At 50.9% G+C, this 70,292-nt stretch overlaps 1 protein-coding gene across 2 annotated transcripts; it reads left to right on the top strand.

Moving 5' to 3' along the window:
• Window positions 1-9,770: 9,770 nt before the first annotated feature.
• DISP3 (dispatched RND transporter family member 3) lies at window positions 9,771-68,003 on the top strand. Of its 2 annotated transcripts, XM_055582320.1 has the most exons (21): window positions 9,771-10,016; window positions 30,699-31,800; window positions 32,733-32,952; window positions 45,834-45,970; window positions 47,474-47,608; window positions 48,020-48,180; window positions 49,364-49,503; window positions 51,127-51,275; window positions 51,511-51,672; window positions 52,547-52,708; window positions 54,907-55,020; window positions 56,002-56,138; window positions 57,326-57,510; window positions 59,889-60,019; window positions 60,097-60,269; window positions 61,261-61,387; window positions 62,115-62,260; window positions 64,391-64,550; window positions 65,153-65,266; window positions 65,684-65,850; window positions 66,753-68,003. In XM_055582320.1, the coding sequence occupies exons 2-21, from the start codon at window positions 30,702-30,704 to the stop codon at window positions 67,113-67,115; spliced, it is 4,182 nt and encodes a 1,393-aa protein (XP_055438295.1). In that variant the 5' UTR covers window positions 9,771-10,016; window positions 30,699-30,701; the 3' UTR covers window positions 67,116-68,003. The 2 variants fall into 2 exon arrangements, 1 of the variants encoding a protein (XP_055438295.1); XR_008714939.1 differs by lacking the exons at window positions 30,699-31,800; window positions 32,733-32,952; window positions 45,834-45,970; ... (15 more) ...; window positions 65,684-65,850; window positions 66,753-68,003 and adding an exon at window positions 25,229-25,504.
• The last annotated feature ends 2,289 nt before the right edge of the window (window positions 68,004-70,292 follow it).

The following is a 70,292-nucleotide window of genomic DNA, read 5'->3' as shown; positions in this document are numbered from 1 at the left end:
TACATGAATCTACTTCCTTACCACGTGACACTGAGCTTGGCCAGGTGACCTGCTCTGGCCAATGGGATGGCAGCAGATACAATGAGGAGAAGAGGCTTGGGGTGTGTTTATGTGGCTGTGCTTGTCCTTTTTGCACTCCTGCAGTTGCTGGAAAAGGAACTTCACTGTGGTACCTACAGCCTCCTTTATAACACATGGAGATGTGAGCTGGCTCACGACCTGAAGCGGAACTCTCCAGCCAGTGTCTAGACTCATGAACAACATGTTAAGTGTTAACGTTAAGTGCCACTGAGATTTTTTTTCAGCTGTGCTGGGTCTTCGTTGCTGTGCACGTGGGCTTTCTCTAGATGCAGTGAGAAGGGGCCACTCTCTAGTTGTGGTGCACGGGCTTCTCATCAAGGCAGCTTCTCTTGTTGCAGAACATGGGATCTAGGTGCTCAAGCCTGGTAGTCATGGTGCACGGACTTAGTGCCCTACAGCAGGTGGAATCTTCCACGACCAGGGATTGAACCTGTGTCCCCTGCATTGGCAGGTGGCTTTAAAACCACTGGACTACCAGGGAAGTCCACCACTGGGATTTTGGAGTGGTTTGTCATGCAGTATTATTATGGCGATAGCTGCCTAATCAAGGTGGCAAGGAGGACAAGAAAGCTCTGGGTGCAGAGAGAGTGTGTGTGCAAAGCCCAGCCCTAAACTGGGACCTTGGGGACTCCCAGGATTAGGAATTGGGAGCCCAGGATCTACAGTTTTTCTATAAAGTGTCATATGATCATGGGAAGTCAGCCTTCAATGAGTCTTTGTTGTTGTTCAGTTGCTATGTTGTGTCCGACTCTGCAGCCCCATGGACTGCAGCACACCATGCTTTCCTGTCCTACACTATCTCCTGGAGTTTGCTCAAACTCATGTCCATTGAGTCCATGAGCCTCAATTGCCTCATCCCTAAAATGAAAAGAATGTCTGCCTCTGACTTCTGAGCTCAGTGTCCAGGTCCTGGAGCAGATGGTCCTAGAACTCTAGGCTCCACAGCTGCTCATGATCTGTCCCTCCCCGCCCCCAGCCTCTTCCTGGGAAGTGCCCACCTCCACCCCTCACAGAGTCTTCACACAACCTCGCACCCTATGCACACTCACACAACAGACTTTATATAGAAAACAAGTCAGACTGTGACAAATGCAGAAATAGATGTGTGAAATCATTCTAGGAGCAAAGAGGAGAAAGAGTTGAAGACTGTGGGAAAGGGTGGGGTGGGCTGGGGGTGGCTCCAACATGGAAGGCCTGAGTTGCGCTTCGAGGATGAGAGATATTTCAGCTGCTGCAGAAGAGAAAGAGGATTTCAGGCAGATGGAAGGTTGTGAGTAAAGGCTAAGAGGCACGAAGGAGCCTCGTGTGCTTGAGAGATGAAGGTTAACTCTTCAATTAGGACCAGTTCAGGGCTGCTGGGGGTGAGGAAGGGGGCTGCTGGTTGACAGGGTTGGGGAGAGGCCATTGAGGAGAAAGGCCATATGCAGGGTCAGGACTGTGTCCTGCAGGCAATGGGGTGGGGTGGGAGCATGGAAAGATTGGAGCAGTAGACCCTCTTTCAGGGAATATCAAGCATCATCAGGGCTTCCTGTGAGCTTGAGAGCTCTTCTGGCTTCCTCTAGCCCCCCATAAAAGGTCCAGTAGAGGGCAAGGCTTAGATTCAGGGCTTTTGTAGGCTGACCTTGGGCTGCCCATATGCTGCTGCTGCTGCTGCTAAGTCGCTTCAGTCGTGTCCAACTCTGTGCGACCCCATAGATGGCAGCCCACTAGGCTTCCCCATCCCTGGGATTCTCCAGGCAAGAACACTGGAGTGGGTTGCTATTTCCTTCTCCAGTGCATGAAAGTAAAAAGTGAAAGTGAAGTCGCTCAGTCATGTCCGACTCTTTTACAGGAAAAACGAAGAGGAAAAGCATTTGCCAGTCAATCCACCCAAAGCCAAAGCCAAAAGAGAACAGACCACACCACCTCTGGCCCTCTTGCCTTACATGTGATGAGGTGCTACTGTCCCCAGCAGGAAGGAGAGTGTGGGCTCAGAAGTCAGTTGGGCCTTACAAACTCTGATCTCTCTGAGTCATATTTTCCTCAAAAAGGAGATGATTACTCTCCAAGGGCTATTGTGACGATTAAAGAAGATGGTGCATGTAAAACACTTGGCATGGGCTTGTCACACAGTAAGTGCTCAATCAATGTTTACTGTGGCTATTATCAAGGGAAGGAAGACGTGTAAAGGAGGGAGGGGGGATTTGGGGATGTCAGGGAAGAGATAGACAGGAAACAAGGAGGAGGAAGGGAGGCGGGGAGGGTAAGGACATGCCATCAGCCTGCATCCCCAGGCACAGCTAACCCTGCTGGCCTGGCCCCCAGCTACTCCCATGCGGCCGTTAAGACTACTCACACATTCCTTTTGCATCCTTCCTCCACATCTGTCACATGGCCCTGGATGCCAGCAAGAACAGCTGTCCCCAGACGTGCAGCTGCAAAATGAGGACCCGGCGGTGTCGTGAAGGACACAGAGGCCACGGAGGGGTGGCCCAGAGGAAGCAAATACACCACTGCAATCCCTGTGCTGGATGGGCCTCAGTCTCCCCATGGGAAATGAGAAGCTAGGAGATGACGTGGCATTTTGTATTGGGGATGCCAGTCCCATGATGTGTCTGTAGCCAGAGGCCTTGGCCCCTATATTTTGCCCTGGAAGGTACAGGTAGGACCCTGCCCTCCTGGGTCCCGGGACCTGTCCCACTATTTTTGTGGGATGGCCCTTCTAGTTGGCATGAGTGAATCTCATCAGACAAAGCAATTCTCAGACTGGAATGTGAGCTCTGTCTTAGGATCTCTCCTTGGGTAGATTGGGCTCAGAGAGAGAGGCAGTAACTTCCCTAAGGATGAACAGGGAGATGAATGTAGTTGTTTTAGACCTAGAATGTGACTTAAGTGCCACTGTTGGGGGCTCTGAGAGTGGGCACTCAACAGGGACCAAGTTCACCAGGGAGCAGTAAACTAGATAAATGTGGCATCTTTGACATCAGGCAAATCTTGGTTCAAATCCTCTTCATCACTCTTTCTGTGACCTTAACCAAGTCTTTTATCCTCTCCAGCCCACCAGAGGTGAAGAGTCAACTCATTGGAAAAGACCCTGATGCTGGGAAAGATTGAAGGCAGGAGGAGAAGGGGGTAACAGAGGATGAGATGGTTGGATGGCATCATCAGCTCAATGGACATGAATCTGAGCAAACTCCTGAAGACAATGAAGAACAGAGGAGCTTGGAGTGCTGCAGTCCATGGGGCTGCAAAGAGTCGGACATGACTCAGTGACCAAACAACAACAAAAGATCAGAATAAGAATGTGGTAAGGAACTCAGGCTATGGAATCTAACTGCTTAGGGTTGAGTCCTCAGTACTTACCTGCTATGTGATCTAAAGGAGCTTATTCTCTGAGCCTCAATTTCCTCACCTGGAAATGAGGATAAGAGGATTCTTATCCCATGATGATTCACCTCATGGGGTGAGTTTAAATGAAGTAGTGTATGTACGAGGGCCTGGCACTCAATAAATGGTTCAGTTCAGTTCAGTTCAGTCGCTCAGTCGTGTCTGACTCTTTGCAACCCCATGAATTACAGCACACCAGGCCTCCCTGTCCATCACCAACTCCCGGAGTTCACTCAGACTCAAGTCCATCGAGTTGGTGATGCCATCCAGCCATTCATTATTATTAGTGCTGATGTTGTTAGCAAAATCCCTTGGTGCCTAAAAGGTATTTTAACTGCCTGGGCACTAAAGATATGTCCACTAGCCTTTCCTTCCAGCTCAAGGACCCTGGCCACCAAGTTCTCTGGTACAGATTGTTCCTCGCCCTGCCCACAGTGGATGCGCTAGAATAGGAGCTGGCACTGGGGCAGCCCATCAGAACTGCACAGATTCCTAACTGGGAAAATGCCAGAAAAGCTCTTTCTTGCTGTCACTGCAGAGGCTCAGATGGAACCTAGTGGTCAGGGTTATTAAAGTTGGCCTGCCTCCTGGCGCCAGAGGGCCAGCCATCCTGGCAGGGGAAGAGGGAGCTGCTGGCCAACTTGTGCCAGGAAGCCGAGACCAGAGGAAACAAAGGAGCCAGGAAGGGTGGGAAGACAGGGTTGGCACTGCATGCTGAGTCATAAAAGAGCTCACACACAAAGAGGTGCATCAGAAGCTTGGGCAGCCCCACTGGACACTCAGAAGTCCTCACCAGGTGTAACTGAGTTGTTCTTGAGCCTCAGCATTCCTCACATTGCGCATCACACCGCCTCCAAGTGGCCAAAATGTCTCTCATCCCTTGGCGCTTGCCTCAACAGTGGCTCAGGTGTTTGGAAGAATGGCACCAGCTACTGTCCATGGTCCTGAAACACCCCTCAAAGAAAAGGACTGCACTTGGGGACTTCTACTCAGCCTCTCCCAGGAGCTCTGAATCAGGCAATGATCTTTTTTTCCTGTGTTTGTGGTTTCTTTTACTGATGAAGAACCAGCAGACTCTAGGCTGAACTATGTAACTGGTTTCATATTCTTTCGGCAGTTAAACTTGGGGATTCTATATTTCCTACCCACTCTACACTCATTCCCTCCACCCCTATTCTCCTGGAGGATCACAGTTAGAGGGGCTCTAGAGTTCATCTAGGCTCATGCCCTCACTTGGAACAAGAGGCCAGAATGAAAAGTGCAGCAAGACCACAGTATAAGTTATAGCGAATTTGGGGTCAGCCTCCAGGTCTCCTAACTCGCTGCCTACCTCGTTCCCCATTTCCCCACATTTCCACTCCACTGCCAAGGGAAAGAGGACCCACAAAAGCATGGAACCTCTTTCTAGGGCTCTTTCTATACAGAACACAATAGCGACCATGTATTTCCAGCTCACGCTGTGCTGTTAGCTGGGCTAATGTGCGCTTCTGTGTAGCAACTCCCTCCTTGGGGAGGTGTGGCTGCTGTTGCCAGTTTACAGGTAAAGAAATGAGCTCAGAGACATGAAAAGATTTTCCCAAAGCCACAGCACTAGTATGCGACTGAGCCGGGATTAAAACCAGAACTTTTGGGGGTATTTCTGACCTCTCCCTTTCAAGCCAGTTCTAACAAAAAACCTGCAGGGAATCTACTTAAAACCGTCAACCTGGAGGTTATACTTTTTCCTTCCACAAAATGAGACAGTCTCTGGCTAATGCCACACTGTACATATCTTTGGCAGGGTCCTGCTCTTCCCTGCCAGTGCTTCAGCCCTGCTTTGTGCACTGCCCCTCGGGATCTCAGCCCTCACTGACTTTCACTTCTGAAGGCCTCTACTTGGTCTTCTCCAGATGCTGAAGTCAGAGCAAAGGCCCCTAGAAACATGGATGGGGAATGAGGGGACCATCGTGTTGGGAGAGGATTATGTGGCAGTGTGAATACTGATGATGCTGTAATTGGTTCCTTCTTTCAGAGCTGGGGTGTCTGCAAGCCCAGGCGCTGGGACTAATTGTTGCAGGCAATTAATAACTTGGATTGTATTCACTCTGGCACAGGCTCCTCCTTGGAGGAGGCAGGCAAGGCTGGGAAAGGAGTGCTAAGCCTGCTGCTTGCAGGATTCTGGAGGAGGCAGGAGGGATGGGCTGCCATCTGTCTAGCCTCCCCAGGCCCTTTCTGCAGCACCCCCACCCTAGTCTGGCCCTATCACCTTTCTCTAGACCCCTTTTTTGTCTCTTGAATTATTGGCCCCTATATCCTCTTCTCCCATAAACTCATACTCACCTCTTGAATAGAACTTCAGGGAGAAGGGCACTGGTGAGTGGAAAGGGTGTCTTGGAAGAAGCTCGAGACTGAACCCTGGAGGCCTGGGTCCAACCCAAGCTCTTCCACTGACTTGCTACATGACCTTGAGTCAGAAATTCATTCACTATGAACTTGGGCATGTTTCCTGAGCTCTTTTGCATCCATTTCATCACATGATGTGCAATCAACCTTGAAAGTCATGGAAACAGGGATTGATCATTCTATCTAGCATATGGCTCTCTAACTATATATAACTATATATATATGACTAATTATCAAATTGTTACCTATAAATCTGTGCTCCATCTCTGCTGAAAAGATAACTGCAGGCATATTATAGGCAGAATTCACTATTACTCCCACTTTGCAGTTGAGGAAACTAGTCTCAGAGAAGTGAAATGACCTGTCAAAGGCCATACAATTAATAAAAGACTCATAGGAAAATCAAACTCAGATTCCTAAATCTAGAACTCTTTACAGCACAGCACAGTTCACTTACCTCTACCCAGTGGCTCCCTGGAGAAGGTGAGATTAGAGAGAAATCTCTAATTTCTTTGGATTGGGGCCAAACTTGGTGTGTTAGCAGATTGAAGAGAGAAACACGTACAAATGTAGTTACTCTATTCCTTGATGTGGGGACAAAGGAGAAACTGCTTTAATCTACCACATTTTTTAGAATAAACACCCCCATCCCTCTGAATACACTCTTCTTAGCTGCTCAGTCATCTACTGGGAGCACTTAATCTGTACGTATTCCCCCCTCGCCAGGGTCAGGGTGAAGAAGTAAGAGGTATTATGCTCATCTGTAGGTCACTCTTGCCCAACAGGTAATAAGAAGGAGAAGAAGCAGCAGGAGGTCGAGACGGAGGGGGAGGGAGGAAGAAGCAGAAGCTAATATTTAGAGCTTAGATTGTGCCATGCACTGTGCTAAGTACTATTTTTGCACTGAGATGATCTCATTTAGTAAAACTTTTTAGCCACTGCTGTGAGATAGGTACTTTTATCATCCTCATTTTATAGATGAGATGATTAAGGCTCAGCAAGGTGAAGCGACTTTCCCAAGGTCACAGAGCTGGTAAGGGATAGAACAGAAATATGGCTTTACTGAGGGTAGTAGTATCAGAGGCTGGGCTCAGAGGCCCTGCTTCAGATACGGTTGGAGAGAAAATAGAAATAAAGGGATCAGAGCTAAGGACAAAGCAGCCCTTTATGGCCCCATCTCCTAACAAAAGAAGGCTTTTCAATTAGTCGTGAAGACAGAGAATAGGGGAAGCAGCTTATCAGCACCAAGAGGCATTTAAATCAGACCTGGAAGAACTTTCAACAGCCAGGGCTGGGGGTGGGGGGCGGGGCAGAGGAACATCAACCCTCATTCTCTGCAGCCTTGAGGTTGGGTGGGTCATTTGACTACTGGAGTCATCTTTAAGTAACACCTGAGTGAAAGAGGGCTTCAGGGAGTTGCCCTGACGCTGGGCAGGGATCTTTGGGTCCAGCATTCCCAGGCTCCTATAAAGAAGCATCCTCTCCTGGAATAGAGGGAAGGGAGTCTGAGGATGCGGTGCCAGGAGGGGATTCTCATGACTTTCCACACCAGCGCCAGCTCCTGCTGCCACCACCAGTTCCACTTTATGGCAGGCATATTTCAAAGGCCTGGTTCCATTTGCATTTTTAAAACCCCGCTGATGGCCTGAGAAAATTGCATCCTTCCAGTGTTCCTGGGTACTACCCTCCCCACCTCCTCCTCCACTCCACTGAGCCTCTGCCTCTGTACCTTCTGTTTGCAGAGGATCCCCCATCAAGGGCTTAGCAAACCCAGCCCCCACTGCAGATCACCTGGAGGTCCTAGAATGCCAGGGAGGGCTCTGAGGAGGGTGTGACCGAGGTGGCCACAGCTGTGCCCACCTAGACAGCATGAAGGTAGGACCCAAATCTGCTAAAACTAGTTCCCAGGGAAGTGAGGGCTGTGTCCCCAGGCATGGGCTGAGGGTGGCACATGGGGCGCATCAATGTCACTCCCTGTGGACTGGTCCAACTGGGAGGAACAACAGTGCCACAGGCTTGGAGAACTTTGAGGAGGTTCCTGGAAGCAGCTTTCAAACCAGTGGAAAAGAGTAAGCCATTCACCCAGCAAAGAAAACCCTTTGCTCTCAGCTGGGCTTGGGAACACACTTTGTGTCTCCCCTAGTGCTCCCTTAAAAACAAATCTTTTCCTTGTTCTCCTTCCTCCCACCCTCTCCCATGGCACCGTGTTCTTTGCCTTCCCTCTGGGATGTGGCTAGAGGGGCCAGAGGTTTGCATGGCCATGCTGAGTCTGTTCTTCTGTGCTCATGTGTCAGATTTGGCCTCTGATCTGGGGGCTGTAACACACACACACTCTCCACTTCTCGGGAGAGGTCTCCTGTGTCTCCCTGCTCACAGCTCAGGGTGGTACCCTTAAAACAGGAGCTTTCCTAAACCCTAATGTCTTCAAGGCCAGATGGGACCACTGTGAGTTCCCTGATAGCCTTGGCCAGCCTGGCAATGACTCCCACGATGATCCTGAGTACATAGGGAGTGAGTGCTGGGGTAGGGACACCTGCTTGGGCCATTTGCTTTTGCATAGATGAGCTCTCAGGGCATCCAGAATCATAAATACCAATGTGTCCAGTTGGCAGTCAGCCAGTGGGTACAGCTAGGAGGCTGCACACCAGAGAGACAGAGCAGGGGTGGCAGATGAGGAACAAACAGAAGCTCCAGTCAGCCCTGTGGCATTAGAGGTGCTCCCAGTTCGGTTTTCTTCTTTTAAAAAGAAGGGCTGTGGAATGGACATGGGTTGAGCATCTACCTGTGGGTATGGGCTCCCTGGTGCTTCATTTTAGAATTCAACCCTGTGTCTATCTGCCCCATAAGCTAGGAACTTCCTAGAGGCAGCCTGGGTTGGGAAGATCCCCTGGAGAAGGAAATGGCAACCCAGTCCAGTATTCTTGCCTGGAGAATTCCATGGACAGAAGAGCCTGGCAGGCTATACAGTCTATGGGGTCACAAGAGTCCAACACGACTTAGCGACTAAACCACCACCACTTCCTAGAGGCAGGGGTTGCCTTTCTCCCCCCTCTGCATTTCCTGTTTTGCCCTCAGCATACACTCAGAGATGTATGATAAACACCTGGCTCATCCCTCACACAACAGAAACAATGGCTTCCCTTCTTTTGAGCTTCAATAAGTAAAACCCCTCCAGCCCACCGCTGGGGGCTGGCAGAGGGTCCTGTTTTGAGGCATCTCCCGCCTTGGTTCTCCCTGGGTGGCCCCAATGCCAATGTCCGCTGAGTATTTCTCTACTGATGGAGAGAAATGAACCAGGCAATTGGTCTGGCCCCTTCTCCTTATGGCCGGTGAACGAGGGGGTACAGGCAGATCGTGAACTAAAGCTGGAGGGAAGCCCGGTCCGGGAGCTGGCATGGCTCTGGGCTCTAGTGCCAGAGAGGTGAATGGAGGAGAGAGGAGGGGACGGTGCCAGGAGCCTGGGTTTGGCAGCTCCCTCCGGAGAGGACCTGGGGATGCCCTCGAATGTCCAGGAGGCTGGTGACCTGCCAAGACTGGGCGGACGGGGAGAAGAGTGCCGGCGGGGAGAGAGGTGGGAACCTAGGAAAAGGGGCAGCGGCCGGGTAGGGGGCCGGGTCTGGGCCCTTTGCAGAGTCGAGGGTTGACCCACAGGGGTCGCTGCGCCGCTCGCAGCCCCCTCCCGCGGGTTTTGGGAGCCCGGCTGTACCATCGCGCGGCTCTCGCAGGGGGAGCGGCGGCCACGGCGGCGCCTGGCGGCGGGCTTCGGAGACAGCAGCACGCGGCGGAGCGCAGGCCCTCGTCGGCTACTGACGCAAAGCCCGGCGGCGTGGAGGCCGGCGGCGCCAGGGTCTGGGGGGGCGGCGCGGCACCAGAGCCTGCCCTTCACACCCCCGCGCCCGGTGGTAGGAGCCCGGACCCAAACAAAGGCGGGCGGCGAATAAAAGGCGGCGGCAGCAAGCTGAGCTCCGGATTGCGCGCTGGGGAATGAGACACACACCCGGCAGTGCACCGTCTGTGCGCTCTGGAGCGGAGCGGGGAACCCCGGCCTCTCGCAGCTCTTAAGAGCTTCTCTCTGCGACTCCCGCGACGGGACAAGTCCGCACGGCAAGGTGGCCGCAGCCCTGGGCCCCTCCGGTGCGTCTCCCTCCCGCGCCCGCGGCTCAACCAGCTCAGCTTGGCCAGCCGAGGTGAGTGCGACGGCCGCTGGGCACCATCCGTCTCGGAGCTGGGGAGTGCATGGCTCGGAGGGGGGCGGTGTCATCCGCGCCGCCCCCACCCCGGCCTGCGCCGGTCTGTATGTGAAGTTCTCCCGTTGTCCAGCCAGCCCGGGAGGAGGGCCTCGGACCCTCCGGGAAAGCCAGTTGGTAGGGGGCAGAGCCCAGAGCTAGCCCTCGCCCCCCGCGGCCGAGCTCCAGCTCCGCACCAACTCCCCGCGGGACCCTAGCACCAGCCAGGTTAATGTCCACAAACAGCGAGGCTTCCGACCTCTAGTCCCCTGCTAGTCCCCGCGGGAGTACAACTGATTCCAAAAGTTGAGCATCAGCCTGAAGCCGCCAGGGATCAGGCTCTCACCCAGTTGGAGCTCACGAAGGGGGTTGGGAAAGGTTAATGACCTCCTCTCCAGCCACTTTCTGCCAGAGCACACTCATGCTCTCGGCGGGACATTCTCGGAGTCCTCGGGCCCAATTAACCTGGCCACAGGTCCAGTCCGGAGCGCGGGAGCTCTGGGGCACACCTGATGGGCGTTGGAAGCTGAGCGCGAGAGGGTTTGCGGGCCCTGCCGAGAGCGCTAATGAGGGTGGAGATGGGGTGGGCAGCCGGGCCGTGGTGGTGGAGCTGAGGGCCTGGGAAAGATTCTCGGCGCGAGTGGCGCCCACTCTTGTGAGCCAACCCCGCCGTGGGAGAACTTTTCCCAACTCCCCAGGAGGCCCGCAGCTGGGCTGGGAAGGCGCCTCCGAGGAGCCGTCCTTTCCTCGGCTCCTCTCTGCTGCACGGTTTGGCCCTACGTTCCTCTTGAGACTGGGCGCAGGTCCCGCCCGTAGAGGCCTGGGGTCAGTACCGCGGACAGCGCCTGGAGGCGGCCTTGGAGACTCACAACCCCGCTTCGCGCGCCCACGGACTCAGGCACACACCAACGCAGAGTCCATGCACACACGCACACCGATCTACCCGCAAACCGCACACCTACAAACAATCCCCGCACAGATTCATAGTCCACTCACGCAATGTACATCCACCCACACTCCACACAGTCCGCACACACAGGGAAGATTCACCAGCACGTGGACACACACATTTTCTCACAAGCATCAGCAAGCAGAGAAATGTCTTCACTCAGGTCCTGCTGTTTCCGGACATCTAAGCCTCGGACTCCAGATCTCATCTCTGGCTACTCATAGGGATGCCCAGTGATCGCTCCCTCCTGCAGACATAGCCCCCCACCCCTACCCCACAAATGCACACACACCCTTTGGGGGAAAGCAGCAGGTCACAAAGCAAGCCCTCCCCTCCCCCTTCTCCAATGCAGACCTGGTCAGGAACCAGGGTATCTGCTGAATGGAGGGCATAACCTGGCCCAGTGGAGGCTGCAGAGAGAAGCCCAGCCTTACAGAATCTTGGTACTGGGCTCAGAGTCCATTTTGCTCAGCTCACCACCTTCATGCCTGCTCCCCTTTCTTACTCCAGACAAAGCTCCTGCAACCAAGGTCCACACCCCGTCTCCCTGCATCATTCTTTGTTTGCACTTTCTGTCTCTTTGTTTCCCTGTTCTCTTCCCCTTCCCTATGTTTATCTCCCCCCTCCCCCCACCACTGCCCTCTTTGTCTTTCCCAATTCTTCTTTCCCAGCTGCCTTCACTCTCTCCTTAACTTTCCTGCAGCCTGGGCCTGATCCAGTCAGTCTTTGCTCCAATGCGGAACGGCTGACCCTTAGGGGGAGCTGACTCCATTCTCTAAGTGGACTCTATGCCCCCATACCTCTGACCCTCCTCCCCATGGGGAGTTCTGCTCCCTCCCCGAGGAAATCCCCAGAGCCAGACACCCCAGATCCCTCTCAGTCTTCGAGGGGCCAGGATTCTTCAGTTCTGGAATCACAGCAAGTCCCTTAAAATCCAGAAACTGAGCTGAGAGAGGAAGAATCCAAGTGAAGTGGTGGAAGGAGTAGAAGTAGGGCACCAGTCCTAAACTCAGCTTGGCCACAGGATCCCAGTGCGTCCCTGTGCAAATGCCCTTCTCTGAGCTTTAGGCTTTCCCGTCTATACAAGGATAGGGCTGGTTGAGGTGACCTTCAAGCATCCCAGTTTGGCCCTAATAATGTGGGACACTGGTGTTTCTTTGAGTCTCTTGAGTGTGAGTGGGACTGAAAATTATGATTCTAACCCCAGAGTTTATGGTACTTTTCCCCTTCTTCAGAGCACCCACCACCAGTGAAGGCATCCTGTCCCCTGAGCAACAGATGTTCAGATGACTTCCTTTGTAGGACCAGAGATGTCAAGTAATATTCATGAGGTCACAATATTCAAATGGTCACTGAAGTGCCATTTCCACTGGGCCAGGCATTGCTTCTATGTCACTTTATCCTCTGCATAAACCCCTGGTTCTGCTGGTGGAAGATTAGTGAATGAATGAATAAATGAGTAGAAAAGTCAGGACTAAAACCTGGATTGCCTGACCCTCAGGATCTTGGAATTTTGGTTTAAGCCCTTTTCCCTGCTAGTTTTGGAGAAGGAAATGGTAACCCACTCCAATATTCTTGCTCGGGAAATCACATAGACAGAGGAGCCTGGTGGGGCTACAGTCCTTCAGGTCACAAAAGAGTCGGATACAACTTAGTGACTAAACGACAGCCCTCATCCCCTCTTTTCCATTGCCACTCACCTGGTCATTCAAAGGCAGATGGAATTGTCTAAGACCCTTCCTCCCTTAAGGCAGACTCTAGGCTGGTTGCAAATGACCACAGAGACGTGACTGCCTTGCTGAGAGCAGCTTTAGAGGCTGTTCCTGGTGGGTAGAGGCTTGGCCATCAGCTCCAAGTCCCAAAGACGCTACCAAGTAGGCTGTCTGTGGGCAGCTGGCCAGGATTTGCAGCCGGGAGGGAAGATAGTCATCGCTACCATTTGGCTGAGCAACCCTTTCTCACAGCCCCATGAGCTGGGGACTGCAAAAATCACCTTTACAGATGAGCAAAGCAAGATGCTAAAAGATGAGGTGGTTTCCCTAAGGGCAATCAGTAAGCCCACTCTTAGTCATAAAAATAGGCACCCCAAAATGGTCGTGGTGGTGGCAGTCATTGATACTGATGTTACTGGTATTGATAATGTTGTTAGCTCTATGATGATTAGAAACTCTGATTTGGTTATTTGGTCCCTTTTCCCCCTCTCCCCTCTTTTCTCCCACCGGAACCTCTTACACTCTTCCCCCACCCGCGTATGGAGAAGCTGAGGGCTGGGACAGTGAGGCAGGGGCGTCTGATTGCCTGTTACTCTTAGCCAAGGCAGAGGGCTCATCATTTGAAATCTTCCTCCTCTTGCCCACCCTCCCCCAACCTGAGCGTGTCTCCTGCCAGAGAAGCCTGGAGCAGTGTCAGAGTCTGTCAAAACACCCTTCCAAGCTGGGTTCTATATGCAAAGCCCAGGGAAAATAAATAAAGAGGGCAGTGTTGGCCCAAAATAGAAACACGCACCAACTCACAAATACGCATGTTTTCCAAAAGTCGCATTTCACAGCAAGACAGTGCGATGCTTGCTCCAGCTGCTCAACTAAGGCTGGAGGCAGGGATGCTGCCAGGACTGGTCCAGGAAAGGTGGCAGAGCCTCCCGCAGTGAGCTCAACTCTCTGCCTGGCCATGGGGGAGACCAGACGGCTGCTCCCGCTCCACACCAGCTGGAAGGTAGATGGGTGGGAGGACTGTGATGGATGTGTCTGTGGTAGTCAGGACTCTGGAAATGAGCACCAAACAGGACTGATGGCCTTGCTTCCTCTGCTTTACAGTGTGTGCAGCAGGCTTGTAATAGCAGTCCCGATAATAACTGCCTTTCATTGAGTATCTACTGTGTGCCACATGCTAAGTGTTATACTCGATCTGTCTCAACCTCACAATCATCTCATGACATATGGATTGTTATCCCCATTTAATATGTGGGGAAACCGAGGTTCAGAGAAGTGAAGAGGTTTGCTTAAGGCCACACAGCTAGAAGGGGCCAACTAGGGGTCAGATTTTCATCTGCATGAACCAAGAACCCTTATTTTGTCCAGTACCCTGCATTGTTTTAGGGTTTCCCTGGTAGCTCAGCTGGTAAAGAATCCGCCTGCAATGCAGGAGACCCGGTTTGATTCCTGGGTCGAGAAGATCTGCTGGAGAAGGGATAGGCTACCCACTCCAGTATTCTTGGACTTCCCTGGTGGCTCAGCTGGTAAAGAATCCGCCTGCAGTGCAGGAGACCTGTGTTTGATCCCTGGGTTGGAAGATCCCCTGAAGAAGGGAACGACTACCCACTCCAGTATTCTGGCCTGGAAAAATGCCATGGATCATATAGTCCATGGGGTTATAAAGAGTCGGACATGACTGAGCAACTTTCACTTTCTTCCTGCATAGTTTCTGCTATTCATTCAGTATATATTTTTTGTCAAGAAACCCATGAATGTGATGATTTTCAAAAGAGTGTAAATTCCTCTGCCAATTGGGCCAGGTGTAAGGGTGGAGTTTGGCTTTGGCCATCTTAGGCTTGGTATTCAGGGTTTCTGGACTGGGACTGGGGCTGGGACTGGGTCTTAACCTTTACATCTTGGACTCTGTCCCCAACCATGAGAGCCCAGACCTGTCTGCCTGGGGGTGCGCTCAGGCAGGAGCCCCACTGTGAAGCCTGGACTATGAAAAACGATTTAACTCAAGAGATTAGGGCTGCAAGAGGTGTCTGTAGATGGGAAGTTATTTCAGAGAGGGTTAGTGAATGGCCCAGCATCACACAGCATGTTGGTGGCAGAACCTGAATCTCAGAGTCCCAGGCTTGTGTGCCATGTGGCCAGGCTAGACTCCTTGAGTGTGTGGGAAGCACCCAGTGAAGGGGGTTGAACAGGTGCAGGCAGTTAACATAACATTCCCTTCCAAGCACAGAGGTGAGACGTAGCTGGTTTTCACTGCCAAGTCTTCTGCTCCACATACCCCTGATATCAGGACTAACCCTGCTGACTTGCGCAGGTGCCTGCATTCATCCACGTGAACAATGGCACGGGAAGGTACAGAATATTTGCCACAAGTCAGGCACTCTGCTGAAAGTTTTGTTGTTGTTTAGTCACTAAGTCATGTCTGATTCTTTTGCAACCCCATGGACTGTAGCCCTATAGGCTCCTCTGTCCATAGGATTTCCCAGGAAAAAATACTGGAGTGCGTTGCCATTTCCATCTCCAGGGCATCTTCCCAATCCAAGAACTGAACCTGAGGCTCCTGCATTGGCAGGTGGATTCTTTACCTCTGAACCACCAGGGAAACTTGTCATGGGCTAATTGATGTAATCCCCACAACAACCCTCGAGGTAGGTATGCTTATTCTGCTTTGCAATCGAAGGACCCAGGCTTGAGAGGTTGACTTACTTGCCCAAAGCCACACAGCTAGGAAAGAGGCAGATGGAGCCCTGCAGAGGCTGCACTAGCTGGTTTATTCTGGTGGTTAGAGGGAGAAGGTTTGAAATCAAAGCCACGGGGAAGGAGAAGCTGATGGGCAGCAGCAGGCTATTTATGTTATACCTCCAGGCCTTGTCATGCTTGCTGGCATTAGTGCTGGCAGAAGCTGCTGCTGCTGCTGCTGCTAAGTCGCTTCAGTCGTGTCCGACTCTATGCGACCCCATAGACGGCAGCCCACCAGGCTCTCCCGTCCCTGGGATTCTCCAGACAAGAACACTGGAGTGGGTTGCCATTTCCTTTTCCAATGCATGAAAGTATAAGTGAAGTCGCTCAGTCGTGTCCGACTCTTAGCGACCCCATGGACGGCAGCTTACCAGGCTCCTCCGTCCATGGGATTTTCCAGGCAAGAGTACTGGAGTGGGTTGCCATTGCCTTCTGCGGCAGAAGCTGAGCCTCTACCAAAACCTGGAAGGAAGAAGCCCAGCAGAGTGTTCTGGAACCAGCTCCTGGTATATTAGTGAAGCGGAGGGTCTGGGTATGTTTCTCCTTGAACTCAAGGGAAAGAGCCTGCTAGGCATGTGGAACCCCTGTAGACACCCTTCGTTCTGGCATCCTGCTTTCTCTCCTTGCTCCTCCCTCTGAGGGAAGTAGACTAGAACCTGGGAAATTTGGAAAGGGCCATTGGGTGGAGATTAGGGTCTTGCTGTATCAGTGAACTTGACCATTGGGAATGAGGAGGTGGTGGGGACAATGGGAAGGATTGGCTTGAATTTAGATGCCAGCAGGTATCATCCAAGTCTCTCACAGGGAGCATTCCTTGGAATTAGGAAATGATGACCTGGGAGACAATGTCCAGAGGCTTAAATCTCCTCTACCAGAAAAAGCCTTCTCCTTAATCCCCCATCCCACAAGTGTCTACCTGAGCACCCCACTGTGTGCTAGGCATGCAGAAGTGGAAAAACTTCAGTCTCTGTCCTTGCAGAGCCCACCAGAGTCTCCCAGGCCTGCCCCAACACCCCCTGCCTCGACCAGAGGTGATGGGTAAGTGAGAGGTCACTCAGGTTCCCCAGCAGAAGTGGAAGAGGGACCCAACTGTCCTCTGGGGCTCAGAGAACATGATCCAGGCAAGTGGTCACTTCACAGTGAGAAGGAAATTTCCTGTGAGTGGCATCTGGGTGCCCTCCCCGGCTTGATGTCTTGGTGGGAGAGGGGGCGTGGTAGCGAAAGCTCATTCCCACCCAGCCATCTGCTCGAGGCATCCAGCACACACACTGGCACCTGGATGATGCGTCCTTTGCCAAACCTTGTTAATAGAGGAGACATGACTGCCAGCTGGAAGCCACTCCTGTCATGAAGGAGAATGTGGTGATCTTGTTGTCTCGGGGGAAGGCAGCTTAAATGGGGCTCGGAGTTGGAACGGTTGTAGCAGACTGGTGTTCCTAGGATGTTTGGGGGAGGAGTGTTTCATCCCTGTCTCCCCACGGTATTGGCCTTTGCACTGCCCTGGAGGATTTCTCCTGTTCTAGTTGCGAGAGTTCTGCAGGGTGATCACCTGGTGATAATGACAATTATAATAATGGCTGACATATTTTGACTGTTTACTGCCTGCCAGGCTTAGGGCTTTGTAGGTATTATCTTAGTGCGTCCTCACACGTGCTCTATGAGATGCAGGGCTGCTGCGGCTGCTAAGTCGCTTCAGTCGTGTCCGACTCTGTGCTACCCCATAGACTCCAGCCCACTAGGCTCCTCTGTCCCTGGGATTTTCCAGGCAAGAGTACTGGAGTGGGTTGCCATTGCCTTCTCTGGATGCAGGGCTAGGTCTCTTCAGTTGTGTCCTACTCTTTGCCACCCTATGGACTGTAACCTGCCAGGCTCCCTTGTCCATGGGATTCTCCAGACAAGAATACTGGAGAGGGTTGCTGTGCCCTCTTCCCAGGGGATCTTCCCAACCCAGAGATCAAACCCAAGTCTCTTAGGTCTCCTGCATTGGCAGGCGGGTTCTTTACCACTAGTACCACCTGGGAAGCCCTGCTCTATGAGATAGCTACCAGTATTATTCTATTTTAAGGATGAGAACTGTGAAGCACAGAGAGACTAAAGAGATTGCCAGTAAGCCTCAGAGACAGGACTCAAACCGAGGCAAGCTGGACTCAGTACCACGATCATGACCACCATAAAATGACTGAGGCTCACACTTTGGCCTTGATTTGGGTCCTTGCAGATGAATAGGACTGAAATCAAACTACCTTTTGGATCCTTCAGTAATCTGGGTAGTTTGTACCTGTGGGCTCGGGCTGAGTCCTGGTTGACAGGGTGACATGGATTGACCATTTGCTCCTTGACGGCCAACTCACTGAACGGATCACTTTTCAGAGATCCAGATGCAGGCAACATCTGGCAGACTGGCAGGGTTATTCTGGCTTTCATCCAGAAGTTTCCCCTTTTCATCCCATGTCGATACAGCTGGGACTTGCATCCCTCTGGACATAATCATATGTGCGAACTTTCTGTTTGAAATACTGTTTGCTGGTTTTTAAAACATCATCTTGTGACTTCACAAAGGCAGGATGTTTGTTTTGGTTCTTCTCTGCAATCTGGGCCTGAGAGACATTCAGCTAAGCTAGAGAGAAATCAGGCTTTGATTTCTCAGCAGCCAGAGTTGGGGGGGGGGAACCCTTCCTTTCTCCAACCGGAGAAGCTGGGAAGAGGCTGGCTGCAGAACGGTGTTACAGGTTAGTAGCTACTGCATGTTCCCTGCAAGGGTTCCTGACTTGGTGACCTGCTCTTCCAGAGGCTTCGAGTGGGTGATCTCAGAGTAACGGAGTTAGGAATTTGTGATGAACAGGGCTGTGTCAGCTGAGGGCACTCTTGGGCATTAATGAGTGTGAAAATAAATCTGTGGTGGGAAAGTTCCTGGAGGCTTGGGGAGGAAAGGAGTTCAAGACGTCCCAGAGTGAAGATAATGATGGTTTAACAGAAAGTCCTTAGCAAGCACCAATAAGTGAGCAAATGAGGATGACAAGTGAATGAATGAATGAATATATAAATGTGTTCATGATAAGTGGGGCTGATGGACTTTGACTTCGGCCTGGATTTGGCAGGATCTGACCCCAAGTACTGACAAGGCAAAGAATACTGTTCTTGTCCACTGGAAGACCCTTCAGCTCAGGATTAGGCAGAGGTAGTCTGTCTGAATTCTTGAACCTTGCCCTCTCACTACACACCCCACCCCCACCCTGTCCTGCAGGACCCTCTGACCCTGGGCTCCTCTAGTTCCCGGCTGTGGCAAGGCCTGGAACTCAGGAGACTGCAAAGCTGATGGAGGCTGCAGCCCCAGCACCCCCAGAAGTCTGCAGCTCTATTCACCTTCCCAACTGCTCCCCCAGCCCTGAGCCACCCCCTCTTCTCTGTATCACAGTTCTGTGTCCTGGCTTTTTGAGGACTCCAAAGTAAGAGAACTAGGAAATAACTGAAATTTCATTTAGTCCAGCCCTCCCATTTTACAGAAAGGCAAACTGAGGCTCTCGAAGGAATAAAGACTAGCCCCAGGTCACAAGTGAATAGGAGACTGAGCCCTATTATTGTGGGAGGATTCGAGGAAGGTTCCTGTGAGACCTGGGATAACACTGCACCATTGAGTGGGGTTGGAGGGGGACAGAAGGGGCTGGAGATTCTGGGGCTTGGGTGGTTTTGTCAGGTTTTTCGTGGCCCCTGGTGCCAGGAGCAGCAGTTCTGAGTTCCTGGGACCTTGAGTCTCCCAAATGTTTCATGGGAGAGGCAGCAGAGTTGGGGAGAGGTGCTACTTGGGGGTCTGCTCTCCTCTTGGACCCTCTGCTCCAGCAGCTCATCTCCAGCCCTCCATTCCTGTCTCCACAGGCAGCTGCACCATCATGGCAGGTGGGCTGAGGGCCAGCATCAGACCCTCCCCTTCCACGCTGCCAGGGCCTCTGTGCTGGTCCCAGGTGTGGAGGGTACCAAGTGTACCTCCCTCTCCACTATATGCACTTGAGCTGTCAATCAGCAGGATAGCCAGGAAGCCCTTCCCCTGTGCAGGCACGAAAGGTATGTTTCCATCTGGACACCCAAGATGGACACATGGACAGAGGAGCCTAGGGCTACAGCCCTCAGGTTGCAAATAGTCAGACACATCTAAAGTGACAGCACACGCACCCAAGATGGTGAAGTTGGGAGTCAGCCCTGGGTGCTTTTTCTCTCCTCCCTTCCCTGGAGCCAGGGTTGTGCCTGTGGTCAGAATGACTCCTGGGGACAGACACTGGGGTGGAAGGTGGGGGGATATGCCCCTGCACCAGTGGAGATTGGGAAGGCTGACTCTAGAACTCTTGAGAGTTTTCCAACATGTGAGACTCAAAACCTAATATAGTGAGATTGGGACTGAGCTTATCAGAAATCAGGTTCAAATAACTCCCTTTACTTCTTTTAGCCTTAGTTTTCTTGTTTGCAAATTGGAAATAGTTCCTGAGACGAGAAAACCTGTGTGAAAATCATCTACAAGCTGTAAGTTGCTGCAGAGATGCAGCATCGTTCAATCCCTCAGGATGAGAGGATCAAGGTCAGGATCAAGGCTGGGAACGTGAGCGCCCTGGCGGTTGCCAGCATCTCCTTGATGTGCGCTTTCATCGGGTGCTGGCCTCCTGGGCTTTCCTCTAGCCCTGGCAGCAGGGGCTAGGGGTGCCCCCAGTGCTCAGAAGGGGAGGTTCCTCCTAAGGTTCCTTACTTTCTTTCTGAGCAATGAGGCTGGGGTAGAGCCCCTTCCGCGAACTCCATCCCCAGCTAGTTGTAGTGTCCCGCATTCCCTGCCATGGGCTTGAGCACTTTGTAGTGTCTGCTTTCTTTCAGGTTTCAATTTACCCTTAAGCTTTTCTTTCATGGTACGGGGCCAAGAAGAGCCTTTGCAGTGTCCCCAGACCCACAGATGAGATCTGGGTGTGTATGGTGAGGGGAAGACGGGGCAGTGGTCTCTGGAGCTTTCCCCAGAGCTAAGAACTGGCAGGTTACCACCTACTATGTCCCAGCGAAGCTGACGGCATCCAGCCAGCATATGTTATTTGGCCTTTCCTGCTTCTTGATGTTTTACCAGGACCCCACAGTGTGCCCCGACCCAGTTATACATTAACTTCTGAATAGGGATGAAGGGGACCCCCCTCTCCTTTCTCCATCTCCCCATCTTGGGCAACAGCTAAGAATCAGAGGGTTTAGAGAGCATTTCTCCCTACCCACCATCTGACAGATGGGGGACCACCCAGAGATGTTCAGTGACTTGTTCTAGGTAACACAGCAGGCTGGTGGCAGGGCGGGTCCCACTGCTGCCCCAGGACCCATCCCCTGCTGACGCCTCCTCCCTTGTCCCTGAGCTTCAGCTTGCAGGAAGCGCTGGCTGGAGCTGGAGAGGAGACACAAGGGGAATTGTTTTACATTTTTGTTAATCGGGTCTCAGAGAGAGAAAAGGGCTCTGAGCTCATCAGCCAGGAAGGAATCCAATTTGGCTTTTATGGCCATGGTTATTGGTTGTATTTTGTGGGGATCTTTTTATTTTTTATTAATCCAGCAGTCTGGGGGCTGGGGAGCCGACTGGTTGCTGGGCCCCATGGGCCCTCCTGCTTTCTTGGAGTTCCAGGCAGCAGCCAGGGGGAGAGGTGGTGGAAGAAGCAACTTGGACAGTTGGGTCCAGGCATGCAGTGGGGGGTTTTCAGGAACCTTCTGATCCTTCAGGTGAGGGGTGTCTGGGGGCCTGGCTGTATTTCACAGATTCTGTAAATATTGCTGGTTTTATTAAGCTTTTATGTCTTTTTCTCAGAGATGCAAGACTGCTTGGTGGGTCTGGGCCTTAAAGCCTGAGTTGTGCAGGCGGAACAGAGTGGGGAGGGAGGGACAAGAGTGGGTCAGTGGGTGAGATACTCTGAACAGTGGAGCTCAGTGGCTAAAAGGACGGGCTCTGACTTGGGCCAGCAGAGGCTCAGATCTCAGCCCCGCTCCTGAAAACTGCCTTATAGAGCTGAGGCTGGGTCAGATGAGGAGTCCACAAGCAAAGCACCTCTGCCAGCACACAGCAGCTCGGTGCTGTGCCAGTCCCTTGCACAGGGTCTTCTCTTTTCTTTCGCTGCCTGGCCCCACCAGGAAGAGCTGGATGGCAGACCTGAATGTCATCATTTCTTCCCTCCCAGGGCCAGAGGAAGGGGCACTTGGTTGGAGGACTGAGTCCTGGCCAGAGATCCAGGAGCTTGAGTCCATCCTCAGAGCCAGGGGCAGGCAGGACTAGCCTGAGAAGAGGCTAGTGTGAGCACCAGGAGGGGGAAGGCCAAAAGCAAAGTCATCTGATGGAGGAGGCCACTGGAAACTGGGAGGGTGGCCAAGGCAGCAGGGTATTGCACAGAATAGTCCTGAACCACCTCCAAAAGAATCACATGGGAGGTGGTATAAATGCAGGTTCCTAGGTACCACCCCCTAAGCATGATTGATGGGATCTAGTGCCTGGCCCAGGAGTTTGCATTTTAACAAGCCTGCCCGGCTTCTGATCCATATTAAAGCCTGAGGCTGATGTGTGTGTGTGTGTGCGTGTTAAGACACTTTAGTCGTGTCCAGCTCTTTGCAACCCTATGGACCATAGCCCGCCAGGCTCCTCTGTCCATGGGATTCTCCAGGCAAGAATACTAGAGTGGGTTTCCATTTCCTCCTCCAGGGGATCTTCATAATCCAGGCAGGGATTGAACCCTCCTGTTTAGGCAGGCAGATTCTTACCCACTAGCGTCACCTAGGAAGGAGAGCTGATGTAGCAAAGAATAAGCGTCAGTTCTAGCTGACTTGCCAATCTGCCTATGCACATGGGCCGGGTTTGGGGCACTTCCCATCTTTGAGGCTTTTCATGACCGTGACTCAGCAAGCAGGGTGTCACCACCCCATTTTACAGATGAAGAAACTGAGACTTGCCCAAGCTACCCAGCTAGTAGCAGAGGCAGAGTTTGAACTCAGGACTGCTGCTGCCCTTTTTCCCCAAAACCAGGCCCTGGTGCTCTTAGTTCCAGACATCCCTCCTTCTGTTGGGGGACCAGTTCTGTTCCACTGAGCCCACCAGAGACAGAACATGTGGAATGGGGGAAACCTAGGCTGTTGTGACAATGTTGGGTTCTCTGGTGCTGCGATGTTTCCCTGGGTGATATATGGATGAGATCAAAGCTTGTTTGCCTGATATATATCGAGCTGTTGGGCTTACGAGTCAGTGCCCGCAGTTTCCTCACCAGCTGTCAGCCTGGGGAGACCAGCCGTCCTTCATGTGCTCCATCTTTGCAGCCTGGTCTCTGAGAAATGAGGGGTCTGGACAGGCTCCCCCATTGAGCCCCCCTCCCAACCCTCTTCCCTCTCCCACCCCCACCTGGGCTTACAATAAATAAGCCCAGATTTTCTTTGGGGAAGAAGGGGTCACTCTAAGTTTCCTGCCCTCTTCTGGCACATTTAGCCAATGAGGATGGTGTTTCTTGGGGGGCAGGAGGTCTGATGGGGAGTAAATAGGTACACGTGTTTGCTTCAGCTGCAGCCGCAAAGCCAGACTTCCTCAGGGCTGGGGCAGGGAGGATGGGAGTAATAGATTTACGGTCTTCTTGGGGGAGAGGCTCAGAAAGTCACCCAGCCACACTCTTTCTTCTGTGGATTTGGAGGACCTTTGCTAGCTCTGTTCCCATTTTTGTCTGAGATTCTGGGTAGGACTTGGGGCTTCTTGAGAGAAGTTTCTAGGAGGGTTGTAGGATGCAGATGCTACAGTGGGGCTCCCTGCTTCACTCACACTTACCCTCTAGGGAAATTATATTAGTGAGTGCTCTTCCAGAGAAGCAGAACCAATAGGATGTAGATTAAGTAATTAGGTAGGTAGGTAGTATTAGTTGCTTAGTCATATCCGACTCTTTGCGACCCCATGGACAACAGCCTGCCAGACTCCTCTGTCCATGGAGTTTTCCAGGCAGGAATACTGGCATGGGTTGCCATTCCCTTCTCCAGCGAATCTTCCCTACCCAGGGATTGAACCTGGGTCTCCTGCATTGCAGGCAGATTCTTTAACATCTGAGCCACCAGGGAAGCCCCGGTAGGTAGGTAGGTAGGTAGGTAGATAGATAGAGGGATAGAGAAGTTGAGACTTCAAGGTCTGCAGTTGGCAAGCTGGGACCCAGGAGAGCTGATGCTGTAGTTCCAGTCTGTGTCCAAAGGTCTGAGAGCTAGGACAGCTGTTGATGTAACCTCCCATCTGAAAGCCAACAGACTAGAGACCCAGGAGGAGCCAGTGTTTCAGTCTGAGTCTGAAGGCTGGAAAAGATCAATGTCCCAGCTCAGGCAGTCAGCAGCGAGCATTCCCTTTCACTTAGCCCTTTTGTTCCATTCAGGTCTTCAACTGATTGGATATGGCCCACCTGCATTAGGGAGGATCATCTGCTTTACACAGTCTGTACATTCAGAATCATGTTTGGTCAGATGCATGGCATCCCATGGGGTTTCCCAGGTGGTGCTAGTGGTAAAGAACCTGCCTGCCAATGCAGGAGACATAAGAGACATGGGCTTGATCGCTGGGTCGGGAAGATCCCCTGGAGGAGGGCATAGCAACACACTCCAGTATTCATGCCTGGAGAATCCCATGGACAGAGCAGCCTGGCGGGCTAGAGTCCATGGGGTCTCAAAGGACTTGAAGCAACACGGCTGAAGCCACTTAGCACGGACGTGCTGGCATCCCATGGCCCAGTCAAGCTGACATGCAAAATTAACTGTCACACCCATGCTTTCCTTGAAGGGAAGGCCAGGCTTCCAAGACTGCTGGAGCCTTCCTTTGCATCATGCCCTGAGCTGCCTGAAACCTACCAAAGGGTGAATTGCTGAGACCTGTGTGATTTCAGGTCTTATGGGGATGCTGCTGCTGCTGCTACTGCTGCTAAGTTGCTTCAGTCATGTCTGACTCTGTGCGACCCCATAGATGGCAGCCCACCAGGATCCCCCATCCCTGGGATTCTCCAGGCAAGAAAGAATACTGGAGTGGGTTGCCATTTCCTTCTCCAATGCATGAAAGTGAAAAGTGAAAGTGAAGTCGCTCAGTCGTGTCCGACTCTTAGCAACCCCCTGGACTGCAGCCTGCCAGGCTCCTCCGTCCATGGGATTTTCCAGGCAAGAGTTCTGGAGTGGGGTGCCATTGCCTTCTCTGGGGATGCTGCAGTCTTGCTAAAAGGCAATGGGTTTCTTCAGTGAGAACCGACACCTCAGTTCTCAGGAACTCCAAGAATGCTTGGAATGGTAAACAGAACACAGGCTTTAGGATTGGTAGACCTGAGGTTCAAATGCTAGTTCCACCCTTTATTAAGCTGTGTGACCACAAGACAGTCACTTAACCTCTATGATTGTTTATTACTCTGTAAAATGGGGAACTTATAAAGCCTCCCCTGCAGGGCTGATATATGAGAGGGTGTTTGCACATAGTAGATGCACAGATAATTATGTTAGGCTTCTCTTCCTGGGTGTCAGTTTCTGTATTGAGCTAGTTGGACTTTCAGCTTCACCCCATCTGTGTGATTCTGATGCAGTTCTGCCACCGTGTCTGCAGTGTATCTGCAGCCTCCCTGCCTGAGATGGAGTATCCCGGTCTCCAAGAAGAATTTGGAATTCTGGATGGCAGGCACATAGCTGGGGCACATAGAAGGTGGCAGACTCTCAGAAGCTGGGGTATTAGGATTTAGGATAGTGGCATCAAGGAGGGACCAAGTCCTCCTCTTTCCTTTCATCTCTTTCCCACCCAGACGAGCTGAATTCACCAAAGGGGAGATCCATAACCACGGAGTGGAGAAGGGTACAATATCCCCACTTCAGCACATCAGGAGAAAATGGAGCTGTTCGACTCAAAATACCTCATTTTGAATTTCTGCCTGAATCTCTCAGCCCAAGAGTAAGAGAATCAAAGACCCCAAGATGTTTTCAAGGACCAGGGAGGCAAAACACCCTGAGACAAGAAGAAAAAGCTGATTAGCTCCTAATTGCCATTAAATTATATATACATATATGTGTTTTAAGCCGAATCTGCATGGCTAATGTGATTTTTTGATTACATTTTAATAGTCTGGCTGGGATGGGGGAATGAAGAAGGAAGGGTTCTGTCACCCTTCGCCATAAGGAGGGAAGTTGTAAACAGGGATACAGGAAGGCTCGGGGGTGGGTCCACATCCCTGGGATCCTTTCTGGAGAATAGCAGGGCCCAGTATGGGGCTGGGGGTGTCTTTGAGGAAGCAGTAGCTTCCCACCCTAAGTCCCATTCTGTCCGAATGGGGAAGTCCATCTGCCTTGTGACTTGACAAATGTCTCTTTTCTAGACCTTAAAAATAGCTTCCCTGCATTGGCTCTGTGGGTCCCCATGTCATCTTCCCCAGGCCTAGTTGTTCCCTTGGAGTGCCCAGTAATGACTTTTAAAATCTTAAAAGAAAAAGAAATATAACCTTGGATAAGACTGTTTGCTGGGCTTCATTTCTAAGCTGTGAAATGAAGTAGTTGGACCAGTGCTCTGAACCCTTCTGAGTCTGATAAGCCAGGATCTCCTTCCTTATCATTTTAAAGACCCCACCCCTGTCCATCTCAGGGGAACAGAAGACTCCACAGTGACTCACTCGCTGGGCATTTACCACCTCCCGCTCTCCCTAGGTCCTTCTGCTTTCTAACCAGGGTCTCTCTTGCTGCAATACTCCCTGTTTCTCTTTTTGGAGGACAGAGCCCCACCTCCTCCGATGCCTATTATAGTAACTCCTCAAAGAGTTGAAGGCTGTTAGCAAAATCCCTTCTACACACATACATACATGTCCTATTTTAAACATGTTTTTAAATAACATTTATAATTCTAAAAGGCAGGCTGTACCTGATCATTGTAGAAATATTGGAAAGAGACAAGTATAAAGAAGAAAATAAAAATCACTCATAATTCTCCTAGTCAGAGATAATCACTATTAATGGCTTCTTTAAAATGCATATATATGTAGTTTTGTTTTGTTTTGTTTTGTTTTTTCCTGTTATAAAATTGGGATTAGGCTGCAAATGTGGCCTTGGCTTGCCTCAGGCTTGGCCCTTGAAACTGGGCCAGGTGCTTTTTCTCCAAGGCCCTGCACACCCCCCCACCCCCCCACTAGTGTCTGCTGTTCCCCTTTAGGTGGCTCTCTCATTTGCCTTTCCCAAGAGGAGGGAGACCATGTTCCATGGATGTGTCCACCTTGGTTCATGAGATCCCAGGAGTCCCAGAGTTTAATTCTGACTATCTCTGAGTGTGTGTGAGTGTGTGTGACAGACACAGATGGAAAGGGAGGGAGAAAGCACACACGCAGGTCGCTGAGCAGGAACACCCTAATGGGAGATCATACAGGCTGGATCACAGTCCCCCGTGATCACAGTCCGACTTCGGGCTCTTTGTCTGAGCCAGTGACAAATATCAAAGAAGCCATCCTTATCTCCTTTCCACCGAGCAGCTGGAGCTCTTCACTAAGCTAATCAATTCCCATCATTTGAAAAAGGAAAACAAATTTGTGATTTGTTGCCCATCCTGGGAGTGGGTGCTGAGCACAGGGTTGTCAGCTGAGGCATTAGTGTCAGACCCCAGCTGCTAGCTGGGTTGGTGGAGACTCTCAGATTGTACCCATCCCCTCTTGGCCTGCAGACTCGGGCTTCTCAGAGAGTCTGGTGGTGTCACAGCTGGAGGGGCCTGGGCTTTTACCATTCCACTGCCAGATGGGGGAGACAATATCTCCCATATCCCAGATGGGGGAGACAGGGCACCAAGAGGTAGCCGGGACCAGGGCCACACGGAAAGTTGGAGGCTGAGCTGGGTCTGGAGCCATGTGTGGTATCCCACATGGCAGTTTTTCTTTTCAGGAGTAGACTGGGAAGGAGGGCATGGAAGTGAATGAGGGGAGGGGAGTGACAGTAAAAGAAGCCATCAGGTCTACTTCCTGCTCATCTGTCTCATCCTCTCCAAGATCCTTCACACCCAAGCCAGAAGAAACCACACTCTCTGGCCTATGTTTATATTATTTGGTATCTGACTGTCCTCTGTCCAAGGAGAATCCAGGCGGTATTTCTACCTAATATCTAACCCAGATGCTTCTGCTGCTTCTGGGATTCGCTTTCCTTCTTTCATTTAACAAATACCTGCGAACTACTGACACACACACTCCGGCCCCCAGGCAGGAGTATTTTAGACCATGGGAACCCAGCAGGGAACACGACAGTCAAGTCTCTGCTCCCTTGGAATTTATGTCTACTGGGCTATGGGGCTCTCACTGGGAGACCAAATGGCTGTGCTTAATTTTCTGATCACTTAAATCTAGCAAGCACAGACTGCAGGACACAAAGTCATGTGGGACAGATTTCCATTGCAATTGTTCACTTATTATTGCTATGGAACAGCTAACCCAAAGCCTAGTGATGTATGGCAGCTGATATACTATGTTCATGGATACTGTGGGCCAGAATAGAGCACAGGAGAGGATGGCTTAGCTCAACTCCACAGTTCCCGAGTCTCAACTGGGACAACTAGAAGGTTGGGTATTACTTGGTGGCTAGGGGCCCAGAATCACTGGAGACATTTTCACTCATATCTGGTAGTTGATGATGGCTGTCAAGTAGGTTGTCAGCAGGAGCTCCTACGTGTAGTCTCTGCATGGGCTAGTTTGGGCTTCCTTACAGCATGGTGGCTAGGTTCCAGGGATGAATGTCCCAAGAAAGCCAGGTGGAAGCTGCATCTCCATTTTAACCTAGCCTCAGAAGTCACAGAGCATCTAGATTCAAGGGAAGGAATGAAGATATAACTTCTTGGTGGGAGAAGTCTTAACAGTCACATCATGAGAACATGTGAGATGGGAGACATTGTCGTGCATCTTTGGCAAATACAGTGGGCCACATGGATGTTTTAGGAGTTCACAGCCTTTTGTGAGGAAGCAGAGTGTAAAAGAACAGTGGCTATCATTTCTCAAGCACTTATACCTTCTAGGCACTATGGTCAGCCTGCTGTTTATATCATCAAGCAACCTCTGTGGTGAGTACTGTTAGCCTTGTCTTGCAGATGGAAAAACTGAAGCTCAGAAATATACTGCCTGCCTTAAGTCATACAGCTGGGATTTGCATCCAAGTCTGTCTGCCTCCCAAATCATGACCTTTACCACTGCTACAGTGCCTCTCCCTCCCTGTCCTTGAGTAAATTTTTATCCCAGAAGTGTGGTGAGAAGCTTGGACACATATCTTGGAAGGGGTGGGGGTGGCTAGTGTTCAGATCTGGGAAGTCTTCTTGGCAGAGGTGACACTTGAACAAGGTCTTGAAAGATGTTTTAAACTTGGACTTCTGGGGCAGAAAGTAGCATTCCTGGTAAAGTAACAATGGGCTAGCAGGATCATTCAGGGAGTGCTGACATGACCCAGAATCCTGGTCTTAGACCTACTTACATGCCAACACATTGAAAACTGTACCCTGGGTAAGGGGCTGGGGGCCAGTGGATGGATTTAGTCCCCAGAAAAAATGCAAGCATCCAGTGTCCCTCTCCACTATACTACTATCAACTTCCTCCTTCAGCAGTTAGGGATGGAGTGGAGGCTCCCACACACAACCCCCACCTCCATGTGCAGATTTGGGTTTGCCCTTTGGAGATGGGGTGAGCCTGAGCTGCCTCTGGTTTACTCCCACGAGTTTCTGCTGATGCAAACTGAGCCTCAGAGCAGGTACCATCCCCTCAGGAGGCTAGGTTTAGGGCGTCAGAAATGAGAAATTTAATTATTGCATCCGTAGGAATCTCTAATATTTCTGGAGCAGTTCCTGCCCCTTCCAGTCTCTCTCCCTTTCAAGTCTTCCTCTCTCATCCACACTTGGCACCCTCTCCCTCACTCTTCTGTTTTTCTCTTCCTTTATTTCCCTATTTGCATCTATCTCCAACCCCTGCCCCCTAACTCCACTCTCCTGTCTCCTGTTTTCAATTTTCTCTGTCTCTCATCTCTCCCATGTCCTGTCTGTCTTTCTCTCTCTGTTTCCCTCCTTCCCCTCGCCCTCTCTTCTTCACTTTCTTTGGGATGATGGCAGCCTGTTCTCTTCCCGGACAGACCGTCTAATTGAAATGGAGCATTCTAGAGAATGTTAATAGGAAAAGCAGCATTAATTAGCCAATGCTGGCATAATTAGCTTCCTCCTCTCACTGCCTGGCGTCTAACTAGATAATGAGTCTCTTTCCGTCCAAACAGAGGGCAGGCAGGACAAGGGGGCAGGCCATGCCTGAGGATACCGGGGGGCCTCCTGCCTTTGGGCCACCCTGCTGGAGTCCTCAGACTGCCCTCTCCTGCCAAGCCCTCCTGCTGCTTGTGCCCACATCTTGGGGAGACAGATGCCCGGCCTCTGTCTGTGCCCAAAGTTTTGACGTCCCTGGAGTTGCATATTAAGTGGTCTGAGCCTGACAAACAGTGCCTGCAGCTGCAGCATCCCAAAGAGGGGGTGGGGAGTATTGAGAGTTCTTGAGGACTATGACAGGCATCTAGTGCTGTCAGAGCCACGTGGGCAATGGCTGAGCACATTACAGTCCCCAGAGAGGAGCAAAGAAATGTATTCATGTGATATATAATAACAAACAAACCACACAGACTGCAGGGTGCTTCCTCCCTCGACCTTCCCCACAATCGTGTGAGGCAGAAACGGCCACCTGTGCTTAATAGACAAAGACTCTGAGGCTCACTCCCTTGCCAGTGTTCACACTACCAGGACCCAAACAAGGGTCCAGTTCCAGAGAGCGTGTTCTTTCCCTTCTACCCTGATACTTTTGGACGACTTTGTAGTTGCTCGTTAAATAAAAGTGATTGCGACAAAGTCACACCTCACATTGGCTTTGAGTTCTAAAATCAGAGAATGCAGCAAAAATTGGGAAATCATGCATAATCAAAATTCCCCTCGAATATCCCTTCCTTGTGGAGGAATATCTCTTCTGTTTGCAACTGGGCACTGATTCTCCTTTTTCAGTGGCCTTGAAAGCCCTATCTAGTTGGGAGCTGTGATGGGCAAATAATAGGATTTTTTCTTTCTGTTTTGTACACATGTGGTTAAATTCAGTTAAGTGCAGCTAAGTGCCTGTTTGATGCGATTCCATTGTAGTATCTGTCTTGGTTATGAGTGGGCAAGGTTAACACTCGGGATGGGCGACTGCAGCTATGGGAGCACCATCCTCTCCTTCTCTGTAGCCTGCTCACCCTCTCCCTCTCCTGTAGGCTATGGACTCAGAGGATGACCCCTTGCTGCAAGATGTGTGGCTAGAGGAGGAGCAGGAAGAGGAGGAGGAAACAATGGGTGAGGCCTTTAGGAGGGGCCAGAAGAAGCTGGGGCCCCACGCTGGAGCAGGGAGGCAGTGTTGCTGGCGGCGCTGGACCTTGCCGTCCCGGCCCCCAGCCTCGGGCTTCTGGAGTACCCTGGGCTGGGCCTTCACCAATCCGTGCTGTGCAGGGCTGGTGCTCTTTCTGGGCTGCAGCATCCCCATGGCCTTGTCAGCCTTCATGTTCCTCTACTACCCGCCACTGGACATTGACATCTCCTATAATGCCTTTGAGATCCGCAACCATGAGGCCTCCCAGCGTTTTGACGCCCTCGCGCTGGCGCTCAAATCCCAGTTTGGGTCCTGGGGGCGCAACCGGCGCGACCTGGCCGACTTCACTTCTGAGACACTTCAGCGCCTCATCACAGAGCAGTTGCAGCAGCTACATCTAGGGAACCGCTCGCGGCCGGCCACCCGCGGCCCACACACGGTGGTCACTGTAGGTACGCAGAACGGCTTGTTGTGGGACACCGCCACCGCCCAGAAGCCAACAGCCAATCGAAGCGGGCGTCTACGGCGAGAGGCTCCACCCCTGGAGAGGCTGGCAGCCAACCAGAGTGAAGCCCCGATAAACCTGGGGCCAGACAAGAGTGGGCGGCGTCCACCCAGTGCCCCGCCCCCCACAGCAGCCACGGCCAATCAGAGCCGTGCCCGCCGTGGCGCCTCGCGCTGGGACTACTCACGCTCCTATGTGAGCGCCAACACCCAGACGCATGCGCACTGGCGCATCGAGCTCATCTTCCTGGCACGTGGCGACGCCGAGCGCAACATTTTCACGAGTGAGCGGCTGGTCACAATCCACGAAATTGAGCGCAAGATCATGGATCACCCGGGCTTCCGGGAGTTCTGCTGGAAGCCCCATGAAGTGCTCAAGGACCTGCCGCTGGGCTCCTACTCTTACTGCTCCCCGCCCAGCTCGCTCATGACCTACTTCTTCCCCACTGAGAGGGGTGGCAAGATTTACTATGATGGCATGGGCCAGGACCTGGCCGACATCCGGGGTGAGCAGCCCTAGGTGTGCTGGGGTGGGGCCTATAGGGACCTGGTCTGAAGGACCCTGGAGGCGGGGCTTGTGAGGGGTGGAGACAGAATAGGTGGGGCTTGGGGTGAAGGGGCATGGTTAATGAGGTGGGGGCAGGGCTTGGAGGTTAAAGAAGGCTTGACTCTGCAGTACTCTCCAGGTTGGTAAGAGGATGAAGTTGGAATTGGCTGTGAAGTGGAGTCAGGCTGGAGCTGAGTGCTGGGCAGGCCTGCAGGCCATTTATTGAAGAAGGGCAGGAAGAGGGTTGGGTGTGAGATGGGATCTGCGGGAGGCAAGGAAGGAGGTGCATACCTAGATTGATGGAGACTGGGAGTTACGCTGTGCCCAGAGTTAGATAAAGCTTGGGCTGGGGCTTGGGCATGACGTTGGTTAGAGGGGAGCTGGCATGTGGTTACAGAGCTCTGGGCATTTGGAGAGAGGCTGAGGTTGCAGGAAGATCAAGGTGGATTCGTTTGAGGTACATTAGGGATGAGAGTTGAGAAAGGATGGGGAGGGGACAGAGGCTGGCTGTGGGGGCAGAGCTTCGGTATGTCTTTTAAGGGGGACATGGCAGGGTTCTAAGTAGATGAAGGTGGGACTAGGATGGGAAGGAGTTACAGGACTACAGAGACTGAGCTTTGGTATTAGGTGAAGTTCAAGCTGAAATGAAGGTGTAAACTTAGTGGGAGCCACCTGAGCAGATCTTGGGGGGCTGCTCTTTTGGGGCAGCAGTGATTTCCCTAAACATCCCTCTGTCCTGTTAGAGACAGTTGGAGGCAGCCCAAGCTGGGACAGTTTTCCATTTCCTTAAAAAGGGGGTGAGATGTTGAGGAGGGCAGGATGACCCTGATGGAAGGTTTGTGGGAGCGGACTTACTGAGCTCCTTGGACCTCTTGACCCCTGCCCCTGCAGGCTCCCTAGAGCTGGCCATGACTCACCCAGAGTTCTACTGGTACGTGGACGAGGGCCTCTCCGCAGAAAACCTCAAGAGCTCCCTCCTACGCAGCGAGATCCTCTTTGGAGCACCCCTGCCCAACTACTACTCTGTGGACGATCGCTGGGAGGAGCAGCGGGCTAAGTTTCAGAGCTTTGTGGTCACCTATGTGGCCATGCTGGCCAAGCAGTCCACTAGGTAGGCAGTCCAGCTGCATCTGATGTGTGCCTGTCCTTGTTTGAACCAGGAAAGGGCTGTATTAAGGTAGGGAATTGGTTTCCAGGTGGTTCTTTCTCATACATCCCAGATCCCCTTCTGCAACCTTTTCCCTAGAAGTCTTTCTTTTCAAATCAGAGGCAGAGCCAGATACATCCTCATCATCACTCTGACAGATGAAAGGATGCTTTTCCTGATCAGTGCTAATGGTTAGTGAACATGACAGCTTTGGAGAACTTCTGCCCTGGAGGTCTTGGGTATTGATTTTCTCCTGCAATGGTGCTAGAAGGCTTTCTGGAAAGAGTATTAACCAGGGAGTAAGGAGTTCCTCTCTGCCTTTACTATCCAGGAGATAGTAGGCAAGTCACTTCACTTCTCTGGGCCTCTGTTACTGCTAAAATTGGAATGATGAGTCCTGCTACCCTTCTGCAGTCATTAGAAGGAGATGAGTTAAGAGATGTGACAGAGATTTTGGGCAGTAGGTGCTCTGATTGTCCTCCAGTCCTTGGGATGTGTGTCTGAGAAACAACTGGGCCCCTCCCCACCAGGTAAAATCATTTGATAGTTCATCTGTCAGTCCTGCGGGGCAATAACTCCAATGCCTTTCAGTCTCTTGCCCTGACAAGTCAACCCCTGGCACAGGAGGAATCATTCTGTCTGAAAGACCCTCGTTCCTTTATTGAACAGCTACTGTAATAATCAAAGCTAACATTTATTGTGCTTGCCCTGTGCCACATACTGTCCTAAGCCATTTATACACACCATCTAACTTAATTCTTACACCATCCTGATGAGAGAGGAGCTGTTATGATTTTCTCCATCCTACAGATGAGGAAACTGAGGCACAGCACAATTAAGTAAACTGTCAAAAGTTTTGAGGCTCATAAGTGGTGGAATGGGATTAAAATCCAGGGTTTCTAATGCAGTGCCCTAGCGCTGTGTGTTTTTACAGCAGTTGCTGTACTGAGTCTTCTTGCAGCTGTGCTTCATTGCCAGGCAAACCCCTGTTCATCTACTAAGATCCAACCTGGCTATTTTTTACTTGAGATTGCATTAAATTATCACCATACCCATTTCCACAGACTCTGCTTCTCCATAAGACAGGCACAGGCTTTGTAGTAAGATATATCTGGGGTCAGATCCCAGTTACTCCACCTAGGTGGGGGTTTCAATGAGCTATTTCACCTCTCTGAGCCTCAATTTCGTCATAGTGCTTGTCACTCTGTATTTTACTTTTTTAATTCCTTGTCATTCAAAGTGCAAGTCGAATCAGCATTAACATCACCTGGAGACTTGTTAAAAATGTAGAATATCAAGGCTTTTCCCAGACCTATAGAGTTTGCAGGTGACTTATTTGGATATATAAGTCTGAAAAAGTTCTGGTTTAATTATTTCTCAGTAGAGTGTGAGTTTGTTGAGGACTGGGATTGTTACTGCTTCCTTTTCTGTAGGCGTAGCTCCTAGCACAGTACCTCTTTGTCTGAGGAATGAATGGGTGGCTGGATGGATGGAGGTACCTTAGAGAAAGGTCCTTGGCTGGGTTGGGAATCTGGGAAGGGCTGGCTGTAGAAGGAGCTTCAAGATTTTAGATACCAACAGTTAACTTCTGCTTAATACATTCAGCTGCTGAGACAAAACCCCTGTCCTGGGTTAAAAAAAACAATTCTCTTTCCCTTACCATCCCCCTAGAGCTTCATAGGAATGGTAATAACCAGGGCCTCTGTAGTCTTGGTGTTAATGCCTTCTTTTAGGTCACTAAAGTCTTTTTTTTTTAATCAGTCTATTACTTGTTACCTGAGAAATGACAACATACATCTTGACTTATTACAAAGAATACTACAAATTATTACTTTTACTGCTTCCTTGATAATATCAGAATCTTAGAACTCATTCATTGCATTTATACCCCTTCAGTCTTGTGCCTTATTGTTACATGCATTTTAATTCTATATACATTTTAAACCTCATAAGACATTACATTTTTATTTTACTCAGTCAGAATCCATATTTACTCACATATTTATGTTTTCTGTTGCTCTTCATTACTTTCTACAATTTCATGTTTCCCTCTGGGATCATTTTTCTTGTATCTGAAGAATTCTCTTTAGTATTTTTTTTTAGTGCAGGTTTGCTAGTGATAAATTCTTTGTTTGTCTAGAAGGCATCTTTATTTTACTTTCATTTTTGAAATATATTTCTTCTGGTATAGAATTTACAGTTATTTTCTTTAATACTTTAAAAGATATCAGTCCATTGTGTTTTGACTTTCATCATTTTGGAGGGGGGTAGTCAGCTGTAAATCTTTTTGTTGCCCCTTTGAACAATTGTCTCTTTTTTCCCCTGGCTACTTTTAAGATTTCTCTTTGTTTTTGGTTTCAACAATCTTACTATTGTATTTTGATACGGTTTTCTTTGTATTTGTTCTGCTTGAGGTGCACAGACCTTGAATCTGCTGGTATGTAACTCATCATTTTTAGGAATTTCTGGGCTATTATGACTTCAAATATTGCTTCTACCCCATTCTCTGTCCTACCTCCTTTAAGGATTCTAACTACATAAATGTTAGATATTTTCAAAGTCTCATGTGTTTTCTTTTATTTATGACTATGATAATAAAATATGGGAGCTGGAAAGATAAGCTGAAGAGTCTGGGTAATCAGCATGCTGCTCTCTTCATTTTAAAAATTTAATTAAAAAATTTTAATATAATTTTAAAAGTTACACTCCATGTACAGTTATTGCAAAATATTGGCTATATTACCCATGCTGTACAATACATTCCTATAGCTTATCTTATATGAGTCCCATATGTTCTCAGGTTTTTCTTTGCTTTGCATGTTTTGGTTTAGATATTCCAATTCACTGATCCTGTCTTCCATTGTATCTAATTTGATGTTTAATGTCTCTTGAGATTTCAAAGTTAATGTTTTTCTGTTGAGGATTTCCAGTAATTCTTTATTATAGATCTAAATCCTTGGTGAAATTTTTCACCATTTAATTTATTTGGTGCATATTCTCCTCTGTGTTCTTAAGCATATTAAGTTAGATTATTATGGATGAAAGTAAAAGTAGCTCAGTCACGTCCAACTCTTTGCAACCCCATGGACTATACAGTCCATAGAATTCTCCAGGCCAGAATACTGGCGTATTCCCTTCTCTGGGGGATCTTCCCAACCCAGGGATTGAACCCAGGTCTCCCACATTGCAGGCGAATTCTTTACCAGCTTAGGTTATTATGGATATCTTTTGTTTTTTTCCCTGTGGTCTGTTCTTTCACTTGGTTTTTGGTCAGTGGTCTTGCCTGTGGGTATGCCTGGTAATTTTTACTGAGTAATGAATATTGTATGTAAAAACATAGAGGTCCAGATGATGTTATTTCTTCCAGAGAAAGTTTATCTTTCCCTCCACTAGGCAGATGGTGTTGTGGCTGATCACCTTAAACAAACAGCAGTTACACAGAGTTGAGGCTGGTTTGTAGTCCTGAAAAGTCACAGCCTACCTCTAGCTTGCCCTTGGTTCTCTAGGATTTTCAACTGAGAGCCTAGTATATTCTGCAGAGCCCATTTCCCCTGACATGTTCCAAACCCTAAGCTTTGTCTCTCAAAAGAGCTAAAAATATCTCTTCTCTGGTTTTTCTGAGGCTTTCTGCTTAAGTTTGTAGCCTCATACTCCAGACTGCCCCAGTATTTGGCAGAAGTGCTGCAGAAGAAACTGGTTTTATGCTTTGCTGGTCTGCAAGTCTCTACCCACAGCTCTGCTAGTTTTTCTGACTCCCTGCTTAGATTTTTAGCCTCCTGCCTGTGTTAAGAATCAGCAGATACCTCCAGGGTAAACACAGCTGTAGAAGGGAAGCTTATCTTTTGTAGGTTCTTCCCTTTCTAGAGTCTCAACTCTCTAGTTTCATTGCTTCAGGAAATCTCTAATGTCATCAAATAGATGATTTCTCAGTTTTATTTGATTTCTTAGTAGTTCTAAGCAGGAATATTGGTCTTGCATGAGCTATTCCTTTCTACTCAAGAGTAGAAGTTTGGGCCTATGTCTTTTTATAGCTGGAAACTAAAAGAGGACCTAGAACCTAGAAAGTGTTCTATAAATGCTATACAAATGAATGAATGAATGAACAGTTGACCAAACTTTCAGTTTTCTATTCTAATGAAAGCTCAATTAACCCTTTGTTGAATTTAATTCAAAAAAGTAGTCAATCCAAAGATCTTTTCTACATTTTTTTAAGTGTCCTGTTTGACTTTTTAAAACAGCTTTGAGTTGATATTCACTAGCTGCATATATTTAAAGTTTACAATTTGATTAGTTTCGACCCATGTATACACTATGAAACCTTTATCACAATCAAGTTAATGAATGGATCCATCACCCTCAGAAGTTTACTCATGTTCCTTTGACAGTCACTCCATCCTGCCTCACCTTCCTTCCCATTCCACCCCAGGACCACTTTCTCTTTTCTATCACTATATATTGGTTTTCATTTTCTGATTTTGTATATATGGCATCATATAGAATGCACAGTTTTGACTGATCTCATTCACTCAGCCTAATTGTTTTGAACTGTATCCATGTTGTTGCATGTATTGACAGTTTATTCTTTTTAAGTGCTAAGTAGTATCGCTGTGTGGAGATGCCACCTTTTGTTCATCCACTCACTTGTTTATGGATATTTGGGTTATTTCCAGGTTTGGCTATTGTAAATAGAGATGCTACAAAGCCTTTGTGTGAACAAATGCCTTCATTTGTCTCAGATAAATATCTGGGAGTGGTATGACTAGATCATATGATAGGTGTATATTTAACTTTTTTAAAAAAACCATGAATGTATTTTTTTTAAGATTTTTTAATATGGATCATTTGTTTAAAATCTTTTTTGAATTTGTTACAATACTCGTTCTGTTTTATGCTTTGGTTTTTTGGCCACATGATTCTGTGAGATTTGAGCTCCCCCACCAGGGCTTGAACCTACACCCACTGCACTGGAAGGCAAAGTCTTAACCACTGAACTTCAGGGAAGTCCCCATGTGAGTTTAACTTTTTAAGAAACTGTCAGATTGTTTTCCAAATTAATTGTACCATTTTACATTCTCACCCAGTGTATAAGAATTCCAGTTCCTCCACAAACTCTCTAACACTTGATATGATCAGTTTGAAAGTGAAAATATTAGTCACTCAGTCCTGTCCAACTCTTTGTGACCCCATGGACCATAGCCCACCAGACTCCTCTCCAAGGGGTTCTTCCTGACCCAGGGATTGAACCTGGGTCTCCTGCACTACAGGCATATTCTGTACCATCTGAGCCACCAGGGAAGTCCATGGTCAGTTTAAAAAGTCTAAATTAGCCATTCTGTGTAGTGATATCTCATTGTGATTTTAACTTGGATTTCCATACTTCCTAGTGATGTTCACATGCTTATTTGACATCCATTTGTCTTTGTTGGTGAACAATTTAGATCTTTTGACTATTTTCATACTGGCTTTACATTTAGTTCTGTGATATTCCATTTTTAGTTCATCTTTGTATATGGTGTAAGACATACACTACATATACTTTATATATAGCATAAGGTGCTGATATTTATTATTTTGTATGGATAGCCAGTTGTTCCAGCATCATTTGTTTAAAAGATCATTCTTTCTTCGCTGAATTGACTTAGAATCTTGGACAAAAGTCTTTTGTCTATATATATGTGGGTCTATTTCTGGACTCTGTTCTATTCCATCAACCAATTTTTTAAATTTTATTTACACATTGGTATTACACTGTCTTGATTATGGTAGCTTTATGCCATGTCTTGTCCAAGTGTTGGTCTTCCAACTTTTTGTTCTTTTTCAAAGTTATTTTAGTTATTCTGGGGCCTTTACATTGCCCTATGAATTTTATTTTATGTTATTTATTTATTATTTCTTAATGGTTGGTTCTCTTTTTTGGGGGGGCCATGCCATGTGGCATGCAGGAGCTTAACTCCTTGACCAGGTTGGAACCCATGCCCCCTGCAATGGAAGTACAGAAAACTAACCACTGGACTTCCAGGGAATCCCCATCCAATGAATTTCAGAAGCAGCTTATCCATTTCTCCAAATAAAAGTCCACTGGGATCCTGATTATGTTTATGTCAAATACTTGGATCAATTTGAGGAGAAATGACATCTTAACAGTATTGAGTCTTATGACCAATTAACCTGGTGAATCTGATATCTTTTGTCAGATTTGTCCCTGTTTCACATTCTTATTCTATTGTAAATGATATTTTTAAAAATTTCCTTGTTAGTTGAAAGTATATCAGTTGTTAGTTGCTTGTATTGGGTTGACCAAAAAGTCTTTTTGGGTTTTTCCATACCATGTATGGATGTGAGGGTTGGACCATAAAGAAAGCTGAGTGCTGAAGAATTTATGCTTTTGAATTGTGATGCTAGAGAAGACTCTTGAGAGTCCCTTGGACTGCAAGGAGATCAAATCAATAAATCCTAAAAAAAAAAAAAAAACAACCCTGTATATTCATTGGAAGGACTGATGCTGAAACTGAAGCTCCAATATTTTGGCCACCTGATGCAAAGAACCGACTCATTGGAAAAGACCCTGATATTGAAAGGATTGAGGGCAGAAAGAGAAGAGGGCGGCAGAGGATAAGATGGTTAGATAGCATCACCAACTCAATGGACATAAATTTGAATAAACTCTAGGAGTTAGTGAAGGACAGGGAAGCCTGGTGTGCTGCAGTCCATGGGTTCACAAAGAGTCAAACAAGACTTTGTGACTGAACAACAACAATACCATGGAAAGCCCAGATGAACGTTTTGGCCAACTCAACATATAGAAATATAATTGACTTTGGGTCCTGCGACCTTGATAAGCTCCCTTATAAGTTCTAGAAATTTTTTCATAGGTTCTATTTAATTTTCTACATAATCAATCATGTCTTTTGCTAATAAAGACAGTTTTACTTCTTCCTTTCCAATTTGGATTTCTTTTACTTCTTTCTCTTGCCTGAATGCACTGGCTAGAACCTCCAATACAATGTTGAATGAAAGTGATGAGAATGGACAACCTTTCATTATCCCTGACTGAAGTCTGTAGGTGTGTTTGTAGATGTCTCTTATCAGGTTACAGAGAAGGCAATGGCACCCAATTCCAGTATTCTTGCCTGGAAAATCCCATGGATGGAGGAGCCTGGTAGGCTGCAGTCCATGGGGTCGCTGAGAGTCGGACACGACTGAGCGACTTCACTTATACTTTCATGCATTGGAAAAGGAAATGGCAGCCCAGTCCAGTGTTGTTGCCTGGAGAATCCCAGGGACGGGGGAACCTAGTGGGCTGCCGTCTATGGGGTCGCACAGAGTCGAACACGACTGAAGTGACTTATCAGGTTAAGGAAGCTCCCTTCTATTCCTAATTTGCTGATAAGTTATTTTTGTAAATCAGTAATGAATATTGGATTTTTCTCAAATATTTTTCTGCATCTAGAGAGAGAACGTACATTTTTCATTTTTAGTTTAATATGATAAATTATCTTAATTGAGTTTTAAAGTTTAAACCATCCTTGCATTCTTGGGGCAGATCCCCCTTGGGATTATCCTTTTTTTATAGTGTTAGATTCTATTTGTATTCTTTGTTCATTGGCATGTTAATGATGGATACTGGGCTGTAGTTTTCTTGTAGTATCTTTGTTTGATTTTGATATCAAAACGTCTTCCAGAATGAGGTGGGAAATATTCTCTTCAGTTTTCTGGAAGGTTTGTATGGAACTGGTATTATTCTTCCTTAAATGTTTGGTAGAATTTATCAGTGAAACTGTCTGAATTTGGAGTTTTCTTTAGGGGAAGGTTTTAACTATAAATTCAATTTTTTTTTTATTAAAAAAATGTTTGGGGCCATGCCATGTAGCATGCAGGGTATTAGTTCCCAACCAGGGATCAAATCTGTGCCCCCTGCAATGAAAGTACAGAATCTTAACCACTGGATTGCCAGGAAAGTCCCTACAAACTCAATTTTTAAATATACATATAGAGCTTCCCTAGTGGCTTAGATGGTAAAGAATCTGCCCATAATGTGGGAGACCTGGATTTGATCCTGGGGTCGGGAAGATCCCCTGGAGAAAGGAATGGCTACCCACTCCAGTATTCTTGCCTGGAGAATTCCATGGACAGAGAGGCCTGGCGGGTTGCAGTCCATGGGGTTGCAAAGAGTCAGACACAACTGAGCAACTAACACTTTTGTAGGGCTATTAAAGTTATTTCTATATTCTTACACAAGCTTTGGTAGTATATTTCATGAAATTTGTCCATTTCATTTAAATGGTAAAAATTTGTTGGTGCAAGGTCAGTTCAGTCATTCAGTCGTGTCCGACTCTTTGCGACCCCATAAATCGCAGCACGCCAGGCCTCCCTGTCCCTCACCATCTCCCGGAGTTCACTCAATCTCACGTCCATCAAGTCGGTGATGCCATCCAGCCATCTCATCCTCTGTTGTCCCCTTTTCCTCCTGCCCCCAATCCCTCCCAGCATCAGAGTCTTTTCCAATGAGTCAACTCTTCCCATGAGGTGGCCAAAGTACTGGAGTTTCAGCTTTAGCATCATTCCTTCCAAAGAACACCCAGGGCTGATCTCCTTCAGAATGGACTGGTTGGATCTCCTTGCAGTCCAAGGGACTCTCAAGAGTCTTCTCCAGCACCACAGTTCAAAAGCATCAATTCTTCAGCACTCGGCTTTCTTCACAGTCCAATGCTCGCATCCATACATGACCACTGGAAAAACCATAGCCTTGACTAGTTGGACCTTTGTTGGTGCAAGGTAATTCATAATAAATATTCCCTTATGAGTGGTATCACCTCCTTCATGTGTGTCTTATCTCCTTTTTTCATGATCAGTCTGGCTAGAAATTTATCAATCTTATTGGTCCTCTCAAAGAGCTAGATTTTGGTTTCTTTGATATTTATTGTCTTTCTGTTTATATACTTATACTCTGATCTACATTATTTCCCTTCTTCCACTTACATTATGTATAATTTTCTCTTGTTTTGCTTTCTTGTAGCAGAAGCTGAGGTCATTGATTCAAAAACTGTATTCTTTTCTAATACAGGTGTTTATTGCTATAAAATTCCCCTTAAGCATCATTTTAGCACATCTCACACATTTTGACATGTGCTTTCATTTTCACACAGTTCAAATACTCTCAATTTTCCCTTTTGATCTCTTCTTTGATCCCTATATTATTTAAAAGTTTGTTAGTCTCCAAATGTTTAGGAATTTCCCAGATAGTGTTTTGTCACTAATTTTTAATTTAATTCCATTGTGATCACAGAACATACTTTTTATGACTTAAGTTATTCTAAATTTTCTGAGTCTTATTTTATGGTTTAGAGTGTGGTTTGTCCTGATGAATTTTCCCTATGCACTTAAATGTATTCTGCTGTTATTGGGTGGAGTGTTCTATAAATGTCAATTAAGTCAGGTTGGTTGATTGTGTTGTTAAAGTCTTCTGTATCCATACTGATCTTCTGTCTAATTGTTCTAGCAGTTATTGAGAAAGGGATTTTGAAATGGCCAACTATGATTGCAGGTTTGTCTATTTCTTTCTTCATTTCTGTCAGTTTTTGCTTCATGTATTTTAAAACTCTGTTATTAGGTCCAAAGCAATCAGTATTGTTGCATTCTTTTAACGAACTGAGCCCTTTATAATTTTTAAATGACTTTCTTTATTTATAGTAATATTCTTTGCTCTGAAATTTATTTCATTTATTATTAATTTAACCACTCCAACTTTCTTTTGATTCATGTCCGCATGGTACTTTTTTCTGTACTTTTATTTTTAACCTATTTGTGTCAACATTGAATGTGAGTTTCTTGTAGGCAGCTGGGTCTTGATTTTTTAATCTAATCTGACTGCCTCTGCCTTTTATTTGGGATATTTAGACCTTTTGCAAGAGGCAGTGATTAAGACCATCCCCAAGAAAAAGAAATGCAAAAAGGCAAAATGGTTGTCTGAGGAGGCCTTACAAATAGCTGAGAAAAGAAGAGAAGCTAAAGGCAAAGGAGAAAAGGAAAGATATACCCATTTGAATGCAGAGTTCCAAAGAATAGTAAGGAAAGATAAGAAGCCTTCCTCAGTGATCAATGCAGAGAAATAGAGGAAAATAATAGAATGGGAACGACTAGAGATTTCTTCAAGAAAATTGCTTTATCCAGTGGTCATGTATGGATGTGAGAGTTGGACTATGAAGAAAGCTTAGCCCCAAAGAATTGATGCTTTTGAACTGTGGTGTTAGATAAGACTCTTGAGAGTCCCTTGGACTGCAAGGAGATCCAACCAGTCCACCCTAAAGGAAATCATTTCTGAATATTCATTGGAAGGACTGATGCTGAAGCTGAAACTCGAATACTTTGGCCACCTGATGCGAAGAACCGACTCATTGGAAAAGACCTTGATGCTGGGAAAGATTGAAGGCACGAGGAGAAGGGGATGACGGAGGATGAGATGGTTAGATGGCATCACCAACTCTGGACATGAATTTGAGTAAGCTCTGGGATGGACAGGGAAGCCTGGCGTACTGCAGTCCATGGAGTCTCAAAGAGTCGGACATGACTGAGGGGCTGAACTAAACTGAGACCTTTTACAGTTAGTATGTTGTTAACATGGTTAGACTTAAGACAATTTTATTTTATTCTCTTTGCCCCATATATTCTTAGTTCCTTTTTCCTCTCTTCTGCCTTCTTTTGGACTGAGAATTTTTTATTATTCCATTTTATTTCCTTTGGTTTTTTTTAGCTATAAATATTTAATTTAGGAAATGGCAACCCACTCCAGTATTCTTGCCTGGAGAATCCCATGGACAGAGGAGCTTGGTGGGCTACAGTCCACGGGTCGCAAAGAGTCGGACACAACTGAGCGACTTCACTCACTTTCAGGGTTTATAGTATACATCCTTAAGTTATCAGTGTACCTTCAAATGATGTTAAACCACTTCATGTATCAGTTTAGTTTAGTTCAGTCACTCAGTTGTGTCCGACTCTTTGTGACCCTATGAATCGCAGCATGCCAGGCCTCCCTGTCCATCACCAACTCCTGGAATTTACTCAAACTCATGTCCATCAAGTCAGTGATACCATCCAGCCATCTCATCCTCTGTCATCCCCTTCTCCTCCTGCCCCCAATCCCTCCCAGCATCAGGGTCTTTTCCAATGAGTCAGCTCTTCGCGTGAGGTGGCCAAAGTATTGGAGTTTCAGCTTTAGCATCAGTCCTTCCAATGAACACCCAGGACTAATCTCCTTTAGGATGGACTTGTTGGATCTCCTTGCAGTCCACCTTCATGTATAGTGTATAGTGTATACTATATATGAATAGTATACCACCATTTCCTTTCTCCTGGCCGTTATACTATTGTCATATTTTATTTTCATATATGTTATAAACCCCACACTACATTACTGTTATTTCTGTTTAAATGGTCAGCCATCATTTTAAAAGATTTATATAATAAGACATTTTTATACACTTATTCATGTTGTTACCATCTCTAGTCCTTTTTATTCCTTTGTGTAGATGTGTACTTCGATTTGTAATAATTTGTCTTCTCCCTGAAGAATTTCCTTTAACATCTCTTGTAATGAAGGTGTACTGAAGATGAATTCATTTGGGTTTTGTATACTGAAAAAAAAAATCTTTATTTTACCTTTATTTTTGAAATATATATTTCAAATGATAGACTTCTGGGCTGACTTTTTTCCTCAGTAGGTAAAGGATCTTGCTCCACTGTCTTCTCACTTGCATTGTTTCTGAAGAGAAATCTCCTGTCATTCTTACTTTCGTTTCTCTTTTTCCCCTCAGGCTGCTTTCAAGATTTTATCTTGGTCACTTATTTTGAGCAATTTGATTATGATGTGCATTGTTGTTTTAGTCACGATTTTTTGTGCTTGGGGGTCTGCTGCTCAAGCTTTTTGAATCAAGGGGTTTATCATTTTCATCAAGTTTGGGAAACTTTCAGGCTCTTTTAAAATGTCTGTTAACCCATATATTGCTTGCTCATTCACTCATTTGTGTCTCTTTGCGACCCCATGGGCTGTAGCCAGCCAGGCTTCTCTGTCCATGGAATTTTCCAGGCAAGAATACTGGCGTGGGTTGCCATTTTGTACTCCAGGGAATCTTCCTGACCCAGTGATTGAACCCGTGTCTCTTGTGTCTCCTGTGTTGGCAGGTGGGCTCTTTACCATTGCACCATATATTAGGATGCACCAAAGCCTGGAAGCTTTCTCAAGCCAGTATGTCAGAGTGACCATAAAGCCCATTTTATTTCTTATCTCTTAGAGATCACCATTCTTTGTTGTCATGTCCAGAATCTTGTTTCATGTATTTTCTTTATCTCTCTCTTTTTTTAATTGTTAGTTTCACAGGAGAGGAAATGTAGATTTCATCTTGTTACTCCTCTTGACCAGGAACAGATCTCACCCCTCTTGGTATTTTAAAAATCAACTTCACCAACTTGATTAAGTTTTTCTAATAGCTTCTGTTAAATAGGCACTGAATACCACTGTAAGACTTGAGTATCTGGAAGCTGATTTGAATTTAGAATTTTGCTGCAAACAATTGAGAATTGAGGATAATGAGAATGACATAGAATTCAGCTATAATTGACTATTATCTGTGTGGAGCAGCAATCTCAACCTCACTGATAATTCAGTCCCACCCGAGACATGCTGGTTTCACTTGTCTAGAGTATGACCTGGACATCAGGATTCTTGAAGGCCCCCACGTGACCATAATGTACAACCAAGGTAAAGAGCCACTGAGGAGGTGTATGGTTCGTGGTCCTCCTCCATCTCTGATCCACTCTGTCTTTCCTCCCTCTGTGTCCTCCCTTCCCAGCAAAGTCCAGGTCCTGTATGGGGGCACAGACCTCTTTGATTATGAGGTTCGCAGAACCTTCAACAACGACATGCTCCTGGCCTTCATCAGCAGCAGCTGTATCGCTGCCCTCGTCTACATTCTCACCTCCTGCTCAGGTATGGTTTCTCCAGCAGCACCGCATGGAGCCAGCCCCTTCGTTCCTCCCAGTGTGCTTCTCTCTGGACAAAGCCTTCCTGCTTGGGAATGCCGCAAATGGGCTTGAATCCACTGTATCAGAGCTGGCGGTGGGACAGCTGCTCAGACATCACCTTCTAACCCTGGGCAGGGTGACTGAGGTGTAGAGGCAGACTGGGCCATGCCCCAGGGCCTGCTCCCCAAGGACCTCCTACAGTTTAACCTTTTGTTCTTTGACGGTCTTTTTCTTGTTGATAAGTTTTGTAGAGTCTGGAGTATTGGACACTTTATGGATTACTCCTTAGCCTGTTTATTATTATAATTTAGTATTTATTTATTTGGCTGTAACGGGTCTTGTGAACCGTGGGATCCTCATTGTGTCGTGCGGGATCTTTTGCTGCAGTATAAATTGTTTGTTGCAGCTCATGGGTTTCTCTATAGTTGTGGCTCACAGGCTCTCTAGTTGATGGTGCGTGAGCTCCAGAGCGCATGGGCTCAGTAGTTGCCACACACCCACTTAGTTGCCCTGTGGCATGTGGTATCTTAGTTCCCCAACCAGGGATCAAACCTGCATCCCCTGCACTGGAAGGTAGCTTCCCAAGCACTGGACCACTGCCAGGGAAGTCCCATCCTTAGCTTGTTTTAAAGTCCCAGCTGCCATTAGATTCCCAGTTCACTTTTCCACTGTCCTCTCCCCGTGCACCCTAGCTGCTGCTTTCTGCGTATACAGGAGGTGCTCTTCATTGGCCAAGTGAATGAGAGATTGGTCATACCTTCAAAAATGGAAAAAACATTCACTCATCCATGTAACAAATATTAACTGGGCACCAACTATGTGCCAGATGCTCTCAGGTGCCAGAGTTCTAGTAGTGAACATCACTGATGTACTTCTTGCCTCCTGCTGCTGCTGCTAAGTTGCTTCAGTTGTGTCCGACTCTGTGCGACCCCATAGACAGCAGCCCACCAGGCTCCCTCGTCCCTGGGATTCTCCAGGCAAGAACGCTGGAGTGGGTTGCTATTTCCTTCTCCAATGTATGAAAGTGAAAGTGAAGTCGCTCAGTCGTGTCCGACCCTCAGCGACCTCATGGACTGCAGCCCACCAGGCTCCTCCGTCCATGGGATTTTCCAGGCAAGAGTACTGGAGTGGGGTGCCATTGCCTTCTTGCCTCCATGGAACCTCTAATTTACTGGGTGACAGATGTTAAAAATATAATGATTCCCTATTAGCATATGAAGTAAGCTCTGCAAAGATGAGGGCCCATGAACAACCTGACTTACTCATCAAGGGCTTCATCTGCTACTCAGGCCTCCTGCCCAGCACCTTCTCTGGGTATAGAGAACTATACTGGGCTCGGATGGGGTGGTGAAGGTGCCCCTGGGGATGGCGGTGTACGAGGCAGGACCAAGCTGGGGCCAGAGACACTGAAAGGCTGTGTTCTCTTGGGTCCCCCCACTCCATTCCCTGTGCTTCTTGCCCTGCCCAGTGTTCCTGTCCTTCTTTGGGATTGCCAGCATCGGCCTCAGTTGCCTGGTGGCCCTCTTCCTGTACCACGTGGTCTTCGGTATCCAGTACTTGGGCATCCTCAATGGGGTGGCTGCCTTTGTGATAGTGGGCATAGGTGAGTTGATTCTGTTGCCATGGTAATGGGCCTCCCACTTGGAAATTTGACCCCCAAAGGGCCTTTTACAGGATGCAAAGTCTGGCTTCCATGGGGGCTCTAAAAAGTCCTCTCTCAGACCTCAGAGCCTTGGACTTGGGGTGGAGGGTGGGTAGAGTATGAGTGGTGAGTGATTCTGGGCATATGGTGGGTGGAACCCCCCAGAGGTGGAAGGAGTGGGTGGATATGCTGGGTAAAGAAAGGTTAAGCATGGTGGGAAAGGTGAGGGGTGGTGAAGATTTGGAGGAAAGGATCTAGTTCTGGTGAGGGAGGAGGCCATGCAGCATGAGAGTGGGTCTTGGGTTCATGGCCCAGGTTGGATCTGACCTGGAGACAGCAGAATAACCCAGCTGGCCCGGCCCCCTCCCATAGGCGTGGATGACGTCTTTGTGTTCATCAACACCTACCGCCAGGCCACCCACCTGGAAGACCCTCAACTGCGGATGATTCACACCATCCAGACGGCAGGCAAGGCCACCTTCTTCACCTCGCTGACCACGGCTGCCGCCTATGCGGCTAACGTCTTCTCCCAGGTGGGAGCCAGCCCTCCAGCCTGGCCTGGCGTCCCCTGCCCCCCACCCCTGCCCATGCATACCTGGACCCTGGTCTCCGCTCTTCCCACCCACCCCTTCTCTTGGGGCCACGCAGCTTCTGCCTCAAGGTACTTGCCACATCCCTAGAGTCCATGTTTTGTTACTAATCACCATCACCAGAACTTAACAAATGGGAGAATTCTAGTAATACAAATTGTGTTTCTTATTGATGCTCATTACTGATAATCCACTCTCAGCCCTGAAGGGCATTTAGCACTTGTTTCCAAAGGTCCCCCAGCTGCTACATGGTAAGCCTGCCCATGCTCCCGACCCCAGTGCAGGGCCCTCTCCACCCACCAGCTGCATACGGCATTGTTATCCCTCACATGCTGTTCCCTCTCGCTGGCCCCACACTCCTTCCTGTCTGAGCTGGGCTTGAGAGAAGGATCCTAGGCCAGGTCCTGGGTGCCAGCAGAGCCTGAAAGGCAGTGAACCTGTCTGAGTCTGAGAGGTCTTATGACCTGGACTGAGGATCCTGTCTAGAAACCACTAGGTGCTCTGGGATTCTCCAGACTTTGCTAGAGAACCACGCCCAGAAAACAAGCTGAGCTGGATTTCCATCCCTCCTCTGCCATTTTCTGGCTGTATGACCTTAGGCAGCTTGTTTAACTTCTGTGAGCCTCACTCCCCTCATGTGTGGATCATCAGAGAATGGAATGAGCTGCTTGTGAAAGTGTTCCACAGACAGTGAAGGAAGGCCTGTGTGCTTGTTGGCTGCAGCTTCCTTCTGACGGCCACACCCTGCGCGGGTGCCCGTGACACCCCTGGGGCACACCGTGTGGCGGCCCTCTGTTCCCCTCTGCTAGCGTGTGCCCTGCTCTGACAGTGTGTGTTTTCCTCTGTCCTTCCTGTAATGCGTTACGGTGCGCTTGCTCTATGCCGGGCACTGTTCCGGGCAGAGGGCTGCAGTGTCGACCAGAGGCTGGACTCTTCCTCTCTGCCACACCCCTGGCTCCAGCCCAGCCCTCTGACATCCTCCTAGGCCAGTGCCTTCATTCCCGCAGCCTCGGCCTTCGCATCCTGCCTCAGTCTGGGGGTGGTCAGGGCCCAGTGCTGCAGAGTCCCTGGGCTCTTTGGGCTCCAGGCCTGATCCCCGCCCATCGCCCCCACCTTTCATCGCCAGATCCCAGCTGTCCACGACTTCGGCCTGTTCATGTCTCTGATCGTGTCCTGCTGCTGGCTGGCAGTGCTCTTCACCATGCCTGCAGCCCTGGGCATCTGGAGCCTTTACATGGCACCCCTGGAGAGTGCCTGCCAGGCCAGGTGAGCCGGGCGGGTGAGGGAGGCACAGGGGCTGTGTCCAGCTCTCACAGAGTAGCCATGGCAGACCCTTGGGGGGCCATTCAGCACACCATCCTCTCTCCCAAAAGCCTCGTGATTCACTACTGAGCACCTTCTGTGTGCCCCGTCCTATGCTAGCACTTCTGTACTCCTGTCTAATAGTTACATTTGATCACCTACTGTGTACCAGGAAGTGGGCAGAGTGCTTTTGTACAAGATCTTACTGCCATCCCCAGGGACCCTAGGAGCTGGGTCCTCTTATTTCACCTGTTTTGTAAAATGTCTGTAGACAAGGAGGCAAAGGCTTGGAGAGGCTGGGCAGCTTTCTCAAAGTTATCCATTTAATAGGCAGCAGAGCGGAAATTTAGATCCCTGTAATCTGACTCTGGATCCCATGCTCTTAGCCACCATGTTAAATGTCCTCTGGGTTCTCATCTTGAGAGAGGAACCGTATTTAGACCCAGTGAGCCAGGTGCAAAGTTGATTGGATCAGTACAGAGCTGCTGCGGCTGAAGGTAGAGGGCTTGGGGTCTTGTGGGCCAAGCCAGCAGGGTTAAGGCAGGGGGCACATTGGTCAAATGGAATCCGGCCTGAGTGGCTGTCTGGGTTGGGAGTACTAGGGAATGATAGAGGGTCTGGCCTTGGTGCAGGGCATGCAAATGCAGGACTGTCAGGGGTCCATGACAGTGTCCACCTGACCATGGTGAGACGAGGGGCAGGAAGGAGATGAGAGGCCAGCAGGGAACTCAGATTAAGGTCTGGGAAGGACTCCTTAGCTCTCCCATGCATACCTTTGCTTCAGGGTCTCCATGTATGGTGGTTCAGGTTGGGCACTGCACAAGAGCCCTCTAGCTGAGGCACAGTCATCTGCACTGTGGCCATTCAGGTTTGACTGTTTCTATGACAGTTTTGTGACATAGAAGCAAAGTGACTTGGGTAAAAGCCTCCTTTTCCCTAATTTCTACAGAGACACCAACTAAGCCCACCCTGTCCCTTCCCCCAGTCTGGGGTAGGGGATGCAGCCTCAGCCTCCTTGCCTGGAAACTGTGGGCCTTTGGACATGTAACTTAACCTTTCTGCACCTCAGTTTCCTGTTCTGTAAAATGGATACTACAACCCTGTGGGGATTCATAAGAGAATCCACGAGGAGCTCTAGCTCAGTCTCTGGCACTGAGCACTCCTGGCACATTCACCATGTGCACTGTTCTTGCCCCCAGTCTCCAGGGTGAGCCTTGGTCCCCCACATTCACTCCAGCTAAGGCCTCAGCTGCACACTCAGCCCAGCCCCGCTTCCCCGTCCCCCTGGGCACTCGACAGCACAGGCGTGATCCCTCTGCTGCAGTCACCTCGATGCTTGGGCAGCTGCGTGCCATCATCTGCTGTCCCTAGGGATGGCTACTGTCACCATTTGTCTCCCCAGAGGAACTGTGGTACCCGAGGGCCCTGGGGGAGATGACACTGGTGAGAATTCAGGCACAGGCTCCTGGAAGCCTGGGAGGCATGTCCTGTGGGTTGTCAGCAACAGCGTGATGCCTGGTTCACATGTAGCCCGGACATGCAGCCTGGACTCCCAGGACCCACCCTTCCCCCACTCTCTCTCCACAGCTGCAACCAGAAGTGCGGCCGCAGGAGTTCCCCGCACTTCCCTGGGGACGTGTTCATGGCTCCTGAGCGGGCTGGGGGTGGCCCTGCACAGGGCCCCATGCCCTACCTGGATGATGACATCCCCCTGCTGAGTGTGGAGGAGGAGCCAGGTGAGAGGGGGTACGGGCCTGCCGCTGAATCTGCGGGACCCAGGCACCGCCTCTACCAAGGGAAGTACCTTGACGAGCTGGTGTGAGGACCATCTGGTCCTGAGGTGGGGGTGGGACAAGACACCTGGGAGGATCCCCATCAAGCATCTGAGCTTCCCTGGAGGGGGCGTGGACCAGGGGGACTTTGACCCACATCTGGGCCAGCCCTCTGACGGGCCGCTGCTCTGCCCTGCAGTGTCACTGGAGCTGGGAGATGTGTCCCTGGTGTCTGTGCCCCCCGAGGGCTTGCAGCCGGCCCCCAATGCGGGCAGCCGGGGGCAGCTCATTGCCCAGCTGCAGGAGCTGCTGCACCACTGGGTCCTGTGGTCGGCCGTCAAGAGCCGTTGGGTGATTGTGGGTAAGTGGGCTCTCCACTCTCCTTCCCCCATCTCGCAGTGTCTCCCAGCACCTGAGATGTGGAGAACAGATTCCCCCCGGCCATTTTCTCAAAGAACACGCAGGTCTTGGGAGCCCGCCCCTTGTCCCACAGATGAGCTAGAGGTCAGAGACCCGGGCTCAGGTCGCTCACTCTCTCGGAGCCTCACCCCCTCCCTGCAGAGAATAAAGCCAGTCTCACGACAGCTGTCACTTATTGAACACCTCCTACGTCCTGGTCATCATGCTGGACAGCAGAGCAGAGTGCCCAGTGCTTGGGCTCTGGCATTGGACCAGCTTGGCTAATTGGGATCCTGACTCTGCCACGTTCTAGCAGTGCCACCTGGACTGGGGCAGTTAGTCTGTGCCTCAGTTTCCTATCTTATGACTGAGGAGAAGAAGAGTATCTAGTAAGGCTGTTGTAAGGAAACGACAGTATGTGTAAAGGATTTAGCCCAGTGTGAGGCATGTAGTAGTGCTCCATGAAAGTTAAGTGCTATTATTATTATTGTTGTAAAGATTTAGGTCTGTGTAAGACCAAATGGGTGTGCCGGCTCTTTATAGACTGTTCAGGGCTCTAAGATGATGGCTGCTTCTTGTCCAGGAATGTGAGCTGGAACTTGAAGTCCGACCCCTGGTGACATGCATGACAACCGGCCCCTACCTTCAAGGGAGTGATCCCCGGCAGCCTCACCCACAGGCTGGCATGCTGGGCCTCTGCCCACTCCCTTGGGATACCTGCCCTCCTCCCCACAGCAGGAGCAGCTCTTTCCCAGGGCTCTGGAGGCCCCGGCTGTGCATGTGTCCCCCCGCCACAGGGCCCCGGCCCTGCCTAGCGCAGTGTCCTTTCCTCGCAGGGCTCTTTGTCTCCATCCTCGTCCTGTCTCTGGTGTTTGCCAGCCGGCTCCGCCCCGCCAGCCGGGCCCCGCTGCTCTTCCGGCCCGATACCAACATCCAGGTGCTGCTGGACCTCAAGTACAACCTGAGTGCCGAGGGCATCTCCTGCATCACCTGTTCAGGTGAGGTTTCCTGCCGGGGTGTTCTCTTTGGAGTCCAGATCCCCAAGACTAGAGATGCCAGGCTCCCCATCACCGTCTGAACTTAGGAAATCAACTCCACCTCTAAAAAGTGTTAGTCACTCAGTCACGTCCGACTCTTTGCACCCCCATGGACTGTAGCCCCTCCAGTCTCCTCTGTCCATGGGATTCTCCAGGCAAGAATACTGGAGTGGGTAGCCATTCCCTTCTCCAGGGGATCTTCCCGACACAAGTCTTCCACACTCTAGGCAGATTCTTTATCATCTGAGCCACCAGGGAGTCTCAGTGTTTCCACATTTCATTAAATGAATACTTCCTGGGTCCCAGCTGTGCTGGTGCTGAGGAGGCCGCCGTGGGCAGGACAGGCTTCCCAAGCACAGGAATTCACTCCACTGCTGTGGAGGCCATGTAATAGTAGATCTGAGCTGTGGTGGACGAAAAGCAGGGTGCCTGGGGAGCTCAGCATCATGGAGATCTTCCTGGAGGAGGGACTGTCTAAGCCAAGACTCGTGGAATGGGAAGGACTTAGCCTGGCTGGGAGGGGAGAGGAGGGAAGTGGTCTAGGCAGGGGGTAGCACCAGAGGTGGGAAAGACTAGGACCAGGTTTGAGGGAGGTAGCTGCATGAGCCAAAGCTAGCCAGATGGGCCTGGTGGGCTACAGTGTGATGTCGGGATTACATTGTCATTGTCATTGTCATTGTCACTGGAAGTTAGTGGAGGGCTTTACGCAGAGAGGGACCAGGTGCTGTCTAGTTGGAGGGCTGCGTAGAGCATGGCTGGGAGTCCATGTAGGAGGCTGGTGTAGTCATCTTGACAAGAGACTGTAGGGGCTGGAGCCAGCGTGGTTGATGGTGCAGTGAAGTCAAGAGGCTTTTAGGAGATGACATCCACAGGACTTGGTGATGGAGCATGTGCCAGGGATGAGCAAAGAGGTGAGATAAAGATGTCTGCTTGTCTTAGAGTTAGTCTGATGAGGTCCAGGGTGGGGCGAGGGAAGTCGACTCAAGGTCATACCGCTTTGCCGGGTGGTTAGAAACCAAATGAGAAGACGCTTGGGTGAGTGCTCCCAGCTCCTAGGGGAAGACCCGCTGACTGCTGTAATTGCCTTCATGTAATTAGGGCGGTGTTCAGATTAACCTGGCCTTCCCCTTGGTGATTGCATGAACCGAATGCATGATAATCGGCAGCGGCTTAGGGAGGTGCCTGAGGATCCCCTCTTGAATTGGAGCCGACCTGGCCCCATCCCCTCCGCCACTCCCGCCTTCCTGGGCATTGAATTCCATCCCATTCTCACTGCCCCTGCAAGGCCTTCCGCCATCCCTTGGGGCCTGGAGGCCGAAAACCACATCTGCTCCCGTTTCACAGATGGACAGACCCTGGGATGATCCCAAAGTTCCTGGAAACCTCTGGAGAAGGGCCAAGACCCCAGCCAGAGTTCAGCCCCTGGCCTCTTGTATCTCAGCCTCTGAGCTGCCTCTTAAAGGGGCCCTTCATGTTGTAGCAAAAAGAGCTTCGGCTGTAGGGGCAGACAGGACCTGTCCTGCTGGCCTCCGCCTCTCACTTCCCCTACAGGTCATGTAACCTCCTCGAACCTCTGCTTGCTTCTCTGTCAAATGGGGTTAATAATAACCACCTCCTAGAATTACTGTGAGGATCGCATTTTTGAAAGTGTAAAATGTAGCTCATTAAAAAAACAAAACCAACAAAAAATTCATCTACAATGCTTGGGGCAAAACAGGCAGTCTCCCCTCATCTCTGCCGTTTCTAATTATTCCTATTTATGGAGCATTCAGCATGAGCCAGACACGTTGCTAAGCCCATGAGATGCAGCGTCCCCTTTGGTCCCTCAACCACCCTCCAGAGGTAACCCTTGGGAGTGTCATCCCATTTGACAGAGGGGGAAAGTGAGGCAAGATGAGGGTGAGTAGGGAAAGCTTCTGAGTGTCTTTCTCTGGGTAAGGCTGGTGGGTACCTTTCTTTTGCCTTAAGATTCTTATGCATTTGGCATTTCTTCAGTTCTCCCCACGTTTGTTTTAGAAAAAACCTTTTCCCCAGACACCCTGACACTACCCCCTTTTCTAAAGGCTCCAGGGCCTGTGTCCCTGGGATTGTCACTGTCCCAACCTCAGCCGAGCCCAGCCAGGGAGGCCCTCCTGTCCCTGACACAACGCGGGGGGTAGGTCTGTTCCAGGAGAAGCCCCACAGCCTGCAGAACAATATCCGGACGTCCCTGGAGAAGAAGAAGCGGGGTTCTGGGGTGTCCTGGGCCAGCCGGCCTGAGGCCACGCTGCAGGGTCAGTGGGGAATGTGGACTGTCTGGGTGGGGGTGTCGGGATGTCCTGGTACAAGGGTGCGGGGGTCTTGCGGGGAGAGCAGATAAAATCCCTTCTTTGATTCTCCTTCAAGAACAACAGGGTTGGGTTGGGGGTGGGGGTAGGGGAGTGAACTTGAGGCCCTCACCCAGCATCCCACCAGCTCTCCTCGGCCAGAACAAGGCGATCCCCTCCTGCCACACCCCAGCCTGGCCTGTGCTGCCCCATGAACCTGCCTTGTGTGCCGGACCATCCTGATTTGGGGGAGGGGGCCTCCTGAACACTGGAGCCTAGCTTATCCCTTCTGGTATTCCCGTCAGAGGGGGTATGCTGGGATACATGTGGGAATTAACCCCCCGCAGTTAACCCCCAGAATTAACCCCTAGGGCAGTTCCATATGTCCTTGTCACCCCACAACCATCATCACCCCCTGTGCCCACCATCGTCATCACCAATGTGGCCCCACTTTTCACATTGTGCTCCCGTCATTGGCATCACTGCCACTTCCCTAGTCCATACTGGCACATCTTTACCATGGCTTCCACCCGCCCTGTCACTTCCTCCATGCCTGCCACCTCCCCATCCAGTGTCCACCACCACCTCCCCTCCATCTATGCCACCTCCCATCCAGTGTCCACCACCACCTCCCCTCCATCTATGCCACCTCCCATCCAGTGTCCACCACCACCTCCCCTCCATCTATGCCACCTCCCCATCCAGTGTCCACCACCACCTCCCCTCCATCTATGCCACTGTGCCGTCCCTGTGTTCACCACCACCACCTGCTCCCCCACCACTGCGGTGGGCTCGGTCCAGTATACAGGAGCAGAGCCAACACTTGGAGATGAGCCCGAGATCAGGCTCAGCTCCTCAGCCAGTGGAACAGAGGCTGGGCTGCTGCAGGGTCAGGGGATGCCAGCCGAGGTGATCGTCCCCCCTCCTCCATCCCTCGTTTGTCCCTAGACTCCCCAGGCACCGTGTACGTCTCCAAGGTGAAGAACAACGGCTGCCCGACTGTCTACAGGTTCTCCCTCAATGCCAGCCTGCCTGCCCCTTGGCAGACCGTGTCCCTTGTGGACGGGGAGGTGCCCTCCTTCCAGGTGAGCCTGGGCTCTCATGCAGTGAGCTGCCACGACCAGGGAAGGGGCCCTCAGTGCTGCATTGGTGGGCACTGGCCACGTCGGGGTAGGGGCAGGGTCTGCGAGGATGGACCTGCTCCAGGCAAATGAGGACCCTCTCCTGCCATCAGCCAGGCCCACGGCAGGGACCTGCAGGGTGGTGAAAGCAGGGCTGCTGAGTCAGCCAGGCCTGGGTTCGAGTTCTGGCTGTGCCATTTATAACCTGTGTGTCTTTGGGAAGATGACTTCATCTCTCTGAGCCTCAGCTTCCTCATCTGTGTAATGGGGGTATGAAAGGTACCACCCAGGGTTGCTGGAGGTACTTGAGGCAAGGCCTGTGAGTTCTGTAACACCTGGAATGTAGTAAGCGCTTGGTAAACGGGAGCCATGAGTTAGACCGTCGTTTTCAGCCTCTGTTCTAACACCCCCAGAAAAGGGTCTCCCAGGGCCAACCCAGGCCTCTGATTTTTTCCTCTCAAACATCATTGGTGTTTCTTTAACATGTTACACCTCCAGGGTGACAGTTACCCATGTCAACTCATGTCAACTCATCTGATCAGGGTTTGTATTTCCATTTGAAAGACGGAATGTGTGAGGTATTCCCTGGCTCTGACCTTTACACTAATGTTTACAAGGTGATTCCCACTGCCTGGAGAGCCTGCCTTCCAGCTTAAAGCACGGCTGGCTCCACGTTCAGGTTTCTTAGCATAATGTTACCTCCTCCTTGGACCATGTCCTGGAAATAATTCTCAGTTCACCCTCCTCTTCTACTGCCCCATTCCTCCTGGGTCTTATCATCTTAATGTTTAAGTCTAAGCCCTTAAAAGAATCTGAAGCCATCGTCACTGGCGGCTCTAGGAGGGCAGGGACCAAGCCCATCTGGCTCAGTGTTGTATTCACAGCCCAGCTCAGGGCTGGCTTGGAGTAAATCCTCAGTTGAAGGAAGGACTGAGGCTCAGAGAGAGAGAGGGAAGGGTTTGCCTCACCTTTAAACTCGAACCCAAGCCTCCTGGGTTCTGCCCAGAGCTCTTCCCCCGACTCTGAGGGCTGGAACAGGGGCAGGGGGTGGGGAGGTCTCCCAGGAGGGAGGGGACCCAGCCTGAGGCCCGGCCCAGGCAGAGGCAGCCTCCCGGAGTCACCTGTCTTGTCTCTGTCAATCCACTGCTTAGGTGTATAGAGCGCCTTTTGGTAACTTCACCAAGAAGCTGACCGCTTGTATGTCTACAGTAGGGCTGCTCCAGGCGGCGAGCCCCTCCCGCAAGTGGATGGTGACGACCTTGGCCTGCGACACCAAGCGGGGCTGGAAGCTTGACTTCAGCTTCTACGTGGCCGCCAAGGAGCAGCAGCACACCCGGTAACAGCCCTGCCGACGGGCTGGTTCCCACTCATCTGCCCCTCCCAGCAGAGATGTCCGCAGGCCGCTGTCCAGGGACTTCCCTGTTGGTCTGGTGGTTAAGACTTCGCCTTCCAGTGCAGGGAAACCAAGTTCAATCCCTAGTCAGTGAAGCTACAATCCTACATGCCTCAGGGGCATAAAACCAAAACCAAAAACAGAAGCAATATTGTAACAAAGTCAATAAAGACTTTAAAAAGTGGTCCACATTAAAAAAAAAAATTCTTTTTTTTTTTTTAAAAGAAACCCCTACCTATTTCCACATGTGTGCTTAGACAGTCTTCCCCCCAGAGCTGGGGATGGGGGAACACCAAGATGCCAGGCCCACAGTTCTCTCCCCTATCTGCCCCTTACCCTCTGAGTGGCTCTGTGAGAGATGCTGTCTGCCTGCCCCTTGGCACACCAGGCAGTTCCCAGGTCAGAGCTCCTGCATTTGCTGTTCCCTGGACCTATGGTGCTCTTCCCCAGCTCCTCCAGAACCACAGGACCACAAGGGAAGTCCATGATTGACTCCTCAAGATTTAGGTCCTTACCCAGATACTCTCCACCCACGGCTGTCTCTGACCAGACCTCCCTCCCGCGGCTGAAACAGCCACACCCCATCTCTCCCCATACATCACCCAGCTGCTCTCTTTCTGGTTCCCATCACCTCCTGGAATCATACTGACAGCTGGTTCATTACCTGTCTTTGCTCAGGAGAATGTAGGCCTCCTGCCGTATCCCCTCACCTGGTCCAGGGCCTGGCACGCAGCAGGTGCTCAGGAAACGCTTGCTGGGTAAATGAGTGAAGGAAAGAATGAATATACGCTGCCTGCCTCTCCAAGGCTCTATCCACACTCTCAGTGCATACAGTTAATTCAGAAGTTATTTATTTAGTGTTGCCCCTCCCTAAAGAATATACCTGCAATGCAGGAGACCCAGGTTTGATCCCTGGGTCAGGAAGATCCTCTGGAGGAGGGCAAGCAACCCACTCCAGTATTCTTACCTGGGGAGTCCCATGGACAGAGGAGCCTGGCGGGCTATAGTCCATGGAGTGGCAAAGAGTCAGACACGACTGAGCAGCTAACACCCCCGAGACTGTAAGGTGACAGGAGAGAGCCCGTGTCTGTTGTCCCTATCTACTGTATACACATGCCCTGCCTAGCGCCTGGCATGAAGTCACTGTCCCCAAATACTTAATGAGCAACTGTGTGCTGTGCCTTGAGGGGTCTCCGAGCCAGCTGGGGGCATCTTTTCCCAGGTTCCTCCCCCTGTTCTGACCTCTGAGGCTGTGTTCGCTGAGGGCCTTACTCTCTCATCCATTCATTCATTTAATAAACCTTGAGCACTGACAGTGGGCCGGCATGTGGCTAGTGCTGGGGATGGTAAACAAGACAGATGTGACTCCTGCCCTCGGGCTGACTAGCAGGAGACAGCAGCTAGCAAGTCAAGCGCAATGTCATTACAAATTACAATACGTGCTCTGGAAGGAAGAGCCCGCTGCCGTCGCAGTCCAGATAACGGCAGTGCAGGGCCTGCGCTTCTGCCACCAGGGACCATGGTCTGTTTGGCAGGGCCTGGCCTTGGGGCAGCGAGCACCCACAAGAGGCTGGACTCAGCTTGGGGCCGGGGGGTGACCAAGATGGGCTCACTGGGCCATTCCAGCTTGGCCCACCTGGCTCGGGAGGTGGGGGTCCTTCTGCCTGCCCTCTAGGGCTAGGCTCCCTCTGCAGATACACAATAGCCACTGGGGTCATGCTGCCTGGATGAGCTTAGAGCATTCTATAAAGCACTTGGAACTACATCAAGAAAGTGTGTTAGTCGCTCAGTCGTGTCTGACTCTTTGTGACCCCATGGACTGTAGCCAGCCAGGTTCCCCTGTCCATGGAATTCTCCAGGCAAGAATACTGGAATGAGTTGCCATTCCCTTCTCCAGGGGATCTTTCCAACCCAGAGATCAAACCCGGGTCCCCTGCATTACATGCAGATTCTTTACCATTGAGCCACCAGGGAATCCCAGAGCTACATCAAGTCCAGTGGTAAATAAGCTGACCGTGGAATCCTTTCTTCAAACAGAATCTTGAGCTCTGTAACTGTTCAGTTTAAGGTGGGGCTGGGGGCTTCTGAGCAATGACCCCAAGGCTGGCCCTGAGGTCATTCAGAATTCTTGCACCCCTGGAGGGCTTCCCAGGTGGCGTTAGTGGTAAAGAACCTGCCTGCCAATGCAGGAGACGTCAGAGATGCTGGTTTGATCCCTGGGTTGTTCTTCCGGCCTCTGCACGCCTTTGCCTCTCCTCCCCAGCCCCTCCTAGCCCTCCTGGCCCTCCCATCCTCAGTCCCGGCCTCCTTTGCCTCCACAGGAAGCTGTATTTTGCCCAGTCCCACAAGCCCCCTTTCCACGGGCGTGTGTGTGTGGCACCTCCCGGCTGCTTGCTCAGCTCCAGCCCCGATGGGCCGACCAAAGGGTTCTTCTACGTGCCCAGCGAGAAAGGTATGTGCAGGGAGGCTGCTGTGGGGCCTCGGGAGGCTGGGCCTGGCCTTTCTGTATAGCTGTGCCTCCCTCTGCAGCACCCAAGGCCCGCCTCTCCGCCACCTTCGGCTTCAACCCCTGCATAAACACGGGCTGCGGGAAGCCAGCAGTGCGGCCGCTGGTGGACACGGGGGCCATGGTCTTTGTGGTCTTTGGCATCATTGGCATCAACCGCACACGGCAGGTGGACAACCACGTCATCGGAGACCCGGTGCGTGCGCCCACGCTGGACAGCTGCCAGAGGGCCCCGCCACAGCAGGCTGATGAACAGCTACCAGCGCAGGGACCACCAGCCCAGCTCCCCACCCCCACCCTTAGCTCCTTGACCACTCACCCCGCCCAGACAGGACCTCCCGGGACCCCTGGGGCATCATTTCTCTTGAGGATGGAGCAGGGTCGAGCTTTTAGAATCACCCAGGAATCTGGGACCGAGCCAGCTGCCCTGCATCACTAGGGGTGGAACAGAGGGGAGGGCAACAGGTGGGTAAACCCTCCCTGTCCTCCTGCAGGGGCTCTTCCCCCACCCCATGCCCTTAGCCCTTGTTATGTGCCTCAGCCAGGGTGCCCTCGCCTGGGGTAGTCTTCCTCTTTGTACATGTTTGTGCTGGTGCTGGGCTCTTGGGCACTGGAGGAAAAAGGATCTGACAGAGAGAGGTGCGACTTGGTCTATGCCTGGCACGTGATGGGGGCTGAGACGTGGTGGAAAGGACTGTGGATGTAGGTCTCATTGGTCGTAACCTCTGCCTCGGGATTTCAGCCAGCCGGGTATACAGGGCATCAGACACTAAGTAATTTGAGAGCCAGGTGGAGTCAGAGGAGTTGTGTCCAGTCTGGACCATGAGTCCGCAGGGGTTCAGAGGAGGGACAGGGAGGTGGGGAGAAGAGGAAGCAGGTGATGGAGGGCAGGGGTGGGAGTCAGCTATGCGGAGGGAGAGGGGAAAGCAAGGGGCCCAGGTCAGCATGCTGTGAGTAAAATTAAGGGAGACTGAGGGGGTCCATGGGGGTGGGCAGTGATGGGAGCAGAGGAGCTGCTGGGGCTGGGGCAGAGCGGACTCAGGCAGGACCGTGGGCAACCAGGCAGAGGGTTTGAGTGCTGGCCAGGATGGTTGCAGGAGCTGCCAGAGGCTCCTCCCCAGGGTGGGGCCAGGACTGAGTCCCTGACTCACTGAGCAGCTGCACTGGCTTGTGTCTCCTTGGGAAAGGGCAGCGTCATCTATGACAGCAGCTTTGACCTCTTCAAAGAAATTGGGCACCTGTGTCGCCTCTGCAAGGCCATAGCGGGGAACTCGGAGTTGGTGAAGCCGGGCGGGGCCCAGTGCCTGCCCTCAGGTGGGTGTGAGGTCCAAGGTGGGGACAGCCCCCAGGACACACACGCCTGGAGTTGGGGTGTCTGTGGACTCTTGTCTGTGTGTGCGTGTGTATCCACGCGGGGGTGGGAGCTATGTGAACCTTCCAGATAAGAGTAGTCTCATCCCTGAGGATGAATTGACAGAGAGTCCACAGGCCTGGGGAGGTGTGCGGTGTGCAGGGCACACCTGTGGGAGGAGCTTTCCCAAAATTGGGGGTGAGGTCTGGGGCCAACCCCTCAGTAGTAACCTGGGTCAGACTAGGGTTCTTCCTGAAAAGGCATGCATGTGCTGCATGCTAAGTCGCTTCAGTCATTTCTGACTCTTTGCAACCCATGGACTGTAGCTCACCAGACTCCTCTGTCTATGGGATTTCCCAGTCAAGAATACTGGAGTGGGTTGCCATTTCCTCCTCCAGGGGATCTTCCCAACCCAGGGATTGAACCCTCGTTTCTTATGTCTCCTGCACTGGCAGGTGGGTTCTGAGAAGGCACAGGATTTCAGTTTCTGCCCCAATGGCAAACGGGTATTGTAGGTTTCCCAGTGACATTGCTAGTAGTTTCAGACGTTTTTTAAACTAGGTTGGGGGGAAGCGTGTGCCCCTGGTGTGTACACACTCAGATGGGTAGGTGCACATGGGTGGGTGGGATGGGGAAGAGATGCTCCCATCCCAGGTCCCCACCCCAACCCCCTCTCCGCCATCCCTGCAGGCTACAGCATCTCCTCCTTCCTGCACATGCTGCACCCTGAGTGCAAGGAGCTGCCCGAACCCCACCTGCTCCCGGGGCAGCTGTCACATGGGGCCGTGGGCGTCAAAGACGGCCGTGTGCAGTGGATCTCCATGGCCTTCGAGTCGGTGAGCCCTGGGTGGACCAACCGGGCACGGGGCAGCCAACCTAACAGTGCAGTGTCACCGCTGATCTCCAGCCCCCGTCCCAGAGCAGAGCAGAGAGGGTTCTCCTTAGAGGGGAGACTGAGGCCAAGAGGGATGAAATTGCTTGCCCAAGGTCACGGGATTCATGAGTGCCAGCATCAAGTGCAAAACCAGGCTGTCTGACCACCAGGCTGGGCCTGTCTGCCACACAGAGCGCCAGGCAGCTCTTACCTCCCTTCTTCCCCAAAGGCTCAGGGTTCACATCGTTCCGTGGGGGTAGGTGACAGTTCAAGATGTTCCCCTCTGCCACTGGGAGGGGCCAGGTTCTGGGCCACAGAGCCCCTGTGCTGGGTCCCCCCAGGAGAGATGGAAGCCAGGGGACCAGCCATCCCCACATCCCACTGCTTCCTCTCTCTCATCCCTGATGCTCCCTGGGCTCCACCAAGGAAGCACCCATATACACACACCCATGTATACCCACCTGTACACACACATGCACATCCTAACCTGGGCATCAGGCCTGGCCCTGGCACCTGGCATGCTATGAGTCTTGCCCCATGCTGAGCCCAAGGTCCAGCCCTGGCTCTGATCTTGCTGTGCTCTGTGTCCTTGAGCGGGACAGTCGTCCCCTCCAGCCTTCTGCTCCTCCTCTAAAGATTAAGGCTTCAGTTCCCTGCCCACCCGCTGACAGTCATCAGGAAGCTAGGGTCTATCACATACATGAAGGCATCAGGGAACGAGAAGAATATGACAAGGTGACAAGCCGGCAATTTTTGTTCTCTGGCCCCTGCCCTGCTTTCCGTCCCACCACCTGTTCCCCTCAGTGCATGTACAGCCTCACCTCCAGCCACAGGAAGGAAGACCCAGAGCGGGCCCCAGGCTAATGCAGAAGCCACTCAAAGCCCCAGGTAGTTTTTTTAAATTGCAGTAAAATATACATCATAAAATTGGCCCTCTTAACCATTTGTAAGTGTATGCTGCTGCTGCCGCTGCTGCTGCTACTAAGTCACTTCAGTCGTGTCTGACTCTGTGCGACCCCATAGATGGCAGCCCACCAGGCTCCCCCATCCCTGGGATTCTCCAGGCAAGAACACTGGAGTGGGTTGCCATTTCCTTCTCCAATGTAAGTGTATAGTTCAGTAATATTAAGCATATGCACAGTGATGCAAATGTCACCAACGTCCATCTCTAAAATCTTTCATCTTGCAAAAGTGAAACTGTTTCCGATAAATGTAGACTCCCCAGGGCCCCCCTGCAGCCACCACTCTGTTTCTTTCCCCATGGATTTGACCACTCTCATCCCTCACACAGCACTGGCTTTTTATGATTGGTTCATTCCACTTAGCATAATACTCTTCAGGTTCATCTGTGCTGTAGCCTGTGTCCAAATTTCCTTCCTTTTTAAAGCTGAAGCCGCAGACAGTTTGAAGAATCCCTGCTTAGGTCCCTCCACATGACAGGACATCACTTCCCACCCCACCAGCACTCAGACACACACCTGCACACAGACTCATTGTGAATCGGTTTGTGCTCAGGGAGGGCAGAACTGGATCAATGAAGTAATATACATGAAAGTTCCAGAGCTGGGCACTGTGAACCAGACAGGCCACCTGCCCTCCCAGACTCAACAGTCCAGCCAGGAGAAGGTGGGGGCAGCTTGCCAGACAGTGATGAGAACAATGATGGGAAAGCATCAAGGGCTTAAAGAGCCCAGAGGATGCCTGTCTTGGGGCATCAAGGAAGGCTTCCTGGAGGAGACAGAACCCTACTTGAAGGACGGGCAGAAGCCGGCTCTGCGGGCAGAGGAAACAGCATGGGCCAACTATGGGACTCAGAGCCAGGGGCTCTGGGAGTTGGAGGTGGTCCTGTTGGAATGGGGCAGGGACTTTGGTTGCTTTGGAACGTGCTGCCGCTGCTGTGAGAGTCACACGTGCACCTGGAGGCTGGTGGAAGGTGGTCTCGGATGGGCTCACCCTTCACCCCCCATGCAGCACACTCCATTTGCAAGTGTCCAGGGACCAGCTGCATTTGTTATAGAGCTGACCGGCCATCGCCAGGGCAGCATAATAGGCCTAAGCCGCCCACCCGTCTCACTGGCTCATGTCCCCTCAGACCACGTACAAGGGCAAGTCCTCCTTCCAGACCTACTCGGACTACCTCCGCTGGGAGAACTTCCTGCAGCAGCAGCTGAAGATGCTCCCCGAGGGCTCAGCCCTGCACCACGGCTTCCAGACCTGCGAGCACTGGAAGCAGATCTTCATGGAGATCATAGGTGAGCGGCAGCCCCTCCCCCAGGGCCCCGGCACAGCGGGCGGTGGCAGGTGACCCAGACCAGGGAGGCTACGGCCTGGCCTGTCTGAGCCATGCTTGGCTTCTCAATTCTGGCCAAGAGCCCTGGAGGAACTGGAATGACACAGTGGCCGCCAGCACCGATCGGAGACCAGAGTTTGGGTCCCCTCCTGCTTGGGGGCATCTGGCCACATCCTCTGATCCTGAGTTTGCCCACTTAAAAAGAAATGGTAATGATGGTAATGGCCATCATAGCCAGCGGTCATTACCATTACCAGTGACTGCTGTAAGCAGCCATCTGTCATTAGGAGGCCTTCTCGATGCCAAGCCCTGGCTGAGGCCTGGCCCATGTTATCTCTTTAAACTCCAAATGAGGCCTAGGGAGTAGGTACTGTTATTATCCCCTTTTACAAATGAAGAAATGGGGATTCAGAGAGGGCATGTGGCTGAAAGTCACCAGAGGGACACAGCTGGATGTGGCGGTGCCGATCTGTATGACCCCAGTACCTCTGAACCATGAGGGTGAGGGGGTTGTGTGTGCCCTGTGCTGCAGCCCAGCTGAGGGCCCTTGCTTCTCCCTTGCAGGGGTGCAGAGCGCCCTGTATGGCCTGGCCCTGTCCCTGCTCATCTGTGTGGCCGCCGTGGCCGTGTTCACTACCCACGTGCTGCTCCTGCTGCCTGTGCTCCTTAGCATCTTGGGTAAGTGGGCCGGGGGCCAGGAGCGGGCAGGGATCTCACTGGCGGTCTCAAGTTTTTCTCCACCCTTAACTGTCTCATCTCTTCAGTGAAGGTTTCCCGACACACATACACCCCCCCACCCCAGGCCAAAAGAGCCTCTGTGACAATTGTTTGTAGGGCCGCACCCTCCCCAAGAGGAGCCAGGTGGCACCAGGTGGCAGGTCTCAGCCCAGGGATGTGTTGCTGCCCCCTCTGTCACCTCTTTCAGGCCCCCTCAGCCCTCTCAGGCCCTGTCCCTCCTCATCTCGCCAGTCACCAGAGTTGAGGGATCTACCGTAGACTTCATCGCCTTCCCCAGAGACCCTCTGAATTTGCCCAGCCCCCTTCCAGGGCTGTATGGGTGGGGCCAGGTCCAAGCTTCCTCCCCGCCCCCTGCAGGCATCGTGTGCCTCGTGGTGACCATCATGTACTGGAGCGGCTGGGAGATGGGCGCTGTGGAGGCGATCTCCCTGTCCATTCTTGTCGGCTCCTCCGTGGATTACTGCGTCCATCTGGTTGAGGGCTACCTGTTGGCTGGAGAGAATCTGCCCCCACACCAGGCTGAGGTGAGCCCCACACCTTCCCCACCCATCCCTAAGATATCTTCTCCCTCCCCAGTGCCACTGATGAAGACCCCCAAGGGTCGCTGGACACCATGGTGTCCGATTCCCATCCAGCATGTGTTGCAGGAGCCTCCGTTTCCAGGGCCATTCTCCACACAAGGGGACTCGAGTTCTCAGGCAGCTGCACCCAGCATGATTGTGGGCCGTGGATGGGTCCACTCCCCCAGCTCTGTCTCCCTAAGTGAGCATGAGGGGTTGGACCAGGCGCCGTCCAAGGGCCCTTCCTGTTTCTCGAGTCCCTGATTCCCAGTCTCATTCTCAAGCCCAGGAAGCAGGTCTGAGCCCTTCTAGTTGTGACCCTGAGGCCACCCCACCCTCACTGGACCTTGTGGCTTAGGGAAGACATACCCACGTACTCAGTGCCAAAACCAGCTCTGGGTCTCATAAAAGTTTTTGGTTTTCCCCAGTTTGGAATTGTTTTGGTGTGAAACATTCATAAATACATAAATTAAATCAGTTATACATTTAGCTGCTCTGGGTCAAAAGAAGGAATCAGTTCCAATCAGGGCTCCCATGTTCGAGGACCGACCGTGCAGATCATCAGTGTTCTGGTTGTCATAGCTATGTTTAACCAGCCCCCACTCTGTGCCCAGCGCTGGGCACTGCTGCAGGGGAGCGGGTTTTATGTCCCCGCAGAGCCGTCGGAGCAGATGCTGTTATTACCCTCCTCTCACCCTCTCCCCACCCAACACACACATATTTATGAAGGTGGAATCAGAGCCCTGCAGGGTCAAGGCTGGCCTTGGACAGCATGTGTGTGTTTCCCAGGGCCCAACCTGCCATCCCAAGCCCCAGGCAGGGTGTGATCCCTTCTGGGGCCCCAGCGTTCTTTCACTTACCCCCAGGACGCCCACTCGCAGCGCCAGTGGCGGACGCTGGAGGCGGTGCGGCATGTGGGCGTGGCCATCGTCTCCAGCGCCCTCACCACCGTCATCGCCACGGTGCCCCTCTTCTTCTGCATCATCGCCCCGTTTGCCAAGTTCGGCAAGATCGTCGCCCTCAACACAGGCGTCTCCATCCTCTACACGCTCACGGTCAGCACAGCCCTGCTCGGCATCATGGCGCCCGGCTCCTTCACGCGGACCAGGACTTCCTTCCTCAAAGCCCTGGGCGCTGTGCTCCTGGCGGGGGCCCTGGGGCTGGGCGCCTGCCTTCTGCTCCTCCGGAGTGGCTATAAGATCCCCCTGCCCAATGGGACCTCCCTATAGCCCTGGCACTACATCTGGACTTGCACACCTTTGGTCCAGTAGGTGGGGGATGAGATGCTTGTTCTCTGCGCCCGGAGGCACATTGTTCGCAGCTCGGCTACAACTCCTTATGTTCCCAGACGTCTGGGCCAGACGTCACCCACCTGTGTGACCCACACTGCCTTCATCACAGTGCCAGCCCCTGCTGGGTGGTGAAGCTGGCTGCCACTCCCCACTGCTGGACACTGGCAGCTGCCCTGCCTCTCCCTGTTGGGGGAAGAGACCAGCCCTCCTCCTGAACCTGGTTCCCAGGGGAGTCAGGTGATTTTTGCAGGGGGCTTCCCTCTGCAGAATTTCCACATTGCCTCAGTGCTCACAAGAACTTTCTGACGTGGTTGTTACAGGGCCCCCATTCTATGGATGTGAAAACCAAGGCATCAGAAGGCGAAGTAACTGACCCGTAGCTGGGTCAGTGGCACAGCCAGAGTGGCCTCCCTCGGGAACTCTGCAGGAAGAGCACAGAGGGTTCAAGGGCAGGGCCTCACAACCCCTGCCCCCCCCTCCCCATCAGTTTTACGGCGGCCAGTGGTGGGTGGTCCTGTGGCCTCCCTAGGCCTTTAGGTCCTGGCCTGGGAGGACAGAAGGACCAGCCTGGGTTACTGCATGTCCCAACCCCGGCCCCAGACTCAAGGGGCTCTGCTCTCTGGAAAGCCATGGGGCCCCAGCACAGCCTTCCTCACAGGTTTGAGTCCCCCACCTCCCCCACCTGACTCTGTGGGTGGAATTTGGGGGAGGGGGCAGCCCGTGGGATGGGGAGCTGGCCGTGCCTGCCTCCTGCTCACAGCAGATGGTTGTTATTAAAGTGAAATGAAACTGCAGACGCCGCCATTAACACGAGCATTTTAAGCATTGCTGGCTCCATTGTATTCTTCAAATTGCGATAACTAAGTGTTTGCATGGTGCCGTTGGGAACCTGGCTCGAGGCAGGCGCTGGGCCTGGAAGGAGATGGAGGTGGAGTGGAAGGGGCAGGAGCCTCTGGGGAAGGGTCACAGAGTACTCTGGGAGCCCAGAATCAGGCTGGGGAACTCTGGGGCAGGGCACCATAGGAGTGGAGCCCATTTGGCTCCCTACCAGGACACTTATTAGCCCCTTCAATGTTCCCAGTACCGTGCTGTGACCTTCTTCCTTGGGACAGACATTGGCCCAGGGCATTAGGAAGCTGGACACAGACTGAGCTGGGACTGACCCCTTAGGGTGGGTGGATGGTCTCCAGGTGAGCTCGCCTGGTCATCTGTAAATATAAACAGGGAGGCTGGGCATGCAGGACAGACCTGCAACAACCTGTCACCACCAGTGCGTGCCTGGCTCCCAACAGAGGCTCAGTATTTGCTGAGGGAGCATCAGATCTTGGTTCTCACTCTCCGTGGTGAAGACAGACACCAAACACTGGGTTAATGGTATAAGCTGACACATAGCTCTTAGCATACCAGTTGCTCTTCTTAGAGTTTGTCTTAGTAACAAAGTGCTTCAGACCGGGTGGCTTATAAAGACAGAGGTTTATTTTCTCACAGTTTCAGAGGCTGGAAATCTGATAGAAGGTGTAGGCAGAGAGGGTCGTTCTGGAGGTTGAGGGGGACTCTGCTCCATCCGCCTCTCCTGGGTTCTTTCTACTGGTGGCTGGCCATCCTTGGCATTCATTGGCTTGTAGAGGCATCACTCCAGTCTCTGTCTCCATCTTCACTTGCCCGTCTTCTCTCTGTGAAGGTCACATTGCCTTCAGTTGTATCAGATCCTAATGACCTCATCTTAATTTGGTCACCTGCAAAGATCCTATTTCCAAATAAGCTCACATCTGGGACTTCTCTGGTGGTCTAGTGGCTAAGACTGCGCTCCCAAGGCAGGGGTTCAATCCCTGGTCGTGGAACTAGACCCCACATGCTGCAACTAAGGAGTTCACACACCACAACTAAAGAACCTGCATGGTGCATCGAAGATTGAAAATCCCATGTGCCACAACTAAGACATGGCACAGCCAAAATAAAATATTTAAAAAACAAAACAAAAGCTCACATTCATGGGGACCAGGGTTAGCCTCAACATATCTTTTGGGAGGAACACAATTCAACTCATAACAAGGCTCAACATGCATCAGCTCAGTTGTTAACCTTAGGGAGGGGTGCTTGGACCCATTTTACACCTGGGGAAACCAAGGCTCGAGAGATTGCCTTGCCTGAGTCAGGTAGCTGCTGGTGGGAGGGCCAGAGTTTGACCCCAACCAGCCTGTCCCTGGTGGCTCAATGGTAAAGAATTTGCATGTAATGCAGGAGACCCGGGGTTCAATCTCTGGGTTGGAAAGATCCCCTGGAGAAGGGAATGGCAACTCATTCCAGTATTCTTGCCTGGAGAATCCCACAGACAGAGAAGCCTGGCGGGCTAGAGTCCATGGAGTCGCAAAGAGTCGGACATGACTGAGTAACACACACACACAGCCTGTCCCAGAGTGTGTGCTCATCCCTGAGGGTGTGCAGCCTCTCGGGGAATTGTAACAAAGGGTGATGATGGCACAGGGGCACTCTTATCAAGTGGCTTCTTCTTAGAGAATCTGGATGGAAACCCTTCAATTTGTACAATACTTCACCCCTAAGAATTTGCCCATCAGCCTGTCTGAAACCTGAGCCATCAGAGGCCTGGCAGAGAGCACTGTGGCTGAAGGAGCTGGTCAAGGATTTAGACAGGTCAGCCGGGGCTCCAGCAGCACTTGTAGGGGTGAGGTAGAGGGCAGAAGGCCACATCTGCAGAGTTGGACATCTTCCAACAACAGGAAGGAAGGAAAAGGCAAACTTATAGGAAAAGACCAGGTGGGAGGGGGTGGGGCAGGGAGGGAGCTGGCAAGTTGACAAGACGTCCCAGAAGGTGCTCAGGAAAAGACTGCCATCTCCAAGTCCTTGTCCTGAGACCTTCCCAATAATCTAGTATTAACTTGGAGGTATGGTCATTTGCATATCATTTGGATGCAGTCCAGGTCATGCCCATTTGCCAGGAAACCCTCACTAAGCCCATTTCCTTGCCTTTAAGAAACAGCTCCTCTTCCTTCCCCTTGGTCTTCATCTTTACAGGGTACTCTGGGGGTGTCAGGCAGGCAGGACAAGGGTGAAGGAGGCCAGGCCCTGACGTCGCTGTCACCTCCCTCCAACAGG

The sequence above is a fragment of the Bubalus kerabau genome, chromosome 5, assembly GCF_029407905.1.
Source record: "Bubalus kerabau isolate K-KA32 ecotype Philippines breed swamp buffalo chromosome 5, PCC_UOA_SB_1v2, whole genome shotgun sequence".
Taxonomy (NCBI): Eukaryota; Metazoa; Chordata; class Mammalia; order Artiodactyla; family Bovidae; genus Bubalus; species Bubalus kerabau.
The sequence above is the reverse complement of the archived record's forward strand: the minus strand, read 5'-3'. Positions and strand labels throughout refer to the sequence as shown.

Excerpts from the sequence above, each read along its gene's own strand:
- DISP3 (XM_055582320.1), top strand. The coding sequence starts at position 30,702 with ATGGACTCAGAGGATGACCCCTTGCTGCAAGATGTGTGGCTAGAGGAG. Across the intron at positions 31,801-32,732 it reads GGACCTGGCCGACATCCGGG|GCTCCCTAGAGCTGGCCATG; the intron begins GTGAGCAGCCCT and ends CTGCCCCTGCAG. Across the intron at positions 45,971-47,473 it reads CATTCTCACCTCCTGCTCAG|TGTTCCTGTCCTTCTTTGGG; the intron begins GTATGGTTTCTC and ends TGCCCTGCCCAG.